The sequence below is a fragment of the Mustela erminea genome, chromosome 1 (assembly GCF_009829155.1).
Source record: "Mustela erminea isolate mMusErm1 chromosome 1, mMusErm1.Pri, whole genome shotgun sequence".
NCBI lineage: Eukaryota > Metazoa > Chordata > Mammalia > Carnivora > Mustelidae > Mustela > Mustela erminea.
This window is the reverse complement of record NC_045614.1, coordinates 134,460,125-134,532,213: the sequence shown is the minus strand read 5'-3', so window position 1 is coordinate 134,532,213 and position 72,089 is coordinate 134,460,125. Positions and strand designations below refer to the sequence as shown.

The following is a 72,089-nucleotide window of genomic DNA, read 5'->3' as shown; positions in this document are numbered from 1 at the left end:
GATGTTCTATGTGTACTGCAGTCAACGATTTAATTTGCATTATAGAAAAGCCTGTAATAGCAATTTATCAGGGTGTGTGTGTGTGTGTGTGTGTGTGTGTGTGTGTTGTTATAGCGTGGTTTTCATTTCCTCCAAAATGTGCCTATAAAAATGGGATACATTTTATTTTCTTAATTCACATAGAATATCAATATCCCAAGAGCAAAATTGTGTTCATAAAATTCAAGCACTATTTTAAAATTAGCTTGGTTTGAAGAGGGGATGGGGGAAATAGAGAAAAAAAGTAAAGCAAGGAAAAGGAAGAAATCAAAGGGAGCAGTGAAGCTCTCATCTACCAAGGAGATGAGTGCATTTGGAGAACAGGTTTGCCGCTGGGTGGGGGGAGCACTCCTCATTGTGGTGTAATGTTACATTTTGAAAACTTTTCTTGTCTTTTTTTCATGGGTGTGTGTCTCAAGGAGGATGTTTGCACAAGCCACCATCTGAACAAATGGAAGGGAATGTTCATATCCATATTTTAGTTTGGCAATGATACGTTTTCCCTAGTCTTATTTAGAGTTAGCCAAACGTAAATGTTTGTTGTTTTAAGCTTCTAAATTTGGGGGTAATTTTTTATGTGGTCATAGATGACAAATACAATCTATATCAGAAGATTGTCTTGATGAGTAAATGAGAGCCAGTGAATAATATAGATGATCCTCATTAAGTTGGTCTGTCAGAACTTTGGTCAGGAATTTGTTTCTTTCAAATAGATTGTACCTATTCTCTTGACAAGGTCAATTTTTTGATGTTCTGATAACCTTCAGTTCTTGTTTTAAGTTTCTCCAAATTCTTTTACCACTCTTAAATTAGAGGGTACGGATACTTCTACTTTCACTTCACTTGGAAATGTATGATTCGCAAAAATAGCGAATTCCTGAATCTTACAATAAAAATAAATTACATTTAAAAAGTATTCAACTGTTCTCTAAAAACCTGTATAGATGATTTTTTTTTAATTAGTTTTTGACTGGTATGCTGGAAAGTCACTTTGGCAAAGTGTACATATTCTCTGTAGGGGTTTGATTTTTTTTTTTTTTTAAGATTTTTATTAATTTATTTGACAGAAAGGGATCACAGGTAGGCAGAGAAGAAGGCAGAGTGAGAGAGGGGGAAGCAGGCTCCCTGCTGAACAGAGAGCCCAACGAGGGACTCAATGTGGTTCTTGTTGTGGGGGTCGTTGTGGGGCTGGATCCCAGGACCCTGAGATCATGACCTGAGCCAAAGGCAGAGGCTTAACCCATTGAGCCACCCAGGCGCCCCTGTAGGGGTTTGATTAAAGAGTGGTGACTCTCTAAGCTCCTATATTTGGGACCGTTTCTCAGAGACTACTGGGCTTTATCAATAACAACCTCATCTTTATATCCACTGGTGAAGAATGTTTACAAGACAGTATTTTAATTGCTGAAGGCCTAAATCTCAAACTCAATTCCTGTAGGGGCTGAGCAGGTCAGAAAATGAATGGGGTGAACCAAATGGGGAGCTCAGGTCCTCCAGGAACTGCAAATACTCAGCTCACCTTAGTGTTCCCATGCAGAAATCTGAATGCTGGGTTGCCAGTTTCTTCTAGTTTCAAGAGAAGATGGAAATATGGGTTTGAATTTATGTGTTTTTAAATTTTTTTTCAGAGAAAACTCTCCATATTTTAAAATATTGTTTCATTTATCTTAGACATGTGCAAATTGAATAAAATATATCTGTGAACTACAGTCGTTTCCCGAATACTAAGGGATGAGAGAGAAGCTGAGTGTATAGACTGCAAAGTTATTATTTTGTGAACAAAACCTATATATACTAAAAGAAAGTCTCAGAAGCTTGTGTTTTGCATATTCCAGGTGTTGGATAAATAAGGCGTGATTTCTATAAAGAAGTCAGCTCTGACACTGCATTATCAGACAAATATAGTGTTTAGTCTTCTCATCAAGCATTCTCATTTATATAGACAAACTAGTTTAAATTTCCAAAAAGACGTTTCCCCCATACCTAAAAGCACTTTCTGTGGATTCACAGTGGCCTATGTTACAACACTGCCGTTGAACCAGCTACAAAAACAATAAAGGGAAGCCAGTGTAGAAAAGGTCACCTGTCAGTTGGTTAGCACTGATTCGTCATCATAAGGGCCAGGAAAGCCGGGGTTCTATCACCATCACCTCAGGTATGTCAGTAACCTGCAGGATCCAAAATAAATGTGCTCTGCTTTTGACCTTTACTCTTTTCACCTTCACAATGTTTGTTACTTTATTCAGCATGACAGCTCAAGTAAAATGTGACTCTATTGTCGCAATCTTAGGAATATCATTAATGCATAATTACATGGCAGGAGCTACCTTTTGAAGTGTTGGAAAATGAGAGAAGATGACATCTTTAGTCTCTTCCAGGGTGGTTCCCATTCTGCTATTTCTATGGTGTGTATTGTTCTTCATATAGCTACTATTTTGGACCTCTTGATTTCTGGCTATGGAAAAGAATAATACAGATCACTTTGTTTTTCTGATAGAACTGTTGGGTAAGATTTATTGCTTCCTAAATTTCGATCTGGAAACTAAACTTTCCCAATTAAATCGCAAAGAGAATGGCTTCATTAATGATAGACATTACTCATTGTATAAAGTTTCTTTTAAGAACTTAAGTGATTATACTTTCCAAGACTGCTATTAATGATAAAATGTTGAGCAAGACCCTAAATTAGTGAAGTCAATCCAAGTGGAAGAGAATTGATCACTAATAATGTTTACTTTTATATATAAGAAAAATCAATAGTTTTATCTGTTTTACATGTAGTAGACAATGGGCATTTTTCATTAGCCTATCAGTAAAAATGAACACATTTAATATTAAAAATTCTTTAAAGAATGGGGATATTTTGTAAAAAGCAAAATTAAGCAATTCCTATGCAGATTTTGATCCTCTTTATATTATGTATTCAATAAGGTTGAATACCTAAAAATTATGAGTCCATTGTCTTATTTCTTTTGTCTTCTGAGAGACAATTTTGAAGTAAGTGTGAATAACTTTTCCTAGTCCAGTTCTCCTGCATGCAACACCTATGAACCCGGAAAAATAAACAACTACCTAGAGACATTGGAGACTTAAAGAAGGTTGAAAATGGGTTAACAGTAGGAAGAGAAAAATTGCACTAGGGTGAGTTTCTCCATTTTCAAAGTCTTTTATTTTGAAGACAAGACCTAGGAGGGGTACCTAAAACCTCTGTGCACAGAAATCCACAATTTTATTGGCTTGGAGAATGAGAGGACAGAATTCAGAGGGACCACAACAGCAGGAGAATAAAGGGGAACATTCTGCAAAAGAGAGAGCCTGAGAGGGGAAACTCAAATTCTGCATATGAGCTCTGCCCAAATTTCTGGTTGGGCCCTAAACCATGCATATATGGGGAAATCTCTTAGCAGCCCAGTAATGCTAAAATAACTGAAAAATCATTTCAAATGTACACCTACTGTGGGAAAGACAAAATTTGAAGTTTGGTTCCACTCAAGTAAACTGTCAACTAATATAACAGAAATCAGTACTTTACAGAGGAATGGGAACAGAATGGGGTTACATGCTCCTGTCCTAAATGCAACAGACTTAGGCAGTGATAATTTGCCATTATCAGTTTTTTTTTCCATAGGAAAAGACTTTCTAGAAAGGATGAAGAGGGTTGAAAAGCAGGTAGATAACATAGAGAGGGTCTATACATTGACGAAATTGATAAAGCCTAGTTAGAACAACAGAAGCAATTCAGTTCTATTGGATTGGACTAGGAACTTTTTTTCTTATTTTTTAGTTTTTATCTCATTCTTAAAGATTTACTTATTTATTTTAGAAAGAGAGAGAGCACACACGAGCAGGAGGAAGGGAAAAGGGAGAGAGAGAGGAAGAGAATCCCAAGGAGACCACCTGCTGAGCACAGAATCCCACAGGGCTCAATCTCTTGACCCCAAGAACATGACCTGAGCTGAAATCAAAAGTCAGTTGCTTAACTGAATGAGCCACTCAGGTGTCCTGGAAACATTTTTTTTTTTTTTTTTTTTTTGAACAGGAGAAAGGCATACAAATCTATTTAATGTAAGTTTTATGTGCCATGGAAGCCTTTATAAGGAAATAAAGACCAAAAGAAAAAGTTAGACCTTTGTACTTTTGTGTTTGGTTTGTTGTGGCAGCCTGAGGAACTAATACAATTCATCTGCATAATTACCTCTTTTCTCTTCAGTATTATAATTGATATCTGAGTCCAGGACTTTCCCACATTTTCACTGTACAGATTTTCTGCAGATCATGGAGATAAGGTAATGTCTGGACCATGTGCTCCTGAATTTCAGGGTTTTGACTCTGTTACCTATTTGGTTAAACCCACAGGCTTTGTTGCTTTCCTTAACTGCAATTCTATTTTGAAGGAAGATAAATAGCTCTCCTAAAAGTCAGCATGAGGCTTTTGACAGATTGATGGTCAACATCTTGCTGGGAGTCCTTCATGAAGCATGGATGAGTCACACCAGCCTCCCCTCGCCTTGAAAATTCTATGATCTATTCCAAAACTCTGATAATTTCTCTAATCTTTTGACAGCACTTCCTGGCATGTGACAGGCAGTTATTCTGCACTTGTATTAGTGACAACAAGAAAGACAGCTTTATCTATATGTGGTCATTCCTCAGTGGCTATTACTTACTTTACATGATTTATCCTTTTTATAGCTCTATTGCTATGCTCTTTGGATACATGATTTTTGAAGACAATTTAAGAGCATTAGGAGTGCAAACTTAGGTTAAAATTGAGCCTTAAATACAGTTATCAGTCCCATTTATTATTCAGCTAGCCATTGACAACATATTTTTTAACTCCTCTGGTCACACAAAACCAAAAATCTTTGCTAATTTCATATAAAAGTAGTATCTCATCACTTGATGGCAAATAAAAGATACATCTTAACTCCTAGATAAGACATGATTAAAATAGATATCTGAGAACAAAGAAATACAAAAATCAAAGAAAAATGATAATTTAAAACTAAACCAAGGTATAGACATTTTTGCTTTCTGATGGGGGGTATGGAGGTGAAGGATTGTGTTGGGGAGGAAGGAATTTTTCACTGTTAGGGGTTAGGTTTCTAGCCCTTGTTCTTCTACCAAGGGGCACCTGCCTGACTCTGTTGGTGGAACATATGACTCTTGATCTCGGGGTTGTGAGTTTGAGTCCCACATTGAGATTACTTAAAAATTCTTCTAACTGGACTAAGAATTAAATAAACACGAGACAGATTAACAGGAGAAAATCAAATTTCTTTGTGTACATGAGGGGAATCCACATAGATAGGAAATTTCAGAGACAGACAAAATGAGGTATACATGTCATTCTGAACTATGGAGAAGGGGGTAGGAATCTGGGGTTTCAAAGGGAAAGAACGCAATTCACTGAAAGATGAAAAAGCGTAAATGGTAAACAAATGTTTCCTGGGCCATGAAGAAATAACAGGACATCAGGCTTTTAACAAACACACTTTGCTAAACTCCTCTATAATCCCTAATTTATATTATAGCAGAGTTATCTGTGGTGATGCCTCTCTTCCTGGAGCATATAAATATATATATATTTATATATATAATATATCATATAAATTATATATACAATGTATAATTTATATGATATAATAAATAAATATTTATTTATTTTTTATATATGTAAAATGTTTTTTAAAATATAGTCCTCTATATTTTAGATTTAGATTAACTATATCTATATCTATAGGTAGTCCTCTATGTATTCTTTCCAGGCAGTTGAAAGGGAGGTCAGAGTTTCTTTTTGAGACTTTTGGGCCTTGATTGTTTTCAATTCAAAATAATCTACATCCAAGGTGTCCTGTCTTGGGACAAACTGCCCTTGGCCCCAATAATAGCATAATTCCTATTAGCAGTTTAACAGTGTATCTACTTCTCTCTTCCTTCAAACCCTGGTGAGAAGGGAAGAAGAGGAAAGACTGAAATTGTAAAGCTTCTGTCCATTTTTCTCTGCAGGGAGTGTGTGGGATCTGGGGTCAATGCTCACTGTTGTTAAAGCATTTAGGAGTAGAAATGTCTTTGACTTGTGAGAGCCTAATTAGTGGCTGGGAAACAAAATCGCTCTGCATAATATATACAAGGGAAATTGAGTTTACTGGGGAAATCTAGGGGAGGAAGGTGTCTAAAGGGGACAAACAGGAAGTGTGGAAAGGGAATATGAAAACATGGCAGGAGGCCAGAGCCTTTGGAAATGGAGATGCTCTGGGCAAAATTCCAGGCATTGGTGTGGCCCCCAGAATTTAACAAGAACAGCGAAGTGTCCGCTTTCTGTTGTTTGCCAGGTGCCTGTCTCTTGTAGTCTCATCCTGCATACTCCTCATTCCAGAACTCTCAAAAGCTTCTGCACATGTGTGAGGGTAAATAAAAATGATTTTTCTCTGCTTGTAAAGGGAAAGTAAAAATGTTCCCTGTTCTTTCTTCCTTGGAAGGGTCTTTTTAGAAACAAAACAGTCCTTGATTCCCTACTCTTACGTTTGGGAAGGTAGGTCAATCTCTCCAGGGCTAGATAAGCCCCATCTCCTGTTTCCCTATGCAAAGATGTCTCCAAAGTTTGGGTTTCATAGGTCTTTCAAAGTTCCACACACAGGGCGCCTTGGTGGCTCAGTGGGTTAAAGCCTCTGCCTTTGGCTCGGGTCGTGATTCCAAGGTCCTGAGATGGGGCCCTGAGTTGTGGGGGGGTCTCTGCTCAGTGGGAAGTCACCTTCCTTCTCTCTCTGTCTGCCTCTCTGCCTACTTGTGATCTCTGTCTGTCAAATAAATAAATAAATAAATAAAGTTCCACACACAGCTCTGCAGTTAACCTAGCAGACTATCTTAAGTAACTATTTGTCTCTGGAGTAGATAAGAGGGGTTTAATTATTCTTTCTTCTGCTTAAGATGTGGGGAAAGAGGTTGGGGTTTCATGCCTTCATCAAGCATGACCCTCTCTCCAATCTCCACATGTTCACCAACCTGGAAACTCTTCAAACCCCATCCTTTTGAGTTTTAATGGGGACTTTATTAGACAGGCATGATTAATTGAATCATCAGCTATTGGTGACTGATTCAACTTCCAGTCCCTGTCCCCTTTTCCCTCCCCAGAGGAGGTGGTTGGGTTAGGACTGAGAGTTCCGAATCTGTAATCATATCCTTGGCTCCACTGGCCACAGGCCCCTATTTTAAGTACTTTCTGAAAGTCACCTCATTAACATAACAAAGACACCTAGATCACTCTCCACACTTACAAAATTCCAAGGGTTTGGCGAGCTGGCCAGGAACAGTGGACAGAGACCAAATGTATATGAGAAATATATAAATATCTTACAATAAATATCTAAATGACCAAATAAATATTTCTAAATTACAGTATCACAAGTACTAAATCAATTTCTTTCTTTTCTGCATTGATGTGGAGGGGTCTCTGTTCATAGGACTTTATTTCCTTAAAACATGAAAATGTCTTATTTTATGCTTTAAAAGGAAATTTAAAAAAAGGAAATGTCACCTATATTGGGGACCAGGCTCAAAGAGGAGATATGGCATCCATACACAAATAATTTATCAAAAGTAAAAGTTTGGAGCCAAAGAAGACAAGGAGAAAAATAGTAACCCCTCCTGCACACCCACTCCCACCCCAACACACAGTATCTTCTTACCTAAGTTGACATTTGAGACAAACACATAAACTAATGTTTTCACCTAATTGGGATGATCCTGCATGGATTGTTTTGATTTCTACTCTTCTGTTTTTGTTTTAAGTAAGTTCTACACCCAACGTGGGGCTCAAACTCATGACCCCAAGATCAAGAGTTCCATGCTCCACTGATGGATCCAGCAGGCACCCCTCTAGTCTTTTTTAAAAAGGAGCATCTGTGTAACATCTTCCATGTTATGGAACATTTTTTTAAACATCAGCTATATGATAACATCAAATGGATACATAAAAATTTATTTAATAAATTTACTCTTTTTTGTTACAGATAACATTTCATCGAGTAGCTCTGTTTTTTGTTTATTTTGTGTTTTCCTCATATTCTGTTTGGATATAATTTCAAACTTTCTGAAATTTGCAAGAATGGTACAAAGAACACCCAGATAGCCTTCACCTAAACTCACTTATTAACATCTTGTCACATTTGCTCTATCATTTGCTTTATGTTGGGGGGAAAACTTTTTCTCTACCAACTTAGGTCAGATGGGGTTGTGGGGACCTGTGAATTAACTGACAATAGCCAGATTCACAAGAGAAAAGACAAGATTTACTTACATAGAGGTGGGAGCTCTCAGAATAGTTTACATAGCCCTTAGTAGGGGGGAAAAGAGTGTGGCTAGGTAAGAGCCACAATGGGAATGTACGCAAGATTCCTGATGTAATAGGCCATCTCCTTCCTGGCTGGAAATTCCCGTGGCTGGCAATTTATGGCAGCTTGATTCTCAATCACTGGTGCTAAGCGTCTGTTTACTCACAAATAGGAAAATTCCTCAAAGGGAGGAGGTTAATGACAACTGGATATTCTGTGTCCTCTGCTTTAGTTTCACATAAGATTTGTTTGGGCACCTTTTGTAGCTCAAATGTTTCTCATTTAAAATAATCCTTATGACTTTGTAGTGGACTATTAGTATCTTCATCTCACTCCGTGTATATGTACGTCCAGTACACACACACACACACACACACACACACACACACACACACATTTATTTATTTTTATATTTACATTTATAGAAAGGAAGAAAAATACGCCACCCGAAAATATGTCTCTTTGACATATTCATTATTTTAAGCTGGTTATTGATTTTTTAAAAGATTTTATTAGTTTATTTGAGAGAGAGACAGAGAGAGTACTCAAGCAGAGGGAAGTGCAGAGGGAAAGGAAGAGAGAGAATCTCAAGCAGACTCCCTGTTGAGTTTGGAGATCCATGCAGGGCTCAATCCCAGGACCCTGAGATCATGACCTGAGCTGAAATCAAGAGTTGGACGCTTAACCCACTGAGCCACCTGGCTGCCCCTAAGTTGGTTATTTTTAAGAAACTGCAGGCACAAGAAACTCTGGAAACCCAGGGGAAGTAATCTTTTCGTAAGAGACAGGTACATTTATAAGAAAAATCTCCTTTTGTAAAGGAGTCTTCCTGGCTATATCAGGAAAAGGAGGAAACTGTATGGTTTCTTAACCTCCACAAACTGTTACCAAATGAGAAGGCCTGCAGTTAATTCTGCATTACAACCTTACTCTTATTTACTATGCTTTTCCTGGTAACCTCCCACAACCAACTTCCTATCCCCAACATCTTTTGTCTTTAGCTGAGGATGATGTTTACAGTGATGACTTTGGCCATTTGGGGGAGTTACTCAGTTTTCCTGGGTCTCTCCCATGTATACAGAAGGTATGCATGTTATTGAATTTTACTTGTTTTTGTCCTGTTGATCTGACTTACATCAACTTATTACTCCAGCCAAAGAACCCAGACAAGAGGAAGGGAAAGCTTTTCCACGCCTGCAGATGGCTACCATGAAGGACAAACTTCACTGACTTGACTTTGCTTGCTCTGAGCTGCCCCACCTGAGTTCCTGGGATCTTTGACAGGAACCCGCAGAAGGTAGGAATTCTTACCACGTCCCGGCTCCCAGTTCTCCACCTGCAGAGTCTGATGAAAGCAAGAGTGGGGAAGGAACATTTCCTTTTCTGAATATAGATTAGCACAAAAAGTATTTGTGGAACCAGTTTCTTTGATACAGTGACTGTGTTAAAGAATTGATTGTGGGGGACCGGTGAAAGAATGCACCCAACGCAGAACAAAGGAGATCGAAGTTGATTGATACACTGCAAGGGAGCGGTGGGCTGGACAGCAAAAGAGAGACTGTCTGCCAGGAGACAGTGATGGGGGGCAGCAATTAAAGGGGGAGGTGAGGAGGTATGGGAACATATGGAATTTTCCTTATTTGGTGACTGTGCCCGGTTGTAAGTAGCCTATCGGTCAGCTAGGACATACAGATATTTTGAGGTAGGTTGCCTAATTAATGAGCCTGTTTGCATTCAGCCTGGTGGTCACTGTGGGCCCTTTTACCTCTCTCAGGTTTGTATTACTCAAGCCTATTTCCTTAGAGTGGCCTCTACACTGGTAATGAATACTCTTGTTTTTTTATTGATCCTTTCCATCCCAGGGATAGTCACTATTTTTCTTTGTCTCTGTCTATTGTGTCATTTGTTATCTTATTCTGTGTCCTGAGAGTGTGGCTGTGACTTTGGGGCCACTGAGAGTATTCTGTCTGGTCTCTCAACCGAAAAGTGAACCCTACTGGGGTGCATTTTGGTGGTCAGTTGAATAGACAGGAATTCTGAGACACAAAGTCACAAGCAGGGTTCTCTTTGTCCAAACGTGCTAGCTCTCAGCGGAGTTCGTGATAGGACCTCCTGGTCCATAAGGGGCTTTTGTCATCTCACCTCTGTTGTCTTTTTAGTGCTAGGAAAAAGTCCCATTACAGTAGCATCTGCCTGCTATCACAGATTAGTGAGTCTGTGTCAGGAGGGATCTCACGCTCTTGTGGGAAACGGGAAATACTACTTTCACCATAACATTCTTAGCATCTGTAAAAATGAAGGCCTTTGCAGTCTTAGACTGCCTTTGGGAGCAAGCTTTCTGGGATCTTGTGAGGTCCACATTTTTTTTTTTTTCGCAGTCTTGTGGAATGACTTTTTCATTTTAGTTAAGCCATAAAAGTCTTATCCGTTGGAGGTGCTATTAAGATTAATAGTACCTATTTATCAAAGGCCAGATGATGCATCTGTTGAATTAGGCAAACTTCTATATTTGAATTTTTTAAAGAAGAGAGCTCTGTTCCTAAATAATAGCTTATTGATACCCATGGAATGACCAAATTAAAAAGTGGACACAAAGGTATAATAGGCTTAAAGACTTCCTTCACAAGATGAAGGAACAGAAATTAGACTTAAGACAAAAATTAATATTCACATCCAATGTAAATTCTCTTCCCCAAAACCTGACTCCATCTGCCCATTTTTAACTTCCCCTTCCTTACAAGAATTTTAAGGAGCACTCTGGCCTAATCTCTAGGCCCAGAGTATAGAGGTTACTCATGTAAATGCTGAAAGTCAGAAAGTAAAGTTAGCAGAAGCATCTAGGACAGGCAGTAGGACTAACTTTGCTATTTCCTACTGCTCGTACTTTCCAGGGCTCTGAAATCAGCCAGCTTCAGACCTTCCTATGCAATCTCTTTTGTGGGGCGATCCTAAACCCCTGAACAGCAACATATCTTTGAAATTATAAAGCCCCTCTCCCTCCACTTTCAGAATGTCTTTCCAGATTTAGAGAGGATTTAGAAAGATTAGTGTCCATTCACAACCCACCTCACAGAGAAAACAGATGGTCAAAATTCCTCCTAGACCCTCCTGAAAATGAACAGCTGAAAGCTAGCATTCAGGGGCTGATAAAAGCCAAGGTTGAATTGTATACATAGAAAGAAGGCTCTTGTTAAAACACTTTATACCGACTTTTACAAAAGCATAATTTTTCTTAGTAACATATAATGTATTATTTTCCCCAGGAGTACATGTCTGTGAATCATCAGGCTTACACAATTCACAGCACTCACCATAGCACATGCCCTCCCCTGTGTCCATCACCCAGCCACTCTCTCCCTACTCCCCAGTCTCCCCTCCAGCAACCCTCAGTTTGTTCCCTGACATTAAGAGTCTCTTATGGTTTATCTTCCTCCCCAGTCCCATCTTGTTTCATATTTTCCCTCCTTACCCCCCACAAACCCTCACCCTGCCTCTCAAATTCCTCATATCAGAGAGATCATATGATAATTATTTTGATTCCCACCTTAGTTGGAAATGTCCCTGATGTAAAGAAGCAAGTTTGCCTGGAAAGATAGGTCAGTCCCTTGATATCCAGGCTTTTTAGTTTTTTTAGGAGTATTGGAAACAACTGTTTTTGTCTTGAAGCTCTATCCAAAACCAGAAATGTGACTCTTAGAAGCTCTTTACCAATTCCCAGACCTCTTGTATTCATCTGAAAACACTTGCAGATACTGGGACATTGGAAATGGAATTTTCCTGCACTTCAAAAAAAGAAGGAATTATATAAATTACCCTAGGCCTCCCATAATATGCAAATGTGCCCCCAAAATTCCACCTCCAGAGAAAACTTGGATGCTTTCTCTGTGCCTTGGGTGATATAGATTTTCTACACTCTTCTCTAGGACCAGACAGCCACTTTTTGAAATGCAAACTTTAGGGAGAGATTTCTCATTAGTAGGGTTAAAAAAAAAAAAAAAAAGAAAAAAAGAGAGAGAGAGAGATAGTATTTAGAAATTGGGCAAATGAAAAATCTTCTCCACAAATATTGGTAGCTGTGAGGTCTATGTTTGTGTCTGTCTGTACATTTATGAGCATCTATAAATGTCTGTTGTACATGTGTGGTATCTACCTCCAGATGGTATTACCAAAATTAATTTGTGAACGACCTTTATTTATTTGGCTTAGACAGGGGTGCCTGGGTGGTCCAGTCTGTTAAACATCCAACTCTTGTTTTTGGCTTGGGTCAGACCACACGGCGCTGAGATTGAGCCCAGAGATGGGCTCTGCACTCAGCCTGGAGTCTGCTTAAGATTCTCTTTCCCTCTCCCTCATCCCTCATGCTTATGAGGGATCATGCTTATGAGCTCTCTCTCTCTTGTTCAAATAAATAAATAAAAATTTTTAAAGATTTTATTTATTTATTTGACAGACAGAGATCACAAGTAGGCAGAGCAGCAGGCAGAGAGAGAGGAGGAAGCAGGCTCCCTGCTGAGCAGAGAGCCCGATGTGGGGCTTGATCCCAGGACCCTGGGACCATGACCTGAGCCAAAGGCAGAGGCTTAACCAGCTGAGCCACCCAGGTGCCCCAATAAATAAATATTAAAAAAAAATAAACAGCCGGTTTAAGAAAACTAGTGCTTATATATTTAATATTCATAGAAATTCTGAAAAAAATGTAACTCAGTAAAGAAACTAACCCAAATGATTTTCAAGTTCATCTGGTCTAGGATAATCTTTGGTAAATAAAAGCTACTTGAAGTATATCGGTTTAATTAAAATAGACATGTTTTCAGAGTTATCAACATTAAGTGTGATGCAGATAGACAACTACATGGGTTTACTGATCAAATTCATACTATCTCTGTTACAAAATTTGTCAGCAAGACATGAATTTCTCATAACTAATCTGAACATAATTATTAAGAACATGTGAATTAAATAGATATAAGTAAGATTAAGGTTTGTGAATAAACTTTTCAGTAATATTTTTGTCTACCAAAATAGTTTCCCCAGATCTTTTTGGCAGCTTAAAACCTTAGAGTTTTATGCTAAATTAGATGATGGAAATTCATGAAATAGATCACTTTTAACTAAGATAAAATAATGAAACATTAATTACTGAGCATAAGTTTATCTACTTTATCTTCTTACTACAGAGAAACTAAAGATGTTTGTTTTGGGTTTGTTAGTAAACATGCCTTGTGCCACACTGAAAGATTGTACTATTAAAAGGGGGTACATGCTTCTAGGAAGTATCAAATGTATTCATAAATTTGCCCATCTAAAGAATGCTGGTATAACTAGCAATTTATAATTTCTTATTTCTTAGTTTTTACTAGAAATTAAAACTTCTTATGGTTGAGAATTCTAAAATATGTAATTAAAACTGCTAGAAATAAAGAGGGACACATTTCTATATGCAAAGATAATAAGATGTGTACTTTTAGTAAGAAAAAGTATAAGGAATGGAGTTGCATTTTTGTTGAAGGACAAGAAAGTACTTTTGTCCTAAAGCAGACTGATTATCTCTGAATGGGAAAGAGAACTAGGGATAAACTAGAACAGACATATAAAGTTGCGGGCTTACAAAAAAGGAATATTGGAAAAGGAATTTTATGTGTGATCAAGAAGGATAAGAATAAATTAATTTTATATAAGGACTTTAAAAATAAGCTTTAATATCAATAATGTACTTATAATAAAACTGGACCTTAGATTATTGGCTTGCTCCTGATAAGAGATTGTAAAGGGTCTTTCCTTACCTTTTGGGTATGGCCTAGAATGAAGAATTAATATTTTATCAAAATGATTTCCTGTGTTCTATGTTGTTTTCATCTGGTTTTTGATTACATTGAAGTAAACCTAGGCTTTTCAATATTAAAAGAGCTAAGTTTTTCTCAGAACTATGTAATCTTCTACCTTCGCCTTTGAAGTTTTTAATTGTCACTTAGTTAAGCAGATAACGAAGTATTTCACAGGGACCTATGATCCTATTTAGTCAATTGTCCAAACATTTTGTTATTTTGACCAAGTTTCCAAAATCAAATTCTTTCAGAAAAAAGTTGTTAAGTTTTTCATTTTAATTCCAGTATAGTTAACACAGAGTGTTATATTAGTTTCAGGTGTACAATATAGTGATTCAACAATTCTGTACATTACTTGGTGCTCATCATGATAAGCGTACTCTTTAATCCCCTTCATTTATTTCACACACACACCCCCACTGACCTCCTCTCTGGTAGCCACCTATAATTAAGAGTCTGTTTCTTGCTTTGTCTCTCTTTTCCTTTTATTCTGCTTATTTTTTTGTTTCTTAAATTCCACATTTGAGTGAAATCATATGGTATTTGTCTTTCTCTGTCTGACTTCACTTAGCATTATACTCCCTAGCTCCATCCATGTTGTAAATGGTAATATTTCATTTTTTATGGGCTGAATAATATTCCATTGCACACGTGTGTGTGTGTGTGTGATATAAGACCTCTTTTTCATCCATTCCTCTATTGATGGACACTTGGGCTACTTTCATAATTTGGCAATTATAAATAATGCTACAATAAACATAGGGGTGCATATACCTTTTCAAATGAGTGTTTTTGTATTCTTTCAGTAAATACCCAGTAGTGTAATTACTAGATGGTGGGGTAGCTCTATTTAAAATTGTTTGAGGAATCTCCATACTCTTTTCACAATGGCTGCAGCAGATAGCATTCCCTCCAACAGAGCACAAGTGTTCCTTTTTCTCCCACATCCTTGCCAAGATTTATTATTTCTTTAAAATCAAATTCTTTTTTATAGAATTTTTTAAAAGATTTTATTTATTTATTTGAAAGACAGAGATCATAAGTAGGCAAAAAGAGAGAGGAAGGGAAGCAGGTTCCTTGCTGAGCCGAGAGCCTGATGTGGGGCTTGATCCCAGGACCCTGGGATTATGACCTGAGCTGAAGGCAGAGGCTTTAACCCACTGAACCACCCAGGTGCCCCCAAAATCAAATTCTTAAGGAGGTTATTTTTTTGACCCAGAAGAAATTTTGGGATATTTAAGAAGATCCTAAGAAGATCTTAAAAGATCTGTTAAATTAATTAGGCTTATTTGGTATATTAAATTACACGGGAAGCATTATCATATAAGTGATGTTCAATCTTCTTAGATTATATTTGTGAAGATATATGTTATTACTATAAGAATTCTAGAAAATGTATGAATTTTTTAAAAGTTTCTTTATCTTGGTATAATGTTAGCACTTGTAATTCTAGTTAATATCTTGAAGTATGTGCCACAGAAATAACCAAATCTCCTTGTCAATTGTACCACAGTGAACTCTGATCTTTAATCATGGGCATTTTTAAGTCTTTTGTCATTTATAGATACTTATTGTTTTACTCTGATAATTTAACAAGTGTGTTTTATCTTCTGAGATTCATGGAAATGACTTTTGACAAATAGAGGGTTCTGATAACCTGAAGTTCACAAAACTTTGGGTAAGGATTTCTGGAAGTAAGGGAAAGACTGGATTCAAGCAAAAAAAAAGAATAATATGGGACTGAATGAACTGAAGAGGATTGTAACTTTTATGATTTTTTTGTTTGAAACATTGCTTTTGTTAAACTTTTAAAAGATTTATTTATTTATTTTAGAAAGAGAATGGGGGAGGGGCAGAGGGAGAGGGAGGGAGAATCTTAAGCAAGCTTCACGCTGAGTGTGGAGCCTGTCGTGGGTCTCTGTCTCACAACCCCAAGACCAAGATGCTTAACCATCTGAGCCATCCAGGAGTCCCAGAAATATTTAAAATATTTAAAATATTTTTTAATATTTTAAAAATATATAAAACATTTTTAAAAATGTTTTGTCTTTCCAGATTTAAGGAAATCTTTTCTCTTAAGCTAATTATAACTTACATCAATGTGAGAAAATACACCTTTGTGAACAAATTGAAACATTTATATTTTTCCTCCCACCCAATCCCTCCAGAATTCAGAAACTCTCAGTGAGCATTCTTGTATTTTCATGATAATATGTTCATTTGCATAAGTTCAATAATAATCTGTTCTCCTTGTAATGGGACACAATTATAAACATTGGTTATATTACCAAGGCTTTGATTAGAATGTCATATACGAGAGAGACATTCATAGACTCAGACATGAAAAAACAGCTTTAAGAAAATAAGGTTGATTTTATGGAGCTAATAAAGCCACTTGGAAAAACAGCCTGGTACCTTGTTTACAGTGTTTCCAGCAGCCTCACCAGGTGAGTAAGGGAGGTCACTTGCTGGCAGATGCAGAAACCTCGGGATATTTTAGGAACCTTGAGAAAGGGAGTTTACCCAAATCTGTAGGTATTGCAGGTGAATCTGATGGCAAATCTTTGGTTTGACTTTCTGGCCTGGAGAGACTTTTAAAAGTTCAATATGAAACTCCTTAAGAAAGGTTCCAACAGAGGAGATTTAAAAAGAGTCCCTATGGTCAAACACTATTCTTGCCACACTTATGTAAATGATCAGGCCAAGTTTATTGAAACTAGATTTATTTTGCAAAAAAATTAGTCCCAATTTGGCTCTCTTTGTTGGAAGTGAGGGTGATTTTAGAGAGAAAAAGTACTTTTCAGTATCATACCTTTGTGGATATTAGATTCTAGTTCTGATTGTGTTTGAGGGTTTGTTGTTTGCTTACAACCTGGACTGGATCCTAAATTATTCTGGTTTCCTCAAATATCTGGCTATGACTCCACAAATTAATGTTTCCAATTTTCTTGCATCCTTTTGATTTGGAATCATTGAGAACTAAAGCTGCTTTTTCTCCTGAAGTCCTACAAACTGAAGCTAGACAATTTTGATATAAACTTCAAAAAATTGCTAAAATAGCTAATGTTTAGACAGTGTTCATGCCTGTTGCTATGTGGGCCACTCAGGAAAATCACCAGCGACATTCAAACTGCAAACCAAGAAAATCATTCAGATTGCCACTGCCTGGCCTCACTTTATCTGAAGATGTTTTGATTCTGACATTTAGAAATCTTGACTGGCTCCCACCTAGGCTCAGAAACTACTATAATAATTAACCTTTGTTTTTCTTTTATTTCCATAAAAATGCCTCTTATTAATTAGCTGATTGCTTATACAATTCTTCCTTGATTTGGGAGTCCACTTGCAAGATCGCCTCCTGAAATGAGAAACAGATGTTAACCCAAACTGACATATTCTCAAGAAAGAGACTGGTTCAATGAGATATAGAGCAGTCTATCAATTTAGCTTTTGGATTTTGAAACTTTTTTAAAGTTTCAAGGATGAAACCGAAGGGAGACAAAATATACCAACCCAAATATGCCTCTGTGGCACACTGATTGATTTTCTTAAACTGGTTATTTTTAAGAAACTGCCAACACAAGAGAAGCTCTGAACACCCAGTAGAGGTTACCTTCTTGTAAGAGATATTTATATTTAAAAGGGAAATTTCCTTCCTAAGGGTGTCTCCCTCTCTGTACCAGGAAGAGGAGGATATCTCTATCTAGAAACTCTTATCAGTGCAGAAGGTATGGACTTACATCTACATTACAACCTTACCCTTGTTTACTGTGCTTTTCCTGGTAACCTCCCATAACCGACTTCCCACCCACAACACCTTCTTTGGCCTTTAGCTGAGTTTGGTGTTTAAAGTGATGCCTTTGGCCATTTGGGGGAGTTATTCAGCTTTTCTGGGTCTCTCCCATGTATACAGAAGGTATACATGTTATTAAACCTTTGTCTTATTTTCTTCTGTGAATCTTACATCAATTTGTTAGACCAGCCAAAGAACCTAGAAAGGGAGAAGGTAAAATTTTCTGCCCCTACAATCTATCTGTTCATCTATCTATCTAGATAGATGGAAACACAGATTGAGACTCAGAGAATATGTATCTTTTTGTAAACCATTTCTTCCTACTATATTTAACCCTAATACTCCAGATTGTTTGAACTGTTAAAAGATAACGAGGCATATCTATAATATTTTTAAGTTTATTTGAGCAAAAATTGATTAGAATCAAGCAGTGCCACATTGGAAGTGGTTAGGGATGCTCCACTGAGAGAAGCAGCAAAAGATCTTCGTAGAGAAAGTGTGGAAGTGAAGTAAGGACGTTATCTGATTGGCTATAACTTAAGTTTATTTAAGTTTAAATCTTAGGTTTAAAATTGCCTTCCTTGGAAAAACCTAGCTGTCTGGGTGTGATTGGTTGTCCTTTGGTTTTGATTTCTTAAGGTTGAAGTATTTACAGTCTCGGGTTTTGGTTTGCTTGTGTAGAATGCTAAGGTATTAAAATCACCTCAATCAATGGCCTCCTTATTTACTCAATATAAGATTGCTAAGAACAGTTAGATCTGTTACATAACCACAGTGCAGTTATCCACTTTAGCATATTTAACACTGATATAATTATATTTCCTAATTTACCATCCACAGTAGATGAGAAAATTATTGGGTCGATTTTGTTAATTGACCCAATAATGTATTTTATAGCAATTTTTTCCCCTTCAACACAGGATTCAATCTAGGATCAGGTATTATATTTAGTTGTCATATCTTTCTAGTCTCTATTTTTTTAAGATCTCTCCCATGTGCATATGAAGTACACATGTTAATATATATCTGTTTATTTTTCTTGTGTTAATCTATCTTTTATTATAGAGGGATCTTAGCCAAAAGCCCTGAAAGAAAGGTAAAGGGAAAATTGTTTCCCTCTCTATAGGAAAAGAACCCATAAGACACTGCAAGTCCTTTCCTTTTCATCAAAAATTTCCCTCTTGGGGCACCTGGGTAGTGCAGGCAATTAAGCAGCTGACTCTTGGCTTTAGCCAGGTTATGATCTCAGGTCATGAGATCAAGCCCCACATTAGGCTCCACACTCAATGTGGGATCAGCTTGGGAATCTCTCTTCCTCTCCCTCTGCTGTTCCTGTTCATGCTCTCCCTCTCTCTAAAATAAATAAATAAATCTTTAAAAAATTTCCCTCTAGATTTAGCATATATTAATGATCTGTACCTGCACCAATCTTTACTGTTTGGGTTGAAAAATGAAGATTTTCCCATTCAATTTTCATTGAATTTCAATTTCCCATTTTCATATTAACAAGTCAGCACTTTCTCACACCTGCAGTGCATGAAATTGTGCTTTTCTCACCCACCCTCATTAACATTTACTGTTTTTTGCCTAACTTTGTAGGTTAGAAAGTACATCATAACTTTTGTGTTTCTAGATAATTAATAAGGTAATTTTAACTCTGTTCATTAAATTATCTATTTATATTATATCTACTTTTATCAAGAGCTTTGTGTTTTATATGTCTGCATGAGATATATATATTTTAATGCTGTTAATCCATTCTCATATTTGTGACAGTTATTTTTGTATACTTTGTTATTTGCATTTCAATTTTGTTTATACTTTTACCATATATCTAAATATTTTTTATATTGGGGCACCTGGATGGCTCAGTCAATTAAACATCCCATTCTTGATTTTGGCTTGGCTCGTGATCTCAGGGTCATGAGATCCAGCCCTGCATCTGACTCTGCTCTGGGTGTGGAACCTGGTTGGGATTCTCTCTTTCCTTCTCCCTCTGCTCCCTTTCCCCAATTTATGGGTTCTCTCTATCATAAATAAATAAATAAATAAATAAATAAATAAATATTTTTGGTATTGAGTCAAATGTATCCATGTTTTCCTTTATGATTTTTTCCTTTATATAATAATTAGAAAGTCTATTTCATACAGTACATAATAAATTACATAATCAATTTTTTAGTGTTGATTATATTCATGCTGCTCATATTGAAATAGACTTTGCGTGTCTGTGTGTGTGGAAAAGAAGAGATAAAGAATTATAGTGATTTGTTCCAAAGATAATTTCATAATAGTAACAATTATGAATATTGAAACTGTTAGTGAAAAAGATTGTATGTGTGTTAATAAGAACTCTTTTAACACCAGGATCATTCACAGCTTTTTCCTTAAGGTCAAGTGTAGTTAAAAGGTACGTGGAATTTAAGAAACAAACCAGAGGATCATAGGGAAAGGGAGGAAATAATAAAATAAGATGAAGTCAGAGGAGACAAACCATAAGAGACTCTTAACTATAGGACACAAACTAAGGGTTGCTTGAGGGGCGGTGACTGGGGGGATGGGCATTAAAGATGGCACATGATGTGATGTAATGAACAGTGGATGTTCTATGCAACTGATGAATAACTGAACTTCACATCTGAATCTAATGATATACTATATGTTAACTAACTGAATTTAAGTAAAATAAGTTTTTTAAAACGGTAATAACATGAAGCCAGAGATTAGTTGCTGTTATTTATTTTTGCAAAAGACCAAATGAGGTAAAGATGCCCTCTAGTGGAAGGTTAGGCCCTCTCTACAATCAAACTGAAAGCATAAAAAATTCTGCTATCCATCATTTTATGAAATGCTCTACACATGTAATTGAGATGTGGGGTTTGGGCTTTCTTTTTGAGCAATAGAATCAGTAACAGAAAAAGAAATTAATTCTCTTACATAAGAAATTGTATTCCCATTCATATGTTCTTCCTGGATGGATTTTATTTATCTTAATCACTTCTACAGAGCATTATCCTATAAACAGGAAAAACCAAACTGCCACAGTGTTTTCTTTTTTGAAAAAAGAATTGGTCATTCTTTTTTGACAAGTATATCTACTCTTATAAGTTTATACAAATAAATATTGACCCGTTCAGTAGATAATCTGAGTGTATTATCAGAATTTGCTTTAATTTTATGAAGGAAATTGTTTTAATTTTATGAAAGTAAATAATTTGTAAAGTTATCAAAAGAGCTAATGATAAATATTAGAAAAGGAAGATGTTGACAGAAATGCTTATTATATGATTTTCAGTGTTGATGTGGTTGAAAAAGAGGTGAGAGGATAAAGGAATTTTGTGGTCTTAAAAAAGAAAAACAATTGAAATCCATCTGGACAAAAAAAAAATCATCTTAACTTCCCTCTCACACCATCGAGAAAAATTGATTCCAAGTGGATTGCAGATCTAAATGTGAAAAATAGAATAGTAAAGCTTATAGAAGAAAACATAGTCATCTTCAGCATAGCAAATATTTCTCAAACTGTACACAAATAGCACTAACTATGAAGGAAAATGTTGATAATTGTACTAAATGAAAATTAAGAACTTCTTTAAGTACAAACCACTACTAAGGGGAGTGAAAAGGCAAATCACACTGGTAGATGACATTTGCTTTACATGTATTCAATAAAGGGGGGATATGTAAGGAATTCTTATAAATCAATAAGAAAAAGAACATAGAAAAATGACAACAAGTTAATAGGGACTTTTCAAAAAAAATTCTAGTGACCAATAAACTTATGAAAAATGTGTTCAACTTCCTTAGTCTTCAGGGAAAGTAAACTTAAATACAGTGTGATAGATAGCACCATAACCAGGAAGAACTGTGCTGGTAAATGTGGGACAATGGGCTTTCTGGAGGGGGAAAAAAAGTGTGGTGTGTATATCACAAACTGACAAAGAATTTTTTAAAATTCAACATAATAGGTATTCTGTATGCTAACTTCCATATAGCCAACTGATTTTTATTGAACACTTTTATTGATTTTTGCTGAACTCTAGTATCCATATCTGTTTGTAATTCAACCATGCTTTGATAATTTTTTAGCTATTCACAACATATCAGCTACAAATATGACACTTTTGAGTTTAAACTGCATTACTAACATTTCCCCATCACTTTCTTATGTCTATATAAATCAACAATATAATAAATCAAGCCCTGATAAGTAGCATTTCTCATTTTCTATGGTGTGAACACTCCACCGTAGTCAATTTCATATTACTCACAAAAAACGGCTGAAGACATGCATGGTGGTGCACCATTATATAGGATTTCTACCATGCAAACACAATTGATGTAAATAACCTTAATAGCATTGATGATAGTCAGATGTAGTGAAAGAGGAAATAATGAAATCTGAATACTTATTACCTTTGTTTTAATTATAACTTACTTAAATTTATATATAATTTAATTTTTAATAATGCTTGTGTTTAACAATGCTTGTGTTTAATAATGTTTGTGTTTAACAACAAAATTATTGAAAATTTAACCACTGGCTAACTGGTTATGAGCCAACTCTAGCATACTCTTCAACTTACCAGAAGAAAAAAGATAGTCAATACCAAGGGAGGCCCTATGACCTGATAATTCAGTTCCTAGATATGCAACAGGAATGCACACAAATATTCACCAAAGATATGTACAAGAATGTTCACAGCAGCACTGTTCATAATAGCCCTCAGCTAAAAGCCTATCAATAATAGGATAAATAAATCACATTGTATTCAGTGATAATAAACCAACTATTTTTACATGTACCAATATGGATGAATCTCATAAATGTAAAGTTGAGTGAAAGAAGCCAGACCCAAGGTATAGATACTATATGTTTACATTTATATAGGGCTCAGAAATAGGCAAAATTGATCTACAATTGATCTAACACAAGTAGAGTGAATACCTCTTGGGGTTAGGGTTCAAGGAGGGCACCTAGTGTCCTGGTTATGTTCTTTTTCTTAACCTAATCTTTTTTTTTTTTTTTAAGTAATCTGTACCCTTGAACTCAGAGTCCCAAGATCAAAAAGCCCTTGTTCTACCAACTGAGCCAGCCAAGCATCTCATGTTCTTTTTCTTATCAGGAATTGTTTATACAGATGTGTCCAGTTTGTGAACATGCATCAAACTATAGAACTTGAGACCTGTGTGCTTTTCCGTGGTTGTTGAATTTTAGTAAACTGTTTACTTTAAAACACTTTTATTTTATTTTTTTAAAGATTTTATTTACTTAACACAGAGAGAGAGGACAAGCAGGGGGAACAGCAGGCAGAGGGAGAGTGAGAAGCAGGCTCCCCACTGAGCAGGGAGCCCGATGTGGGGCTCAATCCTAGGACCCTGGGATCATGACCTGAGCTGAAGGCAGATGCTTAACCGACTGATCCACCATGTGTCCACTTTAAAACATTTTCAAATGTGATCTCTCAATTTCAAAAAAATACAATTGACCTAATTGGTAATTCCAAGATAAAAATAAATTGGTTGATTTAATTATATCTGAAGGAGCAGGGGAGTAGAAACCAGAAGGTTAGGTAATGGAGTCCCATTATCTAACCATGAGACTATGTGAAAGGGATTTTATTCCTTTTTTGACTCATCCTTTCTGCTACAAAATAGTAGTATTGGTGAATTACGCAAACCAGAACATGATTGAAAGAAAAAGCTTACCAAATATCTGTATTAAACTTAAAAATATCTAAATACTTTATGAAGCTAAATTATGTCAAAGAGTGCTATATCCGAAAAAAGTCAATGTTTTCCCTAAAAATATAGCTTTAATAATAAGAGTGAAGTAGCTATTTAAAAAGTTTTCAAAGACATAATAACCTTATACATCTTTCCCTTTGACCTGGATCCAGAGAGGGAAAACAGCTGCAGGCCAATAAAATGAAAAGGAGAAGAGTGCCTCTTGGTGAAAGATATGGGTAAATGGTTAAATGGATATTGGAAATGGAGTGAAGGTTCCATCAGCTGTAAACACAGGGGAAGGCAAGCAGCAGCTTTCTGCTGAGTGGAAGTTAATTTAACAACATATGTTGCAGATAAAAATATTTTACAGAGATTATTAATTCCTATAGGTTTATACCTACATTTTCAAATTAGTATCACATTACTTTTGAAGGCTTTCTCCTCCCATAGATAGCATATCAAAATATTATATAAAACAAGACATTTGATTCTGTTGTTACCCCAAGACCTGCTAGAAGTTTTACTGCTACAGCACATTTCACATTTCATAAATTTTTATGCCCACTTTGACCTAGACTTGCCTTTTTGTGTGAGTTACTTAGAAGAACTTGGGTTAAGAATATGTGATATGTAGGGGCGCCTGAATGGCTCAGTGGGCTAAGCCTCTGCCTTTGACTCTGGTCATGATCTCAGGGCCCTGGGATCAAGCCCCACATTGGGCTCTCTGCTCAGCAGGGGGTCTGCCTCCCCCCCCACCACCCTCCTGCCCCTCTGCCTACTTGTGATCTCTTTCCCTTTCTGTCAGATAGGTAAATAAAATCTTTGAAAAAAAAAAAAAAGAATATGTGATATGTATAAAAGAGTATTTGTTGTAGAGGGACATGGTGGAAAGAGATCCTGTCTTGAAGATACCTGTGAGCCTTACATTTTGGTGAAGGGTGAGCACCACTGAGTACCAGTTTGACAATAATCCTACACATCTCCTCTGAAAAGATCTCGGGATTTTAATCAACAGTCAAAGACCTTGGAATTCTTTCAGACATTTGGCTCTGCACACGTAACCAAGTTCATGTGAACAAGAGGCTCAGATCAAGGAACAACCAGATACAGACATCGTCTGGGTAAGTCAAACAAGGTGTATGTGTCTAGAAGGCAGCATGAAGTTGAAGCAGGTACGGTATACGGTGGAGAGGTTGGCTCTCATTTCCTATGAACAGACAGAAGTGCTTCAGAAAGGCCACACCAACGGACACACAGTTGAGGATGGTCAGTCTGAGCGAATGAAGTTCACATCCTACCTTTCCAAGCTCAACTGCCATTTCAGACCTAGTCTTGCACACATGGTGCTGAAGTAGTCTGGGACGTGGTCTTGCTTGGGAACCTGCTGGAGACAACTGTACCATGGCCAGCGATATCTCACTTATCCCAGAGTCATATGGCACAAACCAGGCTTGCAGGTGTAAAGTACCTGCTACTTGTGCTCCTAGATAAATTTTGCATTCATTACTCTAACCTCTCCAAACTAAAACATCTTGGGCCAGATAGAATCCTGATTTCCATGCTGGGGAGCAGAGTAAGAATCCATTACCCTGATGGACTGGGCATCATGGTAATGCACCAAAGGACCAGCCCTAAGGGGCCTAGTCTACAAGTCCTGACTTACTTAGGTTGACAAGGAATCGTAAGACTGAAGGAGGAAAAAAAAGACTATAAAATATCTTCCCCAGCCACAGACTGTTGCATTATGTAGTCACTAGCTCTTATAAGACAGCTTTTCTACATCATTATTTTCCACATGGTTTTATTTAACTTTGTTCATTTGTTTTTGCCTTTTAAACCTCTTCATTGAGCTATGAGGAAAATTCTATCTGGTCATCCTTTCATCAGGTGAAATAACCATTTGGACATGTACTTCCTTTCAACCCAGTCAACCCAGTTTGATTTATTTATTTTTAAAGATTTTATTTATGAATTTGTCAGAGGGAGAGAGAGAGAGAGCAAGCATAAGCAGGGGTAGTGACAGGCAGAGGGAGAAGCAGCCTCCCCCCTGTGCAAGGAACCTGATGCAGGATTTGATCCTAGAACTCCAGGATCATGACCTGAGCCAACCAAACCACCCAGGAGTCCCTCAACCCCGTTTTAAATGATAGGATACGAAGTTGCAGTATCTCCATGCAATCCCAGCAATTTGGATTCATCATTGGATTCATCCATAATGTTTAAATTGGGGAAGAATTGCTAGATGTTACACATCTCTGCCTAAAGCTTAGCCTACCTCAACTACTTTTTTGTGCTGAAACTCTTACTTATCTTGGATCATTCTGCTAAGGCAGAGAGCTGATGAGAATCCCGAGCCAGGCTCAAACCCTGACTTTACCACCTTCTAGCTTTGTAATCTTTGTTAGGTCCCATAGACCTTGAGCTTTGCTTTCCTCATCAGAAAGGCGGGATTAAATCTACCTCATGGATTAGTAGTGACAGTTAAGATAATGTTTGCAACCTTGACTTGAACAGTGCTTGACACATAGTCTATGTTCAGTAAATATAAACTGAGTCTAAAATGACAGTTTGGTCTTCTGGAATATATACTGTATGCCAAAATTCTTTATCATCAGCAATTTTTACTGCCACGGTTGGGTTTTACTGAAAACCTCTACATTTCAGCAATAAATTAATTGCCAGGATTTTAGAGGATGAGTTTGTTATGTTCTGAACAAAAATAAAAATGCTTGTAGCTAAAACCATTTCCTTGTTTGTGAACCTAGGCTTGTGACTACATGCCAAGCAACTAAAAAATACATATTATATTCTGGGCCACCACTTACTTTCTTGGAAGCAACTTGAGAAAGTTAATGAATGTATCCAAGAGTACGCTGAACTCAAGCAAATTTTCACTGAGGTGTTGGCTTGCTCACTTTGTTAGATGGATTAAAGGTTATGGGAGAGGGGCATAGTTGACAGTGTGGCTGATGGACTAGGAAACAGTGAGCCTGCACGATAACATAGGCAAGGAAAATCACTCCACATAGGGATTAAGATTTTAATTGGTTTCTCAAGGCACTCGCAGACTCTATTCAGGAACTAATTCTGAATTTATAGGAATAGTGGAGGAGTGCAGCCATGACCATTTAGGGCTTTCTATTTTACATTTATAAATATTAATTGAACACATTACCACTGTTCTAAAAATGGTCTAATAAATATTTACCAAGATTAGCTGGCTATTAGACTTCTTAACTTAGTGCTTCCAACTGTGTTAATTTTGGCAATGAATGTGCAAATTACTAAGCTTGTTTAAGGATTCTAAACTTGGAAGGGACAGAGATGGGGAAATAGATGTTTGAAAATTAGCAAGAAAGGGACAGGACGGTTGTGGGCCATGGCTCAACTCTCCACATCTAGTTCCGCCCAGTCTCCATGAGGTCATGTAATCAAGGTTCACCTGATTTTGGGCACCGGCCCTGAATTTCTGAGCTAACTGAGTCAAGGAAGAAGGGACTGTGGAAAGTTGTACAGGTGTTGTCTAGTCGACTGCCCAGGGTAGCGGGGACCACAATGCTAGCAGCAATAGAAAAGACAATGATGTCTGTGTGGGCTTGACTGGGCGAGCTGGCTCTGCGGTGTGATGTTGGGTGGTGTTCCTGGCTGCATGGCCTGAGTCTGGTTCTTCACCTTCCTTTGTCTTTTGGGGCCTACCAAACACATGTTCACAAATTCCTTTCTGCCAAATAAGCCAGAGTCAGTGTCTCTTGTTTGTAATTAGGAATTTTATGCAATGGAACAATTAATTCAATTTTTGTTTAAAAGCTATGTTAGGTTGTTGAAATTTTCATGGATTGGATTTGGTGTGGCCAGCTTAAGACTTCCCTGATAAATTATAAGCTCCCTTTTAAATGAAGTGGAAAAGTAGAAAATATGAAGAGAATCCATACAAGTTAGGTTTCTTCATTTTTTTTCTCCTTATTGTCAAAGTAATACATCATTCGAATATTTCAAAACCATTTTTTTAACAGGGGAATAATTATCTAATAATTATTTTAACGCACTGTTATAGGTTCAAAGAAAATGCAAGGGTCGAGGTGGAATGGCTAATGCAAAGGGCGCACACCACTAGCGTGCTGGATCTCTTGGTACACTATGGTGCTCATAAGAAGCTGGCTAGAGAGTGCATGTTTCCTAATACCTGGACAAATAGTGTAGCCCGGTGAGAAAGACAAGGGAGACTTTTCTCTTTCTTTCTTTTAACACTCATGCCAATCAGTAAATGTTTATTTTAAGCAAAACTTTGTGCTAGCAATCTGGAAAAACTCAAAGAATTATAAGTCACCTGAATGCCCTTGAAGGAAACACATTTATTCATTCATTTTTCAAATGTTTATTACATGCTACTATATTAGATACAATGGATACAAAGGTATACAAGGTGCAGCCCTTGTCCCCTGAGGCTTATGGTTCATAAGTACTATGGCTCCCATGACTAGACACCTGTGTGGCCTGGTGATACACAGGAGCCTATTAGATATTTATTTACTTACTAGGTTATTTATATTTGGCTAACATTTTTTAGACATGTACAACCAATTACCATAGCCTATTTTTTAATTGATATTCATTGCTGCATCGCGAGTTTGCAGATTTACGCAGTATATAATCAGCAAGTTACGAATAAATTCAGATTATACATGTATGTACCCAAAGGTGACATGTATAAATACATTAACTACAAGCATGGATCTAAAATATGATTAACCTCAAGGGGAACCTGGGTGGCTCAGTTGGTTAAGTCTCTGATTCTTGATTTCAGCTCAGGTCATGGCCTCAGGGTTGTGAGGGTGAGCCAGGAATGGGGAGGGAGGCTCCTCTTCTCCCTCTGCTCCTCTCCCCACCCACCGCCCCTGCTCACACACATGCATGTTCTCTCTCTCTCTGAAAAAATAAGATTATGACTAACCTCTTTTTAAAATGCAGAAATTTAAAATTATACTTTCTTTTTAAATGAAGACATTATATACTTCAAAAATCAAATTTGGCTTATATCAGAGATGGGTGACAGCTACAGGATTGTACTCTTCAATGCCAATTACCTAATTTTTTTTGTAATAGCAATGACATTAAAAGGAAATTACCCCCGCATTATAATTGCCAATCTAGCATTGAAGAAAGTTTTGCAAAAAGGTAATGCAACCTTTGAAAGGCTTCAAACTCTAAATTAAAATCTGCTAGGCTCAGATTAAAATGGGAATGTTGCAGATGAAAAAGAAAGATACAGTTGGTTTACTGGATAAAATCAAAAGTTGACATTTCTTTGAATATTGATCTACTAAATTCCGTTTCTCTAAATATTTCTTTCTATTAGTTTTTCTTACTGGTACAAGTTATCTCAAACAGCTTACAAAGTTCTTCTTGGCAAAGCACTTCTATTTGCTGTAGAACAAAAACTGTTGTGTGCTGACTTAACAGTGTAAGTATTTTTGCTATAAAATTGTATCATGGCAGACATCTAATGATTTTTCCACTAAAACAAAATAGTATGGTATTTTTATTCTATCAGCATTGCATTTAAAAAAACGTTGATGTTAAACACAAAGAACTGTTATCTTATTTGGCCATGAGATACTGAGTTGGAAAAACCTACAGTTCTTTTGTGTTTCCTCTTTCCTCTTACACTACTGCCACACTCATAATACTTCTGATACTTCTGGTCATCAAATCTGTGGAGGGTCCCCCATACCAAGCAATTCTTCAGGACACCTGCTGGGTATCCTACAATTTAACTCAATTCTGACACTATATACCTGGAGGCAATGTCGGAAGATAGTGTCAGATCCCACAGGTTAAAGACTCAGTCCCACAAGACTTCTCTCACCTCACTTCAGATGTCAGTCTTGAGTAGTGGGTCCTCAGCTTAACCACAATTTCTGTCTGACGTGGCTACAAATCAGTGGTTCCCACCACCCACTCCCTGGATTTACAGAGCCAAGCAGCTCACAGAATTCAGGGAAATGTTTACTTAAGTTACTAATTTATTAAAGGATATGATTGAGGATACAGATAAATATCCATATGAAAAGATACTTAGGGTGAAGTCTGGCAGGGTTCTGTGCACAGGAGCTTCTGTCCCCATGATATTGGGGTGATTCGCCCTCCCAGTATGTGGATATGTTGACCTACCTGGAAGCTCTCTGAAACCACAACTGCTGGGATTTTATAGAGGCTTCCCTCACATAGACAGATAATTTATTGACTCCATTTCAAGCCCTCCTCCCCTCTGGAGGATGCGGGTCAGTGAAGCCAAAGAATTCAAGCTTCTAGTAATGACTTAGTCTTTCTGATAACCACCCCCATCCAGGAACCAAAGAGAATCGCACCCAGAATCACCTCAATAGAACAAAAATGCTCCTAGAGCTCTTATCATTTAGGAATTTACGACAGTTTTAGGAGTCCTGTGTCAGGGACTGAGGATGAAGACCAAATATTTCTTCTTATACATCTGAGTGCTACAGATATAATTTAAATCTTGTGTTAAGAGAGAAAGCCTAGAAAGAGAATGCAGAATTCGAAGTTTAAAGGTCGAAGAGTCACAAAAGTGTTTTAGCAACTTGGAAAGAGATTGAAGGCACTTAAGTATCTTAAGATCTAAGTCAAAATCTGGGCTTTCCCTCTAGCTGGGTTTCATACCTTTGCTAAGTAACCTCCTTGAGCTTCAGCTCCTCCACCTGTCAGATGGGGATTACTACCCACTTCTCAGAATTGTGAAAATTAAATAGTGAGTGTAAGGTGTCTGGCGTGTCACATGGTAATTTAATAAATATCTGTTCTGTATCTTCCTCTTCTCTAAGAGTTTAAGATCTAGCTGCGACTATAAGCTGTACACCCAGGAGGGGGTAAAGAAAAATCTAAGAGTTAAGCCACAACTCACATACACGGAGGTGGCTGGAGAAGATGATCTTTAATGTCCCTTCCAGCTCTAAACATCGATTATTCTATGACAGCTGTATGAGAGGTGTCACGGAGCAATGCATGACGAATCGGCAATTGGAAAGTGCAGACAGTAAGTGCTGTGAGGTCGAAGACGGGAGCATCTGCCCTGGGCTGGAATGGTTTTGGAAGACCATTAAAAAATTCTGAGCCGTCTGAGCTACAACAAAAGCCCAATTCAATTAGGAGAGCAACTGACCAGAATCTGATTATAATACAAATGCAGGCCTAGCTGAGGAGAATAAGAAACATGAAATACTGTAAAGAAAGAAGAAAGGAAAATGCAGGGTCAGCAATTTGGTTTCTGAAACACACACAGAATATTAAGTAGCTATCATGTTTTTCATCCTTATAATAGTCTTTTAAGGTTGGCAAAGTATATCAGCCCTGCTGAGAATCTCCCAAGAGCGAGGAATTTGTTCGAAATGCGCTTGGTTACAAATAATAGAAAACCAGCCCAGCGTTGGCTTAAAAAAAAAACAAACACACACACATTTTTTTTTTTTTTTCTTAAATAGAAAGAACTCTAAAGGTGAATAGCCCAAGGTTGGAGCCACCTCATCGTGACATAGTCAAGACACAGATTCTTTCTAGTTCTCTGCCTCAGCATCCATAACGTGATGGTAATATACCCTTAGTTGCCTTCTGGTCGGTAAGGCATCACATTTGCATTCCCGACAGGAAGCAGACAGAAAGGCAAAGGAGCAAAGAGGGAGGGCAAAAGGGCATATCCATTGAGCCTGTGTTGCTTTATTAAGAAAGCTGATGTTCGCCTGGAAGATTGCCCAATAGACTTCCCCTTCTAACCTGCGGGCCGAAATTGTACCTCATGGTTGTTCTGAGTGGTAAGCATACTGGGGAGATAGGGTTTGTCAGGCAGCCAACAGTGTAGACAAAAGTCTTGAAGCCTTAGGGAAAAAATGACTACCAGAGATAAAAGCAGGGTGCTGTTTTACTTAAACAGAAAAATTTACCCTATTTTTTAAAATGAATCAGACGTTTTAAAACTTTGTAATAATTGTAGATTCACGTGCATGTGTAAGACAACACAGAGAGATCACCTGGACCTTTAATCTGTCCCTGCAAAGGGTTACATCTGGCAAAACTGAAAGTACATTATCACAACTAGGATATTGACTTGGATATAATCAAAATATAAATCATTTCCATCACCACAAGGATCCTTCATGTTGTCCTTTTACAGCTGCACCTACTTCCCTCCTGCCCTTTCCTTCATTCTTAATTTCTTGCAACCACTCAACTGTTCTCCAGCTCTCTAATTTTGTCATTTCAAGAATGTTACATAAAAGGCATATAACCTTTTGGAAATGGCTTTTTCACTCAGCATAATTCTCTGGAGAATCTGGAGATTCAGGTTGTTGTTTTGTACAATAGTTTATTTCTGATTATTGCTGAATGGTATTTCATGGAGTGGATGTAACACAGTTTATTCACTTGTTGAAAAATATCTGGGTTGTTTTGGCTATTGCAAAAAGAAAAAAATGCTGCTATCTACATTGGTGTATAGGTCTTTATGTAAACATAAGTTTTGATTTCATCAGGATAACTGCCTAGGAGTACAATAACTAGATGTATGGTAGTTGCATTTTTAATGCAAAAAAGTTGGTTAAGAAACTTCTAGGTTGTTTCTTAGAGTGGCTATACCATTTTGCATTCTCACCAGCCGTGTGTGAGTAATCAGGTTCTTTGCATCCTTGCCAACATATGGTATTATGTATATTTTTTATTTTAGCTATTCTGATAGATGGGTAGTAATATCTCATTGTGTTTTTAATTTGCTTACTCCTGATGTTAAACATCTTCATATCTGCTTTTTTTTTTTTAAGATTTTTTATTTATTTATTTGACAGAGAGAGAGATCACAAGTAGGCGGTAGGCAGAGAGGCAGGCAGAGAGAGAGAGGAGGAAGCAGGCTTCCCGCTGAGCAGAGAGCCCGATGCGGGGCTCAATCCCAGGACCCTGGGATGATGACCTGAGCCGAAGGCAGAGGCTTAACCCACTGAGCCACCCAAGCGCCCCCATATCTGCTTTTTTGACTACTGGATATCCTCCTCAGTGAAATGTCTCTTCATGGTTTTTTGTTTTGTTTTGTTTTTTGCCCATTTACTGATTGGATTGTTTTTTCACTTATAAATTTTGAGAGTTCTTTATTTTATTTTATTATTTGTAAAGCTTTTTTTAAAGATTTTATTTATTTATTTGACAGACAAAGATCACAAGTAGGCAGAGAGGCAGACAGAGAGAGGGAGGAGGAAGCAGGCTCCCCGTGGAGCAGAGAGATGTGAGGCTCAATCCCAGGACCCTGGGATCATGACCTGAGCTGAAGGCAGAGACTTCAACCCACCGAGCCACCCAGGTGCCCCTAAAGTTTATTTTATTTTATTTTTTTAAAGATTTTTTTATTTGTTTATTTGACAAACAAAGATCACAAGTAGGCAGAGAGGCAGGCAGAGAGAGAGGAGGAAGCAGGCTCCCTGTCGAGCAGAGAGCCCGATGTGGGGCTCGATCCCAGGACCCTGGTATCATGACCTGAGCCAAAGGCAGAGGCTTTAACTCACTGAGCCACCCAGGCGCCCCTAAAGTTTATTTTTTAAAAACCATATTCAATGTGGGGCTCAAACCCATGACCCTGAGATCAAGAATTGCTGTCTTCCAACTGAGCCAACCAGGAGCTCCTAGAGTTCTTTATATGTTGAAGATCCTGGTCTTTGGTTGGATATGCTTTGAACATATTTTCTCCTTACTACGTTGAGTCTTCGAGTCCATGAAAAGAGTATGTCTCTTCACTGATTTAGATCTTTGTTTTCTTTCTTTAGCATTTTGTACATCTCAGCATACAAGTTTTTGTGCACATTTTGTTAGATTTACCTATGTTTTCGTTTTTCATTTTTTTTTTTAGCAATTGTAAATAGTATTTTATTTTTAATTTTGGTGTGACATTTTCATTGTTAATATATATAAATACAGCTTTTTAAATTGTTAAACACTGTACAATACACTCATTAGTTTTTGATGTAGTGTTTCCACAATTCATTGTTTGCATATAACCCCCAGTGCTCATTGCAATACATGACCACCTTAATACCCATCACCTGGCTAACCTATCCCCCACACCCTTCCCCTCTGAAACCCTCAGTTTGTTTTCTGGAGTCCATAGTCTCTCAGGGTTTATCTATCCTCTGATTTCCCCAAATATAGCTGCTTTTTAAAAAAGATTTTTTTTTTTAAGATTTATTTATTTATTTTTGAGAGAGAGAGAAAGCACACATGTGTGCACACCCACATGTACTCACAAGTGTGAGTGGGGGGAGTGGAAGGGGGAGAGGGAAAGAGAATCCTCAAGCAGATTCCTTGCTGAATGTGGACCCTGAGATCATGATCTAAGCCAAAACCAAGAGTTGGACGCTTAATTGATTGAGCCACCCAGGACCCTCAGATACAGTTGATTTTTAATGTTTACCTGTGACCTGATGAACTCACTTCTTAGTTCTAGGAGGGATTTTTCTGTTTTGTTTTTTGTTTTCTAGATTCCTTGGGATTTTTCTATTTACACAATCATGTCATTTGCATTTAAGGGCACTTTTATTTCTTCCTTTCCGATATGTTTACTTATTTCCTTTTCTTGCCTTATTGCGCTAAACAGACTTTTCAGCAATATATTGTACAGGAGTGGAAAGTGTGAACATGCTTGCCTTTTTTCCAGTCTTAGGGGAGGAAGCATTCAATCTTTTACCATTGAGTATAAAGTTACCTATTGGGTTTTTGTTGGTACTCTTTATCAAGTTGAACAAGTTCTGCTCTATTTCTATTTTACTAGGAATTTTTACCCTGAATGGTTGTTGAATTTTATTAAATGCTTCTGCATCAGTTGATATGATCATGTGATTTTCTTTTTTTAGCCTGTTAATATGGTGGATTACATTGACTTTCTAGTATTGAACCAGGTTTGTATCCATGGAATGAAGTCCACTTAGTCATGGTGTATAATTCTTTGTATGTATTGCTGAATTCTACTTGCTAATATTTTGTTAAAGATTTTTGCATCTATATTTATGATGGTATTGTTCTGTAGTTTAAATTTTCTTTTCCTTCCTTCCTTTTTACTTTCCTTCCTTTCTTTTTTGTATTGTCTTTGTATGGTTTTGGTATCAAGGTAATAAAATTTCAAAAGAAATTTTCAGAAAATGAATTGGAAAATGTCACCTTCTATTTTCTGAAAGAGATTTTGTAGAATTAATACTAGTTCTTCTTTAAACATCTAGTAGAATTCTCTAGTGAAATATGTGGAAGGTTTTTTCTGGGGAAGGTGGGATTTTTTCGTTACAAATTCAATTTCCTTACTAATTATTGGGTTATTCAGATCATCTACTAAATTTGGGATAAGTTGTGGTGGTTTGTGCTTTTTGAGGAACTGCACTATTTCATCTAAGTTTTCAAATTTGGTGTGTGGATTTGTTCATAGTGTTCCCTTATCAGTCTCTGACACTGACAGTTATCTAAGTCTTCAAGATATTAAAAAACATTATATAGATATGAGGAAGTGGTGATGCAACATGGGGGCTTAAGTGAGTAGGAGAAGAATCAATGAAACAAGATGGGATTGGGAGGGAGACAAACCATAAGTGACTCTTAATCTCACAAAACAAACTGAGGGTTGCTGGGGAGAGGGGGTTGGAAGAAGGGGGATGGGGTTATGGACATTGGGGAGGGTGTGTGCTTTGGTGAGTGCTGTGAAGTGTGTAAACCTGGCGATTCACAGACCTGTACCCTTGGGGATAAAAATATATGTTTATAAAAAATAAAAAATTAAAAAAAATTATATATATATAATCATCAATTTTTAATTCCTTATAGAAAACACTCAAAGAGCCATCTTATTGGTCCAGTCTAGAGCCAAATTACTTGTTTGTTGGTTGGTTGTATATTTATTTATTTTTAAGAGAGAGAGCATAGGAGGGAAGGGACAGAGGGAGAGGGAGAGACAGAATCCCAAGCAGGTTCCACACTACATGCCCAGCTCCACGACCCTTAGATCATGACTCAAGCAGAAATCAAGAGTTGGATGCCCAACTGACTGAGTCACCCAGGCACGCCTGGAGCCATTTTCCTGCATCCTCTGTGTAGCACAAAACTGTCACCTTGGGATTTTGCTTAACTTCTTTCCTGTTTTTTGTCTTGTGCCTTCTTTTTTCTTGGTGTATACCTATCAGTAACTTCCTAGGAAGGGTACAACTGATAATATCTTTATTATACACTTGTATTTTATTGATAATTTTGGCTGAGAATACAATTCAAGTTTGGAAGTAATTTTACTTCAGAGTTTTCAAAATATTTCTCCATTGCTGTTTTGTTTCTGGCATTGCTGTTGAAAGTTTGAAGCTATTCTGATCTCGATCCCCAGTATGTGACTTGTTTTTTCCCCTTATGAGTTTCCAGGATCTTCCTTTGATCACCAGTGTTCTAAACCTCATGACAATGATATCTGGTATATACCTATTTATATCCATCTTGCTAAGAATATGTTAGATCCTTTCAACTTGTAAATTCATGTTGTTACATTTTGGAAAATATTTCTTGGATTAGTTTTTCAATAATAAATTTTATAGTAATTTGGGAGAATAATTGGGAGACATAGTCAACTAACTGAGAATTGTCCCAAAACAAATCAGCTACAGATACAGACATTTTAGAAAGTACTTTTTCCGACATCAAAATTTGCTTACATATACTCCATGTACATCCTTAGAATCTGCCCTGAAACTCAACTTTAGATGTTAAAGGATGCCCACATAATAAAAGCAAGTTCATTTCTAAACAGTTTTGAAAAGCACATTTTCCCCATCATCTCCAGACTGGCTGGGCACTGCAAGTAGAGTTTTGATTTCTTCTCCATTCTTGTTATCGGAGTGAAATGAGAAAACAGCATCAGCAATCTTTGAGATCACCTGAGAAGAAAAGGTGAGGAAGATTTCATCACGAAAGGGACAATGACATGGTAGCAATTACTGAAAAGAAGAATTAGAGGAAAAATGTCAGCTTCATATCTTCAGATTCTTAGTTCTTTTGGACCCGGCACATAAAAAGGTTTTTTTTGTTGTTGAAATTTATTTTGGTGTTTCTAAATTTGTTCATTTCTGTCTTTTACTTTGTCCATCTTCTCTTTTATGGAACCTGGAAAATATGGCACTATAAAATATTTCTTCATCTATTACTGTAGTAGTAGTTCTCTTCCATCATTAACATCTTGAAGCTACATGCCATTCAATGATTACATCTCTCTCTCTCTTCTTTAAAGATTTTATTTATTTACTTGACACAGAGAGAAAGCATAGCTAGGCAGAGCAGCAGGCAGAGGGAAAGGGAGAAGCAAGCTCCCTGTTGAGCATGGAGCCTGATGTGGGGCTTGATCCCAGGATCCCAGACCCTGGATCATGACCTGAGCCAAAGGCAGATGTTTAATCGACTGAGCCACCCAGGTGACCCACATCTTTTTAAAACTACAATAGGGGACCTAGGTGGCTCAGTCAATTGAGCATCTGCTCTTGATTTTGGCTAAGGTCGTGATCTCAGAGTCATGGGATTGCCCTACATAGGGGTCCTCACTCAGCAGGGAATCTCCTCCTCTCCCTCTGCCCTCCCCCAACCTCCCCCGCAACTCTCTCATTCTCAAATAAATAAATCTTTAAAAAAAAAAAACTACAGTAAAACATTACAAATTCAATCAATACCAATTTTGGAATCTGTAAAAGTGATTTCTTGAGTATTATTGTAATTTTATTATTTTTTCTGTTTTATTTATTGTGCTTCAATGTGAGTTTTTTTGTATTTTTAAAACTTTTGTTGAAATAAAATGTATATATGGATCATATTATAGCTAAATGAATTTCACAATGAACACTCAATTTCAGTGTTTATAATTTCTTTCTTATCTTTTTTCTTTCTTTCTTTCTTTTTTTTTTTTTTTTTGAGACAGAGAGCATGAGTGGAGGGGCAGGGGCAGAAAGAGTAGGAGAGAGAATCTTAAGTAGACTCCACACACAGTGTGGAGCCCAGTGATCATGACTTGAGCCAAAATCAAGAGTCAGATGCTTAACTGACTGAGCCACCCAGGCGCTCCAGGAAATCCATTTTAATGTCAAGGTCAAACACACAGAATTTAAGTTTGTAAACACACACTAAAGCAAAGATTTGAATAAGGACAGAGATCCTGAACATAGGACTATGGGATAATAGAACTTATTTTTCTAAGATGAGATTTGAGGGTTAAGTAAGAAGTGCAAAACAAACTTCTCTCTGGTGAAATTTGCCCGTGTTACCTGTTCTGAGGCCAATCTTAGCAAGCTCATCCTAGGTTTGCAGCAGAGACATTTGACACCAAGCACTTCTGACATCTGGAGATCTTATCAGGAGGGGAGAGAACTATGAGGAGAGATATAGGTACTTTCTGTCACATAAGTATTTCATTTGTCAAAAGCCTGTGGCCTTGGGGTGCCTGGGTGGCTCAGTGGGTTAAATCCTCTGCCTTCGGCTCAGGTCATGGTCCCAGGGTCCTGGGATTGATCCCCGCATCAGGCTCCCTGCTCAATGGGAAGCCCGCTTCCTCCTCTCTCTCTGACTGCCTCTCCACCTACTTGAGATCTCTGTCTGTCAAATAAATAAATAAAATCTTAAAAAAAAAAAAAAAGCCGTGGACTTTCTGTGCTAACAAGAGAGGGGTCCATATGAGGATCTATATTGTTCTGGATTTCCATGGAACCTGAAGGAAACTTTCACAATGTCTGGAGCCCTGGACATCCTCCTGCAAAGGGAGGAGTATGTCCTATAATTCCTTCCAGCAGAAACCTGCTTAGGTGGCACTAACCCTGACTTCTAATTGAAACAGTACATCTGGACACGTGGGTGGCTCCGTCGGTTAAATACCTGCTTTCGGCTCAGGTCATGATCCCAGGGTCCCCAAATAGAGTCCCGCATCAGGCTCCCTGCTCAGTGGAGACCCTGCTTCTCCCTCTCCTGCTCCCCTGCTTGTGTGCTGTTTCCCTCTCTCTCTGATGGTAAATAAATAAATAAATAAAATCTTAAAAAAAAAAAAAAAGAAAAGAAACAGTACATCTATCTACAAAAGAGAAAGCGATGGTATATCTCAAACCTGGAGAGATCCTATGAAAAGCTTCTGACAGCAACCATGCCATCGTTGTCATCAAAAACCCAGCTCATGTCAGTGTCATATCATCCAGGAACATGGGCTCTGCTGGACTTGGCTGCTGCCACTGGAGCCACTCCGATTGTGGCCGCCTTCCTCCTGAAACCTTTATTAACCAGGTCCAGGCGGCCTGCAGGAGGGCTGTGTCTCCTGGTGGTTATTATGGATCCCAGGACTGAGCACCATCCTGTCACAGAGATGTCTTAGGGTAACCCGCCGGCCATTGCTCTGTGACCCAGACTCTCCTCTGCGCTGTGTGGATGTGGCCATCCCACACAACAGCATGGGGGGTTGACGCAGCAGGTCAGAGGCAGTGGATGCTGGCCCTGGGAAGTTCTGCTCATGCATAGCCCTGTCTCCTGTGAACCTCCATGGGAAGCCACCCCTGATCCCTCCTCCTAACAGAGAGCCTGCAGAGACTGAAAAGGAAGAGCAGGCCCTTGCCGCAAAGGGGAGGAATTTCCTGGTGAATGGGCTGCCCCAGGTCCCAAATTTGCTCCTACTCAGCCCGATGTCTCAGATTATGCGAAGGTGTGCAGGGAGTCCCTGTCCCTGTCCCGCAGTTCCCAGCCAGGGCTTAGGACAGCTCTGCACTCCCACTGCTCAGGCGACTCAGTGCAGAGGAACAACCCCTGAGGTATCTATCCTAAGCTGCTCTACCACAGACCCTTTTTTTTTTTTTTTTTTTTTAAGATATTGTATGTCCATAAAAGACTCAAACTCAAAAAACAGACTGAGGGTTGCTGGGGGGACAGGGGACGGGAGAGGGTGGTGGGGAAATGGACATTGGGGAGGGTATGTGCTATGATGAGTGCTGTGAAATGTGTAAACCTGGCGATTCACAGACCTGTACCCCCGGGGATAAAAATACATTATATGTTTATTTAAAAAATTAATAAAAAATATACTTGTTTGTTTATTTTGGTGAGAGAGAGCAGGTAGAGTGAGCACTCAAGTGGGGGAGGGACAAAGAGAGAGGAGAATCTCAAGCAGACCCCATGCTAAGGACAGAGCCCAACGTAAGGCTCCATCTTACGACACTTAGATCATGATCAGAGCCTAAGTCAAGAGTCTAATGCTTAACCAACTGAGCCATCCAGGCACCCCTCTTTCATAGACTCTTAAACAGGAAGTGAATCTCTCCTGAAAAGGAAATAAGGTTAATGGAAAGTAAATAGTCTATTTAAAAAGAAAGAAAAAGAACAACAACAACAAAAAACCAAACCTGTGGATAATAGATGTCCTGAGCCTCAGAAAGGCATGCAGCCCGGTGAAGCATGGGTACAGTTAGGTTCACTGTAGTTCAGGTTCCAGTTCTGCCACTTAACTTGCTATAGAACTCACATCAAGTTACCTAAGCTTCTGGAAAATCACCCTGTCTGTAAAACGTAAGCTCCACAAGGGATGTCTGTGTTGTTCACTGTTGTATATCCAGTGCCTAACAAGCCTGGCACTGCGGCACCTGGTGCCAAATCAAATAGGGTATTAAGGGACGATGTTGAGAAAAAAAAAAACAGTCCCTGACATTCAGAAGCTGGCCTGTACTCAGAGGTAGCCCACATTATTCTCTTGTTAGACAAAAACAACTTCACAAAATAGCCACCTCTGCTGAGGTTATTCCAACACCATATTAAAATGAGATAAAGCAAGGCTACTGCATAATTTTGTATAACCATAGATAAATACAAGGTTACTGTGCCACCCGCAAAATGCCAAATACTCCCTCTCTTGGCCAAAACGAGTAATTGCTACTTCTTTACTAACAGCAGTCTGATCTTTTGCCTCTCTTCCTGTACATAAGATTTCTTGAGCTAGCCGCCCATAGAATTACCCCTACTTTCTGACAGCATCCAATCTAAAACAGACCCCTGCTTTCTTAGAGCCTCTCTCAAGTTACCCAAGAAAGCCCAAATTCTGATAGATGTTTTCTTTTTTTACGTATTTTATTTATTTTTTTATTTTAAGAATTTTATTTATTTATTTGAGAGAGAGAGAATGAGCAAGCAAAAGAGAGCACAAGTGCAAAGGGGGTGGCAGGGGAGGGGCAGACGGAAAAACAGATCTCCCTGCTGAGCAGGGAGCCTGATGGGGATGGTGGTCTCCAGCGGAAGACCCTGGATCATGACCTTAGATGAAGGCAGATGCTTAACTGACTGAACCACCCAGGTGCCCCTACTTATTTATGAGAGAGAGAGAGAGAGAGAGAGAGAGAGAGAGAACCTGCACACAAGCATGAGTGGGAGGAGGGGCAGAAGGAGAGGGAGAGAATCTCAAGCAGATTTCTTGTTAAGCATGAAGCCTAATACTGGGCTTGATTCATGACCCTGAGATCATGATCTGAGCCAAATGCTCAGAGTTAAATGCTTAACCAACTGAGCCACCCAGGCGCCTCTATGATAAGTTTTTCCTAACACCCTCCTAATGAGACACTCCATGATTCCTTGCAATATGTTTGCATTCACTTCAGTGAATAATAAACACAATCTGTTTAGCTACAGTTGTGTTCCTAGTAGTATTTGGCTTAAGGGAAATGACAATATGAATGGAAAAAATGGGAAGATAAGCTGTTACTTCAGAGCTGTATCAAATGGATACTTAACTCACCAAAATATATTGAGAATCTGTTTTGCACCAGGCACTGTGCTAGGCGCAGGGAATATGGAGAAGAACGAGACTCAGACTGCTCTCCAGCAGTTGAACCTGTGGAGGAACATGCATAGTAGAAAATTTATGATCCAATTTAATGTTGTTGGCACCATTATAGATCCAATTTAATGTTGTTGGCACCATTATAGAGGCATACACCTTCTATAAAGATGTCCTAGGACAACACAAAAAGGAAGAACATCTTTTTAGACTTACCACCTTCAGAAGTGTAAAATAATAAATTTTTGTTATTTTAAGCCATAAAATTTGTAATTTGCTGCAGAAGCAATACAAAACGAATATATGATACTAGAGCTTAATCTTTAAAGCAGGCTGTCCCAGGCATAGACTAGCTCCTGTAGGACCTGCCCGCTGGCTTGGATGGCTGCCTACTTGGGAATGTGACGGGGTATGTCAGGATTAGATCCTGAAGGGTCTTCCTTCCATGCAGAGAAACTGGAAAGAATCCAAAGGTTGTCAGAGACCACTGAAGGATGAATAGCAGTAGAGTGTGACAAAATCAGATTTGTCTTTAGAGGGGTAGATTGGAGTCTGGAAGTAAGGACAAGGAATGGGAGATTACTTTTGTACCCCAGGCAAGAAATGAGAAGCCTACTTTGATCACCTTTGATAACCTTGCTTATTCCTTGAAATTTAAGTGAGAAGACAGAAAGCAATGATTGTGTTCTTCAGATATTTGAAGTTCTGTCATGAGAATGAGTGGTTAGACATGCTCTGTGCTGTACTAAGATCAAGGTATAAAGTCATAAGGAAATATTAAATGTACTAATTAGCATACTTAAAACAAATGGACTAGAAACAACAGACTTCACAAATAATTGGGTTTTACCTTTCTTTCATCTCTACAACAAATATGCACTTGACTAGTTAGAATGTAGCAGACATTAGGCGTATGATGGGAACAAAAGAGATAAAGACACTGCCCTTGATGGAGCTTAATTTCTTTGTGTACTGTGTATGGTGCTGTTTACAGATAACTTTTATATAATCATTTAACCAAGAAGCAAGCAAGCTCCCAGGATATCTGAGGAGTGATTTATACACAGGGGAGAGGTTAGCTTGGAATGAACTCTGGCCAGGGAAAACCGGAAAGGAAGACAACCCAAGAGCAGTTGGGAAGCCCGCGCCGGTCTCAGGCACCATGGCCTGAAAGAGGAACACCTTCTCTCCCCACAGCTTCCCATTTGCCCCGCCTCTAAGCCCCACCTCCACCTCAACAGCTCGCCAATGCCTTCTCCTTCCTCCGCGTAGCCGCCCCTTTAACTCCCAGCTCTCGGTCCGCGGGATTTCGAGCTCTTCTCTCGCGAGATCCTCGCTGTATTGGAGCCGGCTGTGGTCAGCCCTGAGGGGGCTGTGGAGGGGTTGTCTTGTGGCAGTTTTGCCGCAAATCTGGGTCTGTTCCAGACTAGCTAGGTATGTTCTGGGCCGCGCTCCGGCCTGCTGTCGCGCGGGGGTGTCTGAGGAGAGAGTGGGGCGGATTCCCTTTGCTCTGGCAGGCCTCCGGCCGCGTGCGTACCGCGTGTGCGCCGTGGCCCGGGAGCCCGCGTGAGGTCCCACCGGCTGGGTGCGGGGGTCGGGGTGGCCCGCGGCGCCGTGACGCCTACAGCGATTTCTGCAGCACGGGTCCGAGGCCCGGTCGCTGCCGGCGTGAGGGTGAGGGTGGCGGCCCCGGCCCTTTCAAGACCCCCGCTTGGGCCCGTAGGAGTTGGCGCCGAAGTGATGCCTTCGGTCAGCGGCCGAGTTTAATGGCCCGAGGGTCTTACGTGTGGGAAATTCCAGAATTCCCTGGGTTCTGTTATTAAAGGAAGTTAACTTTTTGGAGTTACCACGTGGAATTGGGTTGTTAACCTCTTTACGAGGCTTGGCTGCCTTCCTCACTCAGAGGAGAAGGAAGATTTGTATGGAGCTGAATGGACAAATGACTTAAGTCCCACAATTCATTCTCTTAAAATCAGGGCATACAGAAAAATGGAGTATATGGCAGAATCCACCGACCGCACCCCTGGACACATGTGAGTCGTATCCCTTTCCCACGTTCCCCTTAAGTTTAAAGATATTAAAGTGACTCTTTGAAACTTAATGCCTGTGAGGAAAGCTTGTTTTGTTTTGTTTTTTTGTTTTCGGAGGGAATTCTTTCTCTTCAGTGGGAAAAGTGGAAAGCTTTATTTCCTGAGACAGTCAGACTCATTTTTAGTTGGAAAGTTGTAGTAAATACTTCAAGAGTGTTAAAAAATCCTTCAAGAGTGTTCTAGAGTTCCGTATATGTTCTTGAAGGGCTCTGTCCATGTGAAAACCATTAGGCATACGTGGCTATGTAGATTTAAAGACATTAACATGAAATAAAACTAAATGTTAAGTTCTGTATTCATACTAGTCACGTTTCCAATTCCGAGTAGCCACATGTGCCTGCTGGCTAGCTACCTTATTGAACATCCATAAATTATAGAACATATTTTTGGGACACATCAGTGATTGCTAAACATTTCCTGTCCCCAGTACACATAGAATGATGACATCAGTCCATTATACTGAATCACGAGGCATGGTATGTTTTCCATCCTTTGAAAAATTTTCTGCTCTGGTTAAATGTTTGCATTTTGGCAATCCTCTACGGGCATCTTAAAAAAAAAGTCTTTGTACTCTGAAGCTGCCTGATAATCACTATTAGAAATCCGTTAGACTCTCTCAGCCCTTTGGACATCCCCATACTTAAAGGATTTTTGGAGTTCTAGCCATGCTTGTTTTTTTTGCCTTAGTATTCCAAGGTGACACTTTATGTATAGCATCTTTGAAGATTACTTTGCCAGGGTTTTGTATTGTTTTGTTTTGTTTTCTTAGGTTTTTAAAGCAGAGATGCTATAGCCTAACTTGAAGGCTTTTGTTGTCTCTTTGATAACCAGTGCATTTATGAAACTTAACTTGAAAAATTTATGCTTTATTGAAGCTTATGCTGTGAATGTGGTGTCCCGATTAGTCCAAATCCTGCCAATATTTGCGTGGCCTGTTTACGAAGTAAAGTTGACATCAGCCAAGGCATTCCGAAACAGGTTTCTGTATCTTTCTGCAAGCAATGTCAAAGGTACAGTGCTGCACTATTTTATTCTACTTAAAGTTGAGATTTATATGTGGGAAAGCCACTGGGATATGCTGAGATGACATCCAAGGTACGTAGAATAAAGCATATGTAATTGAGATAAAATTGTTATTTATGTTGGTGTCGCCAAAGATTTTAGGTTTTGCAATTTTGTAGTTTACTTTTCTAGTTTGCCCTTTTAATCTGGTAAAGTTAATGTAAAGCTGTTTGAATTTGCTTTTTCTTATAAGGGTTTAATAGGTTTGGTTTATACAGTTAATAGAAGTCTGTGTTTGTAAGGGTAAGTGAAAGCAGATTTAGTTACTAAGGATATAATATTGTTATTATCACGAGGATTTTTTTTTTTCACCAGAAGCTATGTATGATAAAAAGCCTCTTAAGTTTGAGTGTTTAAAGTCAGTTAGCAAGGTGTTTTAAAAATCTATTAAAATGCCAGAGCACCTGGGTGGGTCAGTCTGTTAAGCATCTGCCTTCTGCTTAGGTCATGATTCCTAGGTCCTGGGATTAAGTTCCTGCATTGGGCTACCTGCTCGTGAGGAAGCCTGCTTCTCCCTAGCCCCCTGTACCCCCGCCCCCCAGCTCATGCTCTTGTACGTGCATGCGCATGCTCTCTTCTCTCAAATAAATAAATAAAAATTTTTATTAAAAAAATCTATTAAAATGCCATTGTAACAAAGTGATTGTAGTTAGCTGTTGGTAACAAAACTCCCTAATGATACTGCCCACATAAAGTTAATTGCCTGTAATTTCCTAAGTGGGTTAGGACTCTAGTGGTTCTTAACTTTTTCGGGTGGGGAGTGGTTCATGAAACCCTTTGGGAATTTGAACACTCTTTCCAGAAAAATATTTAAAATGTACATATAGGGGCGCCTGGGTGGCTCAGTGGGTTAAAGCCTCTGCCTTTGGCTCAGGTCATGATCCCGGGGTCCTGGAATCAAGTCCCGTATCTGGCTCTCTGCTCAGCCGAGAGCCGGCTTCCTCCTCTCTCTCTGCCTGCCTCTCTGCCTACTTGTGATCTCTGCCTGTCAAATAAATAAAATCTTAAAAAAACAAATAAATAAAAAATAAAATAAAATGTACATATATACAAACACATGAAACTTTCCTGTACTGTTTCAGGGAGATTACAGTTTGCAAGTTTGGCAAGTATAAGACTTAATCAGTTACAGATATTTGCTATTCTTAAAAGCATGGTAGAGTGAAAAAAGCACTGGACAAATAATCTGGAGACCTAGTTTGTCTTGGATTTCTCACAGACTAGCTTTTTGAAACTCTGCCAGTTAACTTCTCTAAAACTTAATCTCATCAGAATGAAAGGGCTTTATTAGATAGATGAAGCCCTTTCTAACTCTAAAAGCATGCTTATAATAAAGGAACCTCTATAAGGTTTTTGAATGAACCTTTACGAGTGAAAATCAGGAGCCTAGCTGGTTCAGTAGGTAGAGGCTTGTGACTGTATCTTGGGGTTATAGGTTCAAGCCCCACATTGGGTGTAGAGATTACTTAAAAATAAAATCTTAAGTAAATAAAAGTGAAAATCAGAACATTCACTTAACAAACATAGTGAAAACAAGTACTCCTATAACATATTTAGAAGTGTTATGTATTTAACATTTATTGAGCACTTACTATGTGCACTGTCCTAAGTCTTATTTATTTATTTATAAAAAGATTTTATTTAGGGCACCTGGGTGGCTCAGTTGGTTAAGCAGCTGCCTTTGGCTCGGGACATAATTCCAGAATTTTGGGATTGCACCCTGTGTCTGGCTCCCTGCTCGTAGGGCGTCTGTTCTTCCTCTGCCTGGCCCCTTGTGCTCACTCCCTCTTTCTCTTGTCAAATAAATAAATTTTTAAAAAAGTAAAGATTTTATTTATTTGACAGGGAGAGAGAAAGCTCAAGCAGGGGGAGCGGCGGTAGGAGAGGGAGAAGCAAGCTTCCTGCTGAGCAGGGAGCCCCATGTGGGGCATGGTCCTGGGATCATGACCTGACCTGAAGACAGCGCTTAACTGACTAAGCCACTCAGGCACCCCAGTACTGTCCTAAATCTTGAGCAGGCTGGACTAAAAAAATCTTAAGGCATATGCCCAGGGATTGAAATTTTAATTTAATTAGGTTTTATGTAAGATTTAAAAACATGTTTTGCAATGTAAAATTTGAGAAAGGACTTTAAATAGATGAATAGTCTGAACTACTGTTGATACATAGTATGAGGTACTAATTTACCTTTTCTGTGTGTGAGAAGTCAGTTCTCAACCATTTGGTTTATTATAACCATTTTAAAGCTATTTTCAGGTAACTTCTTACCTGTTTTTCAAGGTATAGCTTCAAGAAACTCTTAGGCATCTTGTCATACCTCCCTGGAATTCTTTACTGGTGTTTGAAGTAATATGACCTCTTTAATATCAAATAAGCTTTTTCAAATATACTTGGGATTTCACTTTTTAAACTGAAGCTACTGATCTAATTGAAAGTTTTCTGAAACTATTAAATATATTTGAAATGCTTCAAACCAGTCTTGGGAATTACTATGTTTGATTAATAATCAGTGTTACATCTGCAGAGTCACGTTGAAATTTTTTGTTTTTCCTGAGAGATGCTGGGTTTCAGTATTTTCTTTCCCCCTCAGGTATTTCCAGCCACCTGGAACTTGGATACAGTGTGCATTAGAATCCAGGGAACTTCTTGCATTGTGTTTGAAAAAAATCAAAGCCCCTCTGAGTAAGGTAGGTCAGTCTGTTAAAATCGGTTTTTATAGGTATGTGTTTTTGTTTCTATGTTTTAAAGTTACATGTATTTTTATGGAAAGAAAATCATTTTGCTTTAAAAGATTTAATGTAGAATCATTTTTTTTCATTATTTATTGAGAACCTCTATGTGCAATAAATTTTTTTCTGAAAAAATACATAAAACCATTGCTAAACATAATTTAGAAGGCTATAGTATTAAGGCTATGGTATTTAGTTTCTTTTTATTTTCCGTGTTGCTCTAGAAAGAAAATATTTGTGCCTATTACTTAAAATCAGTGCATTAATGTCTCCAAAAAAACCAGACCTTAAGCCCAGTTTATCTTTCTGCATAATAGTTTCAGTTGTCTGTGTTAAACTTTATGACTTCTACTTATACCAGCTATGTTTTTAACTCAAATGGACTCTTGGTTTGAAAGTCCAGATTCTCTTTTAAGCTCTGAAAATTTCATGTAATAGTTCTTTGGGATTTTTTCCTCCATTTCTTTTTTTTTTCCTCCCTGGAATTTCTGTTAGTCTGTGTTGTCCCTACTGGCTTAAAACTTTATCTTTTCCCCCTTATATTGTTTGTTTTTAATCTTTTTGTCTTTTTTTCTGTGTTCTTGGTGCTTTACTTTATATTCTGGTCTCTGTATTGATTTTGTTTTGGTTCCAGCAGTGATATTTTTATGTTCCAGAGTTTTTACCATAGTCTTAATGTTTTTGATGCATTCTGTTCTTTTTTTAAAAAATCTTTTTCTTTTTAATTTTTTTTTAAATTTTTTGGATATAGTTGACAGAATATTAGTTTCAGGCATACAGCATAGTGATTTCACATCTTTATAGGTTTTGCTGTATGTACAAGTATAGCTACCATCTTTTACCATGCAATGCTATTACATTATCATTGACTATATTAACCTGTGTTGTACCTTTTATCCCTGTGACTTTTTCATTTCATAACTGGAAGCTGTATTTCCTATTCCCTTTACCCCTTTTGCTTATCCCCACAGCCCCCTTCCCTCTGGCAGTCATCAGTTTGTTCTCTGTATTTATAGTTCTTAATCTGTCTATTGTTTATTCATTTGATTTTTAGATTCCATGTATGACTGGTATCATACGGTATTTCTCAATCTGACTTACTTCACTTAGCTTAATATCCTCTATGTCCACCTGTGTTGTTGCAAATGGCAAGCTCTCATCTTTTTATGGCTATATAATATTTCATTTTCTTTATATACCATATCTTATTTATCCATGCATCTATCAATTAACGTTTAGGTTGCTTCCATATCTTGGTTATGATGAATCATGCTGCAGTGAACATACAGGTGCATATATCTTTTCAAGTTAGTTTTTTTGTTTTCTGTGGGTAAATATCTAGTAATGGTATTTTTGGATCATATGGTATTTCTTTTCTTTTTTTTTTTTTAATTTTTTATTTTTTATAAACATATATTTTTATCCCCAGGGGTACAGGTCTGTGAATCACCAGGTTTACACACTTCACATCACTCACCAAAGCACATACCCTCCCCAATGTCCATAATCCCACCCCCTTCTCCCAAACCCCCTCCCCCCAGCAACCCTCAGTTTGTTTTGTGAGATTAAGAGTCACTTATGGTTTGTCTCCCTCCCAATTCCATCTTGTTTCATTTATTCTTCTCCTACCCACTTAAGCCCCCATGTTGTATCACCACTTCCTCATATCAGGGAGATCATATGATAGTTGTCTTTCTCTGCTTGACTTATTTCGCTAAGCATGATACACTCTAGTTCCATCCATGTTGTCGCAAATGGCAAGATTTCATTTCTTTTGATGGCTGCATAGTATTCCATTGTGTATATATACCACATCTTCTTGATCCATTCATCTGTTGATGGACATCTAGGTTCTTTCCATAGTTTGGCTATTGTGGACATTGCTGCTATAAACATTCGGGTGCACGTGCCCCTTTGGATCACTACGTTTGTATCTTTAGGGTAAATACCCAATAGTGCAATTGCTGGGTCATAGGGCAGTTCTATTTTCAACATTTTGAGGAACCTCCATGCTGTTTTCCAGAGTGGCTGCACCAGCTTGCATTCCCACCAACAGTGTAGGAGGGTTCCCCTTTCTCCGCATCCTCGCCAGCATCTGTCATTTCCTGACTTGTTGATTTTAGCCATTCTGGCTGGTGTGAGGTGATATCTCATTGTGGTTTTGATTTGTATTTCCCTGATGCCGAGTGATATGGAGCACTTTTTCATGTGTCTGTTGGCCATCTGGATGTCTTCTTTGCAGAAATGTCTGTTCATGTCCTCTGCCCATTTCTTGATTGGATTATTTGTTCTTTGGGTGTTGAGTTTGCTAAGTTCTTTATAGATTCTGGATCATATGGTATTTCTATTTCTAACTTTTTGAGGAACCTCTATACTATTTTCCACAGTGGCTATACCAGTTTACATTGCTTCCAACAGCATTGTATTCCGTTGAATTTTTCTGAAGGTTATGATAGTAGGTTTGTAAAAAATTTCCTTCTGTTCCCTAATTTGTCTCTGGACTCAATTTTTTCTGTAATTTTGTCTCATTTTCGTAGTTCTGGCTTTCATGCTTTTGTCAAATGTCTGATAAGTCCTAATAACTCATTAGTTCATTCGGCAGCATTGATTAAGTGTCAGCCCTGTCAGTGTGCTTTTGGTGTTGGGGATATAGCAGTGAATGGCAGAGACAAAAATGTCTGTCTTAGGTAACTTTTATTCTAGTTGGAGGGGAGGGTGTGGAGTAGGTGTATTAATTCATTTGTTAAAAGGGTCTAAATTCTGTGGAAGGAAAAACCAGGAAGGGGATAAAAACTGCATAGGGGAAGAGTTGCATTTTAAAATGGAGTGGTTAGCATTTTATGTCAACTATACTCAAACTAAATAAGTGAAACAGACTGTTTGGGTAAGGCCTCACTAATAAGGTGATATTTGAGTAAACATTAAAGGCAGTATGGGAGGGAGCTGTGCAGAAGTCTGCAGAAGAGAATTATGGGTAGAAAATGTGTTTGGCTAGAGGCAGGAGCATAGCTATATAGTTAGCATAAAGTGGGAAGGGGAACACTAGTGGGGGATGAAAACAGCAGTCATGGAAAGTCACAGAAGGTTAGGTTTTTGCTCTGAGTGTAATGGGTATGGGGTAGAGTAGTAAGATGAATGATTTATCATTTATCAGGATCCCTTGCTGCTGTGTTTAGAATACATATGAGGGAAGTAGGAGTGAGGGACCTTTAGGAAGTGATTGTAGAAATCATGAGTAATGGTGATATTTGGATCAGTAGTGAAGGTGGTGAGAAGTGGACAGTTTGGATCTAAGGAAGGAAATCTGTTATTTACATTTCTGGTTTCTCCATAGAACTCTAAACCAAATGTGTATCTTAATATCCACTGAACAGCTTTGTATAGGTATATCATAGATAGATCCTCTTAAATTCAGGTGTCTGAAACCAAATGCAGTATCTTCTCTCCATCAAATCTGTCCTTTATTTATTTCAGAAAAGTAGTTATTACCTAGATACCCAAACTGGATACTTGAGCCGCATTCTAGAATCTTTTTTTTCCTCCTTCACATACCCAGATGTCATTCAGTCCTGTAGATCTCATTTCCTAAATAACTCTTGGGTCTTTCTGCTTCTTTTATTTCCAATACCTCTCAGTTCGGATCACCTACAATTCCTGCCTAAATTATTGAAACAACCTCCATTTTGTTCCTCTTCCCTCTTCCTCAAAACACCTATTTTAGCCATATTGAGCTACAGTGAGTTCCTCACATGTAGCAGAGTTTTTTGGCCTCTGCTGATAAAGCAGTGAGTTACACTGTGGATTCAGCATGAGATGCCCCCTAATGCATTTTTTTTTTAAAGCTGTGTACTTAATATAGTTAGAATAATCCAAGTAGAAACTTTGATAATGAAATTTCTAGTAGATGATGAGTCATCAGATCTTTGCTTTCTTCTAAAAAGTATAATTTCCATTTTAAAAAACATTATTTAGGGAAAAGGATTTTTTCTGTGCAAATACTTTAATTTTTGCTTGAATTATACCAGTTGCATTAATGTAGTCCTTAGATGGTCCTTTTACTGCTTTTTGTTGCCATACCTCTGATGATTTTTTTTTTTTTTTTTTTTTTTTTACTGGTGATGTTGAGTAGTGATGCTAATCACAGATTCTTTAAACATCTTAGGAAATCTGTTTGTTAATGAGTTGTTCTTTTATCTTTTTTCTCAGGTAGAAACTTACGTTTCTTTTTATTTGTGTCCTTTTGAAGGTCCGACTTGTAGATGCAGGTTTTGTTTGGACTGAGCCCCATTCTAAGAGACTTAAAGTTAAACTGACTATTCAGAAAGAGGTGAGCTGAATACAGTTTTCTCAGCATTTCTGAAGTGTAGGTAGTAAAAATGAGGGGATATATTGGCAAGTTATGTTTGAATAGCTTAAAAGGAGAAGATTATACTCTTAATTTTAAGCTTTCTGGGTTTTGGGGGACAGGGGTCATCTGCCAGATGATCAGGTCATTAGTAAGAGCAGCCCTTGCTCTTGATTAGTGGCTAAGGTTATTTTTATTAGGAAAAAGATTGAGATAAAAGCACGAGCTAAGACAGTGTTTCTTAGATTTTGTCTTTTTTTTTAATACATACACATGTATATAGATATTTAAATTCTTCAAAGACTTTTTAAACCACTTTAAAGATAAATGTGAAATGTTAATTTAATCCTACAAATTAACTTGTTTTTTTCTCAAAATAGGATTATTTTTATGATGTTTAATTGATTTATTGTGGATGGCCTCAAAGCATTTGTGAAAAAAGACTTATGTTAAATATTAACTTTAAATATTAAAGTTACTAAACATTATTTTCTTTTAGGAAAAAATACTTGTTATTAAGCAAAAAGGCAAGGAGGAGTTTGATTTGTTTTTTTTTTTCCCCCACTCCCATCAGGTGATGAATGGTGCTATCCTTCAGCAAGTGTTTGTGGTAGATTATGTTGTTCAGCCTCAGATGTGTGGAGATTGCCACAGAGTAGAAGCTAAGGATTTCTGGAAGGCTGTGGTTCAAGTGCGGCAAAAGGTACTGAGAGAAAGATGATGATTGAATCCTGCATCTTGTATTTCATCTTTGTCAGTTAGGAGCACTTAGTAAAACCTCCTCCTTTCCCTTCTTTTCAAATCCTTTAGGCACCAGGGATAGGCTAGGTTTCTGGAACAATCACTTTTAAAAATAGGTCACTATCATGTTTTAGATAATCTTTAAAGATCATTTTTGTTTTAAAAATCAGTGTGCTAGATATATAGATGCCTTTTTTTTTTTTTTTTTACATTTCACTATTAATCTAATAATGCATTCGTATTTAGACTTTGCACAAAAAAACTTTCTACTATCTGGAACAGTTGATTTTGAAATATGGAATGCATCAGAATACACTTCGTATCAAAGAGATTCACGGTGAGTTAAAATTTAAAAGCATTTCAATTGATGTCAGAGTTATTTCAACTAACATAGGTCTTATCTTTATTGATAATATCTAGAATAGTACTGTACAAAGGAACAGTTTCTTCTCTTAGGAAGAAAAAAATCTTGGTTCTTTATTTGCACTGTCCAATATGATAGTCACTAACCGTATATGGCAGTGGAATACTTGAAATGTGTCTAGTGTAATGAAGAACTGAATTCTTGATTTTTTGATGTTTTAATTTAAATTTATACTAAGTAGCTACCAGATGAGTAAACCAGTAACTGCATTAATATAATGTAAAGTGCTCTGATGGAAAATTCATTGAAAACTTGTTGTATGCAAAGATCAGTTACTGATTGGAAGAAAATTAGTTTTGAGATCTGTAAGTTCTTTTGTAATATTTTTAGATTTGATATACAAGTGATATAGTTAGATTTCTTAAAGGTGGAATTCAAAATTTTTTGCATGATTTCATAATGGTTCCTTAGAGTATGTTCTGTCTAGAATATTTCTCTGATTTATAGTAGAAAACATAAATATTCTTAAGCATACTCTTAAAGGTTAATATTTTTAAATGGTGCTTGCTACTGGTGAACATCTATATTCATTTGTTTTCCTAGTCTCTATAGACTTAGAGATAGCTGTTCTTGAAGGAATGACCAAATTCTTATATCATACTCCTCATTTTAAAGCTCGAGGTTCCATTGTTACTAACTGATCTGTTACTCATATCTTGTATGTCTTGGGAAAGTACAGAAGTGTGCTCTTGGGTCCTTAAATAAGGGGAGATGTATGTAGTGCTGTCACCTGGAGAAAATCTTTTAAGCTTTGTATCTGACCTAAATGTTTTACCAGTAGACATAAGGTTAATAGTCTAGATCTGAGAAACACAATTTACTTTATTTATTTTTTTAAAAAATTACTAACTTATTAGAGGGATAGAGAGACAGAGAGATGAGTATGAGCTGGGTGGGGGAGGGGGACAGGGAGGAGCAGAGGGAGAAGGAGAAGCAGATTCCCCTCTGAACAGGGAATCCTATGGCACTCCATCCCAGGACCCTGAGATCATGACCTGAGGCAAAGGCAGATGCCCAACTGACTGAGCCACCCAGGTGCCCCTAAATTGGTGAAACACAATTCAGTGAATACTTACTTTGGGTAAGCTACTTTGCTGCCTATTTAACATAGTGCCTGGCAACTTGTGGTTAGCCACCAGGGAAAAAGACATCTTTGTTCTGCATAACTCTCCTTTGAGTAACTCTTTCGGGGAGAAGTAGATCCAAATATTCTAGCTTAAGAAAGCAAACCACTATTCTTTTTCATCATCATGGCAGAAATATACTCAAAGAATTTTTTTTGTAGCAAAAGACTTGGATACATCTTGGGACATACTTTTGCAGTCATTTTCAAAACCAAAAATACTGCCAAGTTCATCAGCCCTTTTTTCATCAAGAGGAGTTAATCTGTCCTCCCCCACCCCCTTGCCCTGACTCGTTCTTTGTTTGATTTAATGAATTTTTTGTTTGTGGTTTATTTGTAACCTTGTTTTTTAAAATCATAGTAATAGTAAAAATAGTAAAAGTTCACACATATGTGAATAAAAAACGTCTACAACACTTTTATCAGTTTGTGATCCCAGAGGTAGTCCTTTAACACAATATAGTATAATATGTACTCTTTGGGGGAGAGGGAGCAGAGGGAGAATCTTGAGACTCCCATGCCCAATGTGGAGCTCGACAAGGGGCTCAGTCTCACAACACTGAGATCATGACCTGAGCCAAAATCAAGAATTAGACATTTAAATACACTGAAGTTTGTAAATTTTCACGAGTACATGTTGGTTTTGTAGCTGGTATTTATAGCTACCTTTTTCCACTATACATTGCATATTTTATTTCAACAAGTGTCTCAGTTGTTTTATTATTTTGGGTATATATCTAGGTGTAGACTTGCTGAATCATGATAAATTTATGTTTATCATATTTTTTTATATTTATTTTTAAGAAACTGGCAGACTGTTTCTACAGTGGGTGTATAATTTTACGTTCCCATCAGCAGTGTTTGAGGGTTCCAGTTTCTGTGTCCTCACCAACATTATTGTCTCTTTTTGTTCATAGTCATTCTAGAGGCTGATGAAGTGGTATCTCATTTTGTGGTTTTAATTTGCATTTCCTAATGACTAATGTTGATCAACTTTTCATAAGGTTATTAGCCATTCCTGTATCTTTTTTGGTGACATAACTTTTCAGATCTTTTGCCCATTTTTTAATTGGATTGTTTGTCTTAATAAATTTTAAGAGTTTAAAAAAAAAATATTTCCTGGATACTAGTTCCTTATTATGTATATGATTTGCAGGTATTTTCTTGTAGCTCGTAGCCTGTGTTTTCTTTGTCTTAATGTTGTGGTTTTTTTTTTTTTTGTGATGTGAACACTTAACATGAGATCTTCCTTCTTAACAAAATTTTAAGTGTATAATATATTATTGTTGACTCTAAGTACAATGTACAGCAGCTCAATAGAGCCTATTCATTTTGCTTAACTGAAATGTTATGCTCATTAATTGGTAATTCCCTCTTTCCCCCTTCTCTCAGCCATCATTCCACTCTTTGAGTCTGTGAATTTGAGTATTTTAGGTATCTCGTATAAGTGGAGTCATGTAGTATTGGTCTTTCTGTGACTGGCTTATTTCACTCAGTATAAGATCCTCAAAGGTCACTCATGTTGCATAATGCAGAATTTCCTCCCTTTTTATTTTATTTTTTATTTTTTTATTTTTTTTAAGATTTTATTTATTTATTTGACAGAGAGAGATCACAAGTAGCCAGAGAGGCAGGCAGACAAAGAGAGGAGGAAGCAGGCTCCCTGCTGAGCAGAGAGCCTGATGTGGGACTCGATCCCAGGACCCTGAGATCATGACCTGAGCCGAAGGCAGTGGCTTAACCCACTGAGCCACCCAGGCGCCCAATTTCCTCCCTTTTTAAAGCTGAATAAAATCCTGTGGTAGTTATATACCACATTTTATCTATTCCTCTTTTGTGGAAACAACCCAAATGTCTATCATCTTGGCTACTGTGTGCAGTGCTGCAGTATACATGAGAGTGCTAATATCTCTGAGATTCTGATTTCAGTTCTTCTGGATAAATACTTAGAAGTGGGATTAATGGAACGTATGGTAGTTCTGTTTTTTAATTTTTTTGAAGAACCTCCATGCTGTTTTTCATAGTGGCTGCGCTATTTCACATTTCCACTGGTGTACAAGAACCAGTTTACCTGTATCCTCATCAGTACTTGTTTTGTGTTGTTGTTGCTTAAATAATGGCCATCCTAATGAGTATGAAGTCATACCTCATTGTAGTTTTTGATTTGCATTTGCCTGATAGTTTTGACCTTGAACATTTTTCATATACTTACTGGTCATTTATATGTCTTATTTGGAGAGATGTCTATATAGTTCTTCTGCCCATTTTTAAAATTTAAAATTTTAACTAATCAGGTTATTAGTTTTTTTCTTGTTGAGTTGTAGGAGTTCCTAATATATTTTGGAGATTAACTCCTTATCAGATACATATGGTTCACAGATAATTTTTTTCCTTTTCGTAGGCTTCCTTTTCACTGTGTTGATGTTACTTTTGCTGTGCAGAAACTTTTGAGTTTGATGTAGTCCCATTGTTTTCTTTTGTTGCCTGTGCTTTTAGTGTCATATTCATGAAATCGTTTCCAAGACCAGTGCCGTGAAGCTTTTCCCCCTGTTTTCTTCTAGAGCTTTTATAGTTTCAGGTCTTATATTGGACTCTAATCCATTTTGAGTTGATTCCTGTGAATGGTGTAAAACAAAGGTCCAGTTTCATTCTTTTGCATGTGGATATCCAGTTTTCCCAATACCATTTGTTGAAGAGACTGTCCAAGAGTGTATTTTTAGTACTTGGAGATCAGTTGACCCTAGATGTGTGGATTGGTTTCTGGGTTCTCTGATCTGTTCCATTGTTTTTTAGGACTGTGTTTTTGTCATTACCAAGCTGTTTTGATTATGGTAGCTTTGTATTTTGAGGTCAGGAAGTGTGATGTCATTTGAATTGCAGAAGTTTAAAATTTTGAAGTCCAGTGTGTAAAGTTTTTTCTTTCATCCATTATGCTTTCGTTGTTATGTCTAAGAACTCCTGTTAATCAGTGTCACAAAGATTTTCTCCTGTGTTTCTTCACATGTTTTATAGTTATAGCTCTTAAATTTAGATCTAACCCTTTTTGTGGGTTTTTTTTTTTTTTTTTTTTTTTTTTTGCATGATGTGAGATGAGTGTCTAAATTCATCTTTTTCTATGTGGCTATCCTGTTTTCCCAGTGAAAAGTCTATTCTTACCTGAGTGAATTCTTGGATGCTCTGTCAAAGATCTGTTGACTGTAAATGTCAGAGTTTACTTCTGGATTCTCGTTTGTTCCATAGGTCCGTATATCTATCTTACGCTAGTACCATGCTCTCTTGACTAAAGTTACCAGGTTTTGAAATTGGGAAGTATAATTTCCTAACAACTTTGTTCATCTTGGGAATTGTTTTGGCTATTCTGAGTTATTTAGTTTCCTAGTTAGCTGAATTGTTTGGAAGAGTATTTCTATAAGCATTTCCCAGCGGGTAGGTAGGTATGTTTTTAATTATCCATTTGTTGCTGATTTCTAATGTTACTGCATTATGATCAGATAATACTGTCTAGTAATTCATACTGTTTAGAATTTATTAAAATTAAAAAAAACTTTTTATTTAATTATTTTATAAATGTTCTATGGATTTTTAAAAATAATATATATTCTTGGGACCATGTTCTATAATCTCAGTTAAATCAACAAGTTACTCAAATTCTGTGTATCCTTCCTATTTTTAGTCAGTTTGGTTATTTTATTTTTGTTTTGTTTTTTATTTAAATTCAGTGAATTAACATATATCATTATCATTAGTTTCAGTGGTAGAGTTCAGTGATTCATCAGTTGCATATAACACCCAGTGCTCATTACATCAAGTGCTCTCTTTAATGCCCATCACCCAGGTACCCCATCCGTTACCTCCCACCCCTCTAGCAGCCCTCAGTTTGTTTCCTGTAGGTAAAAGTCTCTTATGGTTTGTCTTCCTCTCTGATTTCAACGTATTTTATTTTCCCCTCCCTTCCCCATGAGCCTCTGTTTTGTTTCTTAAATTCCATATATGAGTGAAATCATACGATAATTGTCTTTCTCTGATTAACTTATTTTGCTTAGTGTAATACCGTCTTGGTCATTTTGTTTTTGATAGTCTCATAGTAACCTCCCACAGTGATTGTGCATGTGTTAACATTTATTAATTCTTTTTTTTTAATAGTTTTGTTTTCTGCATCTCAGTGCTATGTTATTAGATGCATTCCTTTTATCTTGGGAGATTGTTATGTAAAATACACTTCTGTGTAGTTTTTTCTCCCTTCCTCCACTTTCTTTAAGTAGGCTCCATGCCCATTGTGAAGCCCAGTGTGGGGCTTGAACCCACAGCCCCAAGTTCTATCTAGACCTGAGCTGAGATGAAGAGTCGGATGTGACTGAACCACCCATGCGCCCCGTTTCTTTCCTCCTTTGACCTTGAGTTTTATTTTGTCTGAAATTAAAATTGTGAATCTTGTTTTCTTTTGTTATTATGTCTGATTTGTTTTTGTTGTCTTAATTGATAAATTTTTTGTTTTCTAATAATTTGTTTACTACACTTTTAATTTTGTGATATAGTCATTAGTAGAGGAAAACCTTATTTTGAAGAATTATTTTCATGAGGCTTTTCTTTTTCTTTTTAAAGATGGTCTGGATTTCTACTATTCCTCAAAACAGCATGCTCAGAAAATGGTAGAATTTCTTCAGTGTACAGTTCCTTGTAGGTATGTTTTGAACCTAAATGTGATTAAGTCCAAGGAGCTGGGAATGAATGTAGATCATATCTGTTCTTCAGGCTTAGGCATCTCTTATGTTAAAAAAATTTTGAATTGTAGTGGGAATAATTATGTAATTAGTAAGCTTCTGTTAGATTAGCCACTCTTAGGGAATTATAACCAAAGAGTATGTAAGAATCTCTTTGGTGAGCTAGACATCACCCTGTGATAAATACTATAGTGCTAAACCTTTGACTGAATGTATTTGAGTAAGATAAAAGATGGGGGTAGAGGGCTTTGGGGAGAGACTTCATGGAAGAGAGGAGATCTCTTAAAATGGGAAATTTTCGAAGGTAGACTTTATAGTGAAAGGTGAGATTAGTGTGAACGAAGACTTTTGGTGGACATTATTGTGGCTTTTAATGGATGCTATATATAGACTACATTGGTCTGAGCCAATAAATAAATAAATAAAATTGAAAAGAGGTAGGGTGCAGTTGGATTGGTGAAGGCTTTGAAATGTAAGTGGTTGAAATTCGGCTTTTTCAAAGCAGGCATCAGAAAGCTGTTTCCGACCTTGGGGAGTGATCATTTGATGTTATAAAAATTGATACTCCCTAGACTATAATAAGGAACCTTTGTCTTTTTATTACTATAAACTTTTTTTCTTGGCAGAAACAAAGCCTCACAGAGATTGATCTCTCAGGATATCCATAGTAACACATACAATTACAAAAGCACTTTTTCTGTGGAAATTGTTCCAATATGCAAGGTACTTTTTTTTCATTTAATTAATCCATGTCTATAAAAGAGTACAAGTAATTAATTGGCTTATATGTAATTATTAGCTCCTGATTTCCTTCTGGGATTGGTTAAAAATTTAGAATAACTTCCCTCTTAAATGATTCCTTTCTGACATACTCAGCCATATTAAAAAGATGTTAAAAAATAATCATGCTTAAAATTATAAATTGGCATACCTTTTACTGTGGTAGACTAACTCAGGGCCTGGTTGCAGTTTTTTAATGTTCATATTCTTTAAAATTTGTGATTCTGGTGGACATATGAAAAGTTTGAATATAGGAAATGACATTAAAATAAATTTCAGTAGTGTGGAAATGAAATTGTAGAATCATTTTTGTGATTTAAAATGATCTAACAAATTGTAGATTATCATTTCATTTCATTGTATTAAGGTAAAATCCTGCTTCAAAAATATAAATGAATTAAAATGCAATAGTTACTGAGGATCTACTGTATAGAAGGCAGTATATTAAGGATTATTATTTAGAGGTCTCTACCATACAGGAACTTACATGTCAATATCTACTAATAATGATAAGTACCATAATTTATTATGAGCATTCCATATAAATTTGTATCTAAGTACTTGAATATATTTCACTTTTTCATCTTGTTATACCGGGGTAAAGCATTTCATCATTTTGAACATGGTGAAATTGAAGCGTGGGGCGTTTAGATGACTTGCCCAAAGTTACATAACTACAAAATGAAGCCAAAATGTGTGCCTAGGTCTGTGACTCTAAAGCTTTAAAAATAACTGTACAAATTCATGGTGCAGTGTATAGTAACAGGATGAAATGATAGCTTAAAGCGGTCAGCAGGGACACCTGGCTGGCTTATTAGGAGAACATGTGACTCTTGATCTCAGGGTCATGAGTTCAAACCCCACATTGGGCATGGAGCCTACTTAAAAAAAAAAAAAAAAAGCAATGTCAGCAAAATTTTTCTGGAAAGGGCCATGTTTTTGCTTTCAGGCCATATAGTCTATTTTACAAATTGTGGGCAGCTCTGCTGTTTATTTACATAAGTAGCCATAGATAATAGGTAAATGAATAGTGAAATGGTATTTCACTATTTACAGAAATGGTATTGGGCCAGATTTAACTTGAGGGTCGTATTTTGCTGACCCCTGGTTTAAAACAGTAAACATTTTCCTGGTACAAAGCCTGGGAAATGTGAATCTAGGTGTGATGCCAACTTTAGGCTATAGGTTAAGTGCTTTGAGTGATTCAGGTAAGTAACAGAATAAATGCAAAATGTAAGAGTATTTTCATTAATCCATTGAGACTTAGAAATGAAAAACACAGTGCTGGACTAGGTATTCTTAAGAGATGCACAGGATGCCCCTGCAGTGGAGGAGCCTGTGATTGTGAATACACACAGCTTAAAATACAACTCAGATTTTTTTCATATTTTAATGCAGTTTAAAAACAGTGTACACGTGGACACATGTGCTTTTTGGCCATTAAATTTTTGATTATGTATTGATGCATGTAGCCATAAAAGAGAAACATGTTGCTTCTCTGAAATTTATTTTTTGTGGAAATTATAAGAAGTCACAGGTGGATTTAGAAAATCACTCTCCTGATGTTTATAATACTTTGTTTAGAATGTACGCTGTATTACTATAGAGCAGTAAGCATTCACACTTCAGTAAAATTGAAATAAACTTAATACTTTGAATAAGATCTGGAAAAATACTTTAAAGCATTTTTATTAAGACAGATATTCCCATCTTTAGAAGGAATAGCTTATTTTCTGTTTCTTTAAGATTTGATTGTTTTTCCTTAGGCCCTTTGTTAATAGAATTTACAGTAATGTTTTGGTTTGGGGACATACACTTGGGTCAGGTTTATATTGATGAGCGTTTATTGGAGACAGTTATTTAGGACTTGCTTCACTCTAATTGTTAGTTCTTATGCCTAGGATAATGTTGTTTGTCTGCCTCCAAAACTGGCACAAAGCCTGGGAAATATGAACCAGATTTGTGTGTGTATTCGAGTAACCAGTGCCATCCATCTCATAGATCCAAATACCCTGCAGGGTAAGTTTTAGGAAATATTCACCTTGACAGTTTTGTCCAGCAAGCTGTAATAATTTATATTGCTAATTTTATCAAATGTTCTTGGTAATATTGTTATGAAAAACTAGTTAAGATTTTTTACTGCTGTTTAATTCTTACAAAACACTGGCATTTTTAAAGCTTTTGATGAGTAACACCTGTATTTTTTATTTGAAGAAACAAGTCTGAACTTTTAAAAAATGTACTAGTTTTAGTCCACTTATTTTTACTGGAATTGACTTATTTACCTCATTTAATTTTTGTGAATAATTATTTAAGTTCATTGACAAGTTTAGTAAAGTTCGGAACATTTCACTTATAATGCAGTAAAACATTTAGTTTAAATATGAATTTTAACTAGTTTTATCATTATTACACATAATTTTTAACATTCCCTTTATAAAACTTTTTTAAAGAAGATTTCATTTTGATGCACCTCCTGCTTCTTGATCTTTTTCATATACTTCCTGTAATTTTTCTGTTGTAAAAAATCAAACTTTTTTTTTTAAGGAAGTCATTTAGTATCCTTGTCAATCAGAATTCATAAGTTAGAGGTCTTTTTGCAGTTTCGGGATGCGTATCTGTCAGGTAGAACTTTATTTCCTGTTAAGTAGCTGAGATGACTGATAATGTTTCTTAAGTGCCAGCACATGAAACAACTATATAACTGAGTGGATCTGATCTCATTTACTTTTTGTTATTTTTTTGAAGTAGGCTTTTTTCCGAATCCAAACGTAGGACTTGAACTCACTACCCTGAGATCAAGACCTAAGTTGAGATCAAGAGTTGGGCACTTAACTGACTGAGCCTCCCAAGCACCCTGATCTTACTTTGAAGACCCTTAGCTCTGTGGGGTTCTGATGATAGTAACTACTTATATTATTGACACCCGAAAGTTTTCTTTTGCTGTGAGAAATTTGGGGCTGATTTATAGGAATAAATGATGATTCTAGAGAATTGCCACTGTGGTCTCTTGCCCTCATGCTTCTCAGTTCATATATATCAACTTTTTTCTAATTAATACATTTGATGGCTTTTGAAATACTTCATTTATTCATGTTCTGTGTTTCTAATTAGTTGCAGATATTGATGGAAGCACTTTCTGGAGTCACCCTTTCAATAGTTTATGCCATCCCAAACAGCTAGAGGAGTTTATTGTGATGGAATGCAGCATAGTCCGAGATCTAAAACGCAGTGCAGGTGCTGGAATGATATCAAAAAAGGTAAGTTCCATCCCGCCCATCTTTGTTCCCCCCCGAATTAACTGTTTTGGTCCCTCTTTTGTGTTTTTAGGTTTTTTAGTTTGTGAATAATTCCAAAATGTGGTTCCACGTAAAGCTAGTACTTCATTAGGTTACAAATGCATTCCATGTTTGTATGTTACTTAACACGTGGTCATTTATTAGACTTAATACTATCTGGTAAATTCATTTTTCTCTTTAATGTTAGAAATGTTTTAAAAAAGTTTATTGTAAAAAAGCATTTCTTAGCTTTACTTTTATATAGGAAGACCAAATGACAAGCAAACCTTTTTTGACTTTAAAAATTTTCAGACATTTTGAATTTAAGTATATGTTATATTAGCACTAATTATTGAATACTTCAGTATGCATTTCTAAAACATAAGAACATTTTTCTACAGAATCCAAGTATTATCGTTCAGATTTCCTCATTTGTCCCCAAATGCCTTTTATGGTTTATTCAAACTAGTATCTGGTTGGGGACCATACACACACACACACACACACACATTTTTAAAAAGATTTTATTTATTTGACGAGAGAGGCACTGAGAGAGAGGGAACACAAGCGGGGGGGTTGGAGAGGGATGAGCAAGCTTCCTGCTGAATAGGGAGCCCCAATGTGATGTAGGGCTGGATCCCAGGACCCTGGGATCATGACCTTGGCCAAAGGCAGACATTTAAGGACTAAGCTACACAGGTGCCCATATTGAATGTGGATGTTATACCTCTTAAATTTTGTAAGTAATAATGGCCCCCTTCATTCCTTTTTTTTTTTTTTTCTTCCCTTGATTATACCAACTTTCTAAGGCAGTTAGGGCATTAATCCATTAATCTTATGGATCTCTTACTGTTTTCTCATGATGCTTTTTTAAATCTTTCTTAATTTCTTGTATTTCTTTTAAATGAAAAGTGGATCTAAAAGACTTAATTATACGTAGGTTATGTTTGGCCAGAACATTTCAGGAGTGTCTCTCTGCTTTTTATATGCCAAGTGATAGTAATGTTTGGCTGTTCCACTGATAGTCAGATCCCTTCATTGTAATGTTACGATTTTTTTTCCCCTTTGTTATTAGCTTGCTTGTCTTCCTTTTTTTCCTTTGGGACATTCAGATTGTCTTTAATTGAGCCAGTGGGAGCTCCTGTGCCTTTAAAAAAAAAAGAATTTTTTTTTAACAACTTGTACTTTTTTAGAGCAGTTTTCATTTAATAGCAAAATTAAGAGGAGGTAAGAGATTTCCTATATACCATCTGCCTCCACACATGCCACAGCCAACCCCTTTATCAATACCTGCCCATCAGAGTGGTACATTTGTTAAAATTGATGAATCTACATGCATATCTGATAATCGTATTTGATAATGAATAAACTTGCTATAAACCACCTTGTGTTTTCAGGTTTTGTAGAGAGATAAGCTCTCAACTCTTTTGGATAAGTATGTATCAAGGAGCATGTTTGTGGTATCATTTGGTGAGATATGTTTAGTTTTGAAGAAACTGGTAATTCACTTTTTTTTTCCCCCAGTTCTTTTCTAAACCTGGGAACTATCGTATATTTCAGTTTCTCCCTTTATCTCTTCTTTCATCTCTTTGAGATTCCATAATACCCTAGTCTCTAACTCTTAGTATTTTGCTCTTGATCCCATTTTACTTACATCTCTTTTTGTTAGTAAAAAGTATTGGCAAGTGCTATATTTAATTCAGCCTGAAGTTACAGTTGCTTGTAAAATCCTGTGTTGGAAAGGTACTTTAATGGTTTTCTGATTTAAAATTTCAAACTTGGGGAGCACCTGGGTGGCTCAGTTGGTTAAGTGTCTAACTCTTGATCTCAGCTCAGGTTTTGATCTCAGGGTCATGAGTTCAAGCCCTGTGTTCAAGCCCTCCATGCTGTGCGTGGAGCCTACTTTAAAAAAAAAATACTCAAACTTGGGATGTTGTTTCTGCAACAGATATTAAGCACAAAAAGGAATATACTTCAAATAGCAGACATCCAATTTCTCTAGTAGTGGTAGTAGTGCCACTGGGTTGCTAGATTGCTTTGTCTGAACCTTGGGTTTTTTTAATGTTATGTGTAAAACAAGGGGTTGTTAAATGTTTTCTGGAGTTAAGATTTTTCAGTTATTCTTTTTGCTCAGTCTGTATTGCCTGTTACCCTGTGAAAACATTAGTTTTGAAAATTCTATATATGTCGGTATTTAGATGATATTAATGTTGTCTTAAATCTTAATAAAGATATTTATGTATTCCTTATTGAGTCTTTTTTCGTACTAAATACAGTAATTAATTTTGACAGTATTTCAGAGATCTGAAAAAATAAAACAGTTGCTGTCTTTAAAATGAAAATTCGAAAACCAAAATCAACATTGTATATAGTTTCTGTGAGGTGCATTTTGAGTCATGCTTGGGTTATTGAAGAGTGCATTTTCTTTCCTGTCAAGCATACCCTCGGGGAAGTCTGGGTACAGAAAACTTCTGAAATGAATACAGATAAACAGTATTTTTGTCGCACTCATTTGGGACATCTTCTAAATCCTGGAGACCTGGTATTGGGGTTTGTATTATTTTACAGTATTTTAAACTGGCAGTTAGCATTGCAGATTTTCTTTGGGAGCCAGCAAGCGATCTAAAAATACTACTAAAAATGTGTATTCTAATAAGAATTTAAGAGTTCTTAGGAACTTTACAGTTCACTTTATTGATAGCTAAATTAAACTAGATTGGGCAAAAACCCTAGTCACTCTATTTGGCCATCATTGTAAAGAATTATTTAATCCAAGATTTTGAGTAATTGAACCCTGAAGTTGTATGGTTAGATCATATTTATAGCTTTTTTGGGGAGTGGATAGTCTTTTTTTTATTATGCATATGCTGTTGGTCAAATATTTCACTTTTAAAATATGGAAGCCATAGTGTAAAGCTCCTTTATAGGCACAAGACAGTCTGTTTTAATACAGAGCTTATCAGCATGCTTTAAGCATTACTTTTGCTCTTGGGGATTTTTTTTTTTTTTTAAACTAGAGAGGAAGGTTTTTTTGTTTGTTTGTTTTAATTAAATGGAACCGTCTAACTGAATTCTAGTGTTATACTGATATGCCTGTTTTGATTCCTCTACAAATATATGATAAGATGGACAGTGATGGATAATATGTGAAGTTTGGAGGTAAAAGTATGTTGTTATCTTCACCAGGACATGTGGAGGCATGTTCATTGTATAGTAAACTGCAAAACTTTTAATGTGGGAAAAGATAATTAGATGTGCTTTCAGGTGAACATACATTAAATAAAAAGTAATGTGGAAAGAATAAATGTTTTTGTCATTAAGTGTTTAATTATTTTTATTTCAGGTTTGATTTGGCCAACTGTAACTTAAATGATGAGCATGTCAACAAAATGAACTCAGATAGAGTCCCAGATGTGGTAAGGCTTTAGATTTTTTCCTGTGTTAAAGAGGACTGATTTAATAACTCTTATGGGTAAGATGTGCGAGTTCACATTTATGAAAATAACAAATCAATTTAGAGATTCTTTTGAAATTGCAGTTAAGGTTTAAAGGCAGAAGCCTTCATATAGCATCATGTGTCTTTGTGGGGAAGATCCAAGATTTATTGAGTTTTTTGTTGCTCTTATAATTGAATTTCCATTCTCTGTCAAAATGCTTGATACCATCTGTAGAGCAAAAATAAATTTGCAGCTAAAAATGATGACCATTAGGACTTAATTTAGGTTCATTCTCCTAGGCTCAGCTTATTTCATATATTGTTCAGTTAAAGCATTTAGAATTAAAACCATTATTCAGATTTTTCAGGTTTGACTATAATTGCAGTTGAAAATAATCTTTACAGTGTTGAGTTTTGGAGAAAGAATGTTTCTTCTGAAAAAAGCCTGTTAAATTCTAACATGAGTTTATTAGAATCATAAGCAAGAGTGAACCTTGTGAAAGTCTGTAATTCTTGCTTGCTTAATCTTCACTGATTTCTTTAGATGTGGGCAAAAATGAAGTCATGGTATAAGAAGGACTCCTCTTCTCACCACCCAGTTGTGCTTTTATTAATTAATTAGTAAGTTAGGAAATAGAAGCATAGTTTAGATAAAGTCTTAGCAGTCATAAGAGGAGATCAAGATGGTCATACAAGATTTTGTATTGTATAAAATTATTTATTACACAATTTTTTAAACTGTCCTAGGACATATTTTTGTAAAAGACATATGTAGTTCTATAACTGCTTATTGGTAGTAATAAAAGGGGGAATGTCTGCCTGTGGTAGTATTTCAGGATGATCATGTGAATGGTAGCTGAGAACTGAACTTTGGTATAAAGAAGGACACCAGAGGGGTGCATTGGTGGCTTAGTCTGTTAAGCGGCTGCCTTTGGCTCAGGCCATGGTTGAGTCCTGGGAAGTCCCAGGTCCTTTGCAGTCCTGGGATTGAGCCCTAGGAGCCTCAGGAGTCCCAGGTTGTTGTTGTTGTTCTTCTTCCTCCTCTTCTTTCTTTAAAGATTTTTATTAAGTAATCTCTGCACCCAAAGTGGGGCTTGAACTCACAACCCCGAGATGAAGAGTCGCATGTTCTACCGACTAAGCCAGCCAGGTGCCCCTATTTATACGGGTTCTTATTTCCAAAGAGGAGTTAATACAGGTGCAGCAAGTGGTGTTAACTATCATAGACTCTGCCTCATTCGGGCTCTGCAGTGAGTGGGGAGTCTGCTTCTCCCTCGCCCTCTGCCCCTCCCCCCACTTGAGCTTGCTCACTCACATTCTTTCTCTTGCTCTCTCAAATAAATAAATAGAATCTTTATTAAAAAAAAAGGCACTAGAAATGTGAAGTTTTTGGTGTAAAAAAACAGCAATTCTCAATCACTGGAAATTTTCAGTTATTAAATTTTAATAGTTACGGAACTAATGGCAGAATGCATTTTCATAAAATACTAAGTATATGGAAAAAATATTGAAACTTCTCTTGACACTGCTTCTTGATCCCTACTGTCATCAGTCTGGTGACTTTTCTGGCTTTCTCACAATCTTTCAGTTTTTAACTTTATTGGATTTTGAGGCCCCTTTACTTTGTTCCCATTTTTTTGTAACTTTGCAAATATTTCTGTTACTTTTAGGTATTAATCAAGAAGAATTATGACCGTACCAAACGTCAGCGTCGCAGAAACTGGAAACTGAAAGAACTTGCAAGAGATAGAGAAAACATGGATACAGATGATGAAAGGTCCTACTTTTCTTTAAATCTTCTGTATTGTCTCAAAGGAAATCCTTATAATACGTCTGTAGAGTTTTTATATGTAATCATCTCATGAATGTTGCATTCAATATTAGTTTTGTATTCTTACTGTGTTACTTGAAACAGTGTAAGAGGGTATAATGATATTTAACATTTAATTACTATTTCCTGGGTTTTGGCCTGAGAGTTGCAGTGTTACTGTGAACAATGCATTTGAAAAACTAAAATAAGTACCTGTGGGTATCACAAATAGCAAGTGAATAGCTGTGACTTGGGATAAAAAGAAAATAGTCCATTAATATCAAATATGCTGTTTTTCAAACAACTTAAGGAGAAATGAAGATGTTGTCTTCTAGAAAAGTATATTGGGTGATTCAAAAGTGGCCTTAATGCTGGTGAAGACACTGATATCTAAAAAAATGAAGAGTTTAAATAAAATTGTATCATGAAATGTGAGTGGGAAAATAGTATTTCCAAAGTACAATCTCATAAAGTAATTTAAAATAAGTATTTATAAATATATAATGTTAAATTAATTGTATGTTGTAAGTACATATTTTATTTCATCTGTAGTCTTAAAAGTGTATGTATTTTTTTAACTTGGTCATAAGACTTTGTGGTGGGATGGTAAAGTAGGAGGACGTTTTCTTAACTGTTTCATATTCAATATCACCCTATATGCAAGTGTGTATTTTTTTAATCATATAACTTTGAAAGAAAATATTTTTTTAACTTACCAGAATATTTAATTAACATCCATATTTGACTTCAGATATTATTTTTAAAGATTTTAATACTTGGAACACATTTATCTTATAGTGCTGAAAATGAAGAAAAACATCATACTCATTGGTAAAGATGAAATATTTAAATATTTCCTTTTTTTTTTGGTCTCAGGGGTATAGGTCTGTGAATCATCAGGCTTACACACTTCACAGCACTCACCATAGCACATGAAATACTTAAATATTTCTTTATCCTTTATCCTTCTGTAGGCAATACCAAGATTTCCTTGAAGATCTTGAAGAAGATGAGGCAATTAGAAAAAATGTAAACATTTATAGAGGTTAGTGTTTTAGGGGTGTTTGATTTAAACTGTATCTTTTGCTTTTGTGTAGATATATTACCCCAGTGTAAGTATTTCGGTATCTTAAACTTTCATTCCATAAATGACTTCTTTTGTTTTTAAAACTTACTAAACATTTATAAAAAATAAAAATACTGGCAGAACAGTAAGAATTACTAAAATATCGTTTTACCACATTTGATATCATTTGTATCCTACCGTGATCCCTCAGGTTCCTGATTCCTATACTAATGGATATTTATTCATATATTTATGTAGTTCATTTAGTGACTATAAATACCTGCTCTAGATATGATACAAGAACTGCAGATATAATGTGGTTAAATAGTAGTCATAATGATGGGGGCAGGCATTTTGCATATTTCCAGATTTGTATTGATTTGAAATCCTTGCTTTTTTTTTTTTTTAGATTCAACCATTCCTGTGGAAAGTGACACAGATGATGAAGGAGCCCCTCGAATTAGTCTGGCTGAGATGCTTGAAGACCTCCACATTTCCCAAGATGCTACTGGTGAAGAAGGTGAATCGATGATGACACAATGAGATTGTGCTGTAGATGATTTTCATATCTCTACGCTCAGGATGTTGGACGAAATAACTCTTATTGTCTATTCAGTCTATGCTTCCGTATTAAGAAAGGAGAAATTTAGTTTTAAAATTTGAATACAACAGGACTATTTTGATTGCTCATTCAAAACACTGAAAGAGATAGCTTCGAAGTTTTGGATAAAAGATTATGGAGAATGTAATTATTAATGATATTCAGGCCATTTTATGTGTGGAATTTTTTTAAGTTTGCCTTTTTTAGGAGACTAGTATTTTTGCATACTGTAGCGCTGGATTTAAAATCTCAAAAGTTGTGATGTCTTGGAGGTTACCTTAATCTTCAAGTATAAAACAAGTTTTTACATTCATTTTGCTTTGATTGCTTTAGTAAAAGAGCATATGAAGAATCATTAATATGAACTTGTTATGCACTTTGATCCACTTTAGGTCATTTTTATGTAGGGTTCAGTTTATTACCGGACATTGGGGGAAAGTTAATCTATTCATAATATTAACATCTTCAGAAGCTTTTAATTTGGGGTTATTTTAATTTTTATTGCAGAAGAAAATATATTTAAAGTATTTGTGGATTTGTAATAAACATGGACTATTTAAAGGTTAAAAAACAATTTGTTCTTTTGTGATTTTTGCTCATGCCAGTGGCTTAGAGCAGTAGCTTGCTTGTGTCATAAGAATGTCTTCCTATCACTTAAAGCATTTTTACTTTTGAAATTTTGGTTTACAAATTAAGGAATTTTCTTTATATAAAGTTTCTGTCATTGAATATATCACCATCAAAAAGAATATTAGGACCCAGCATATAGATGATGAAATGATAAAAATGATCTTTATGCTTTATAAAACCATGAATCAGGCTTGAAAAAGGAATGCCTTCCACATCCTTGAATGAAAAGCATTTACTTGAGTTTTAAAGTGTCTTGAGAATGAGGTTTTAAGATCCTATTTCTATAAGCAAGATCAGACTTATTAAGTGTGCCAGAACTAAAAGCTAATTCGTAAACTTTAGATATACCACTACATAAGGAAATTGAGTAAGTGCCAAATGGAGCATTTTTTTTTTTTTTTTAAGATTAGACTTCCCAATTCTGAAGGTATGGATAAAGTCCTGAACTTTATATAGTGGCTCCTGTTCTGTCTGCCTATTTAGTTAAAATTTTCACTTGTGGTTTGTTTTTACCTCTTCTATGTCAAGACTTTAAAAAGTGTGAAAATAAAAACATTCTCCCCTTTTTTGTGTGTCTTTGAAGTGATTGTATTGTCATATTAAAAGACAGTATCTTATGCAGTATTCCTAGGTGGAATTATTTAAGAACTTGTCATATGATTTTCTCACTGAGCAATATAATTTCCCACTAAATTTATCTAGTCTTACTTTTTTTTTTTTTTTAAAGATTTTATTTATTTATTTGACAGAAATCACAAGTAGGCAGAGAGGCAGGCAGAGAGAGAGGGGGAGGCAGGCTCCCTGCCAAGCAGAGAGCCCAGTGCAGGGCTTGATCCCAGGACCCTGGGATCATGACCTGAGCTGAGGGCAGAGGCTTTAACCCACTGAGCCACCCAGGTGCCCCCTATCTAGTCTTACTCTTTGATGTTGTCTTTATGAGTAATGAATCCTGTTGGTTGAAAGAAGGCTGTGTCAAGGTGAAGGAATGTAAGTAGTAGAAAAACTAATAAGCCAAGAGTTCTCAGAGTTACACAGCCTTGATAAACCTGCCATTTTAGAGTATAGTTCCCAGGTGCCCAAATAACCCTTGTTGATGTCCCAGAGTTGATACAGTTTGGGAAGGCTGGTATTCAAATTTTCAAGAAGTTGATTTATAATCCAATTTATAAATAGTAGTTTCTAAGCCGGTGTGATCAGTTAGTTTTTTTTTTGTAATCAGTTCTTCACTTGAAGGTGTTTTATAGATGAAGGTCATTTTATGAGCAAGCAAACAGTTTAGGGAGAGAGTTACTTGTATAATTCAGATATTTAACAGCATCAAGCTAATCCTTGCCACAGTAGAATCTAGAACTCCAGGCTGAGTGCCAGGACTAGACACTCCTCTGTAGTCAATACTAAGTGCCAGAGTTTTCCATAGACTATTTTAGTAAATGTGTTCATATTGATTCTATCCTTTAGATTACTTATCTGTTATTTTTAGCCCAAGGGATGTTGCTTTTTTAAAAATAATTGAATTTTTATATAATTTCAAACTAAGTTATAATAGTACAAAGAATTCCTGGATAACCTTCACTCAGATTTGCCAAATGCAAACACTTACTTCATTTGCTTGCTTTCTTATTAATTTTTCCTGAACCATTTAAAGTAATCCCTCCAAATATTTCAGTATCGTCCCCCCCACCCCATGC

General features: G+C 36.8%; 1 protein-coding gene and 1 pseudogene across 1 annotated transcript; both read left to right on the top strand.

Annotated features, from left to right (window-relative positions):
- The first annotated feature begins 38,421 nt into the window (after nucleotides 1-38,421).
- On the top strand, nucleotides 38,422-39,500 carry LOC116590850 (annotated as a pseudogene).
- A 3,354-nt stretch (nucleotides 39,501-42,854) lies between these two features.
- Nucleotides 42,855-70,966, top strand: NMD3 (NMD3 ribosome export adaptor). Its single transcript, XM_032342232.1, has 16 exons — nucleotides 42,855-42,999; nucleotides 43,542-43,598; nucleotides 44,531-44,665; nucleotides 47,308-47,404; nucleotides 51,693-51,773; nucleotides 52,366-52,494; nucleotides 52,779-52,869; nucleotides 58,682-58,760; nucleotides 59,427-59,523; nucleotides 61,482-61,599; nucleotides 62,695-62,840; nucleotides 65,296-65,408; nucleotides 66,202-66,274; nucleotides 67,965-68,071; nucleotides 69,079-69,149; nucleotides 69,580-70,966. Exons 2-16 carry the CDS (start codon nucleotides 43,555-43,557, stop codon nucleotides 69,711-69,713), a joined length of 1,515 nt encoding a protein of 504 aa, XP_032198123.1. The 5' UTR covers nucleotides 42,855-42,999; nucleotides 43,542-43,554; the 3' UTR covers nucleotides 69,714-70,966.
- The last annotated feature ends 1,123 nt before the right edge of the window (nucleotides 70,967-72,089 follow it).

Bases quoted from the DNA above. Each gene is read 5' to 3' on its own strand.
- NMD3 (XM_032342232.1), top strand. From the start codon at position 43,555: ATGGAGTATATGGCAGAATCCACCGACCGCACCCCTGGACACAT. The intron at 43,599-44,530 runs GTGAGTCGTATC...GCTTTATTGAAG, and splicing joins GACCGCACCCCTGGACACAT to CTTATGCTGTGAATGTGGTG. The intron at 47,405-51,692 runs GTAGGTCAGTCT...GTCCTTTTGAAG, and splicing joins TCAAAGCCCCTCTGAGTAAG to GTCCGACTTGTAGATGCAGG.